The 60,948-nt window shown below is 39.3% G+C and overlaps 1 protein-coding gene across 3 annotated transcripts; it reads right to left on the bottom strand.

Annotated features, from left to right (window-relative positions):
• Window positions 1–244: 244 nt before the first annotated feature.
• On the bottom strand, window positions 245–46,798 carry CLINT1 (clathrin interactor 1; the record flags this gene model as incomplete). 3 transcript variants are annotated; one of them, XM_079542211.1, is made up of 12 exons in its annotated part: window positions 245–606; window positions 1,111–1,259; window positions 2,014–2,323; window positions 6,000–6,077; window positions 9,908–9,989; window positions 10,818–11,061; window positions 15,923–16,097; window positions 19,258–19,422; window positions 20,314–20,422; window positions 21,903–21,999; window positions 22,647–22,751; window positions 46,758–46,798. In XM_079542211.1, 12 exons carry the CDS (start codon window positions 46,796–46,798, stop codon window positions 245–247), a joined length of 1,917 nt encoding a protein of 638 aa, XP_079398337.1. The 3 variants fall into 3 exon arrangements, with proteins under 3 accessions (XP_079398337.1, XP_079398336.1, XP_079398335.1); XM_079542210.1 differs by having other exon boundaries at window positions 1,111–1,315; window positions 2,028–2,323; XM_079542209.1 differs by lacking the exon at window positions 46,758–46,798 and adding an exon at window positions 46,261–46,468 and having other exon boundaries at window positions 1,111–1,315; window positions 2,028–2,323.
• Between the last annotated feature and the right edge of the window lie 14,150 nt (window positions 46,799–60,948).

Below are 60,948 nucleotides of genomic sequence, written 5' to 3'. Positions count from 1 at the left end.
TATTTTGCAAAATCATTTAATACATTCCTTAGAAGAACTTTTCATCTCTCCAGAATTTGAATACTAGTTATTTCAACATTTAGAAAATAGCTTTTGGTTCTTTATGTAGATACTTGAACTGATAAAGAAAAAAAAAAAAAAAGATGTATTGATCAGTGTTTTCCATCCCTTCCCAGCTATATTTGTACAGCTAAAAATCCTTCATTCAGACTGCTCATTTATTTTTGTTTTATTTTTACAATCTTTATTTGCTAAAATTGGCAAAATTTGCAAAGGCATCTTGCTTGGGTTGTACAGTCCCAGGAGTCATAGAGGTCATAGAGATATTGGTTATTCCCATTCCTATTGTGCCCATCAAACCCATTCCTGTAGCTGGCACTCCCATGTTCATGTTCATTCCCATCGTTCCCTGGTTCAACATAGGCATGGGTCCCATGGAAGTCATCCCCATCGTACCTGGCATCACACTGGACATTCCCATGCCCACAGGAATGGAGCCTCCCATCACTGGGCTTGTCTGGGGTCGAACAGGCATCATGTTAGGTTGAGGATTGAGGTTCACAGCTGCAAAGTTTTGAGTCATGACATTCATAGGCTGTTGCATATCTGCAAAAAGAGGAAAGGATGCAAAAATAATCAGAGTCCGTTTGAAAGTGTTTGTTTATTTTAAGTAACTTGTGTGAGAATAAAGATGTGATGCACTGTGAACAAAGAAAGATACGATAGCCAAAATGTAGCTAATGCACTCATTTCCACATTCTCTATGTGATGACTCAGAAAACATTTACAAATAACTTTTAAATAGCATGCATTGCTATAAAACACTACTATGTGAATTTTAGAGAAGTTCTATCAGTTCAGGAAGCCTGAAATGAAGATTTGGCAACAGTGCAAAATTTACTGTAAAGATATGCAGTTACCAGTCTTGTCAATCTTGTCAACCTCTGTTCAGATAATATCACTCGTGTCAGCAGCATTACAATAGTTTAAGAAAACAATTGTGGCTGAACACATGAAAACAGTAATTAGCAAAATACTTCATCTCAAGGACAGTTTACTAAACACCCAGAGAAAGCATGAAAGCAAGACAGAGCATCAACAAAAACTCACTTTGTTGCTGCATCATGGTATTAAGTGATGGCTGCTGGGGTTTGGAAGGCTGCATTCCAGGTACTAAATTGTCCAAACTGATATTTACACTGGGATCTGACCAAGTTGAAGGTAGAGTTTTGCTTGCACTCTTCGGTACCACCTCTGTGCTTGCATTATAAAGAGAATTAGGCTTCGGCATCATAGTGTTCACACTCTGCAGGGGCTATGAAAAAAAAAGTTTGTTGGCATACACTGGAAACAACACTACTAATAGGCTTCAGAACTAAACAGCAAGTATTTACATTTCCACAGAACACAACAAAAAGCCAATGAGATTATTCCATGAACTTCAGCTCTTCCAAAGCATCACTGCCGTTTGCTGTTACATCATTAGAATAGGTTAAAATAGTATCAAGATCACATAACTATGCAGTATTGAACATCTATAGTCAAGTTTTGAACTCAGACGTACTGATTTTTAATTCCCAATATCAAGTTGACCTGTTACGGTTTCCAAAAAAAATCAGTGACTTCCACGTAAGCAGGCAGCTCTGGGTTTTGAGAAAACAGACTAGTCGTCACCTCCACATACCTGAGGCTGGAAACCTGTAACATCCAGTGGATGACGGCTTTAAGGTTTAAAATGTCATCAACCTCTTCTTCCCCAACAAAGCAGCAACACTTCATAGAACAATGGAGATCATCTAAGGGAAGACCAGCTTATAAAAAGAGGCCTTTCAAGAACTTCCAGCACCTTTTCTTTACAGGACATTTTGTCATTTTCAGACAAAATATTCTGATGTAATGCTGGTCACCACATCTGAGCGACTAGGTATGGACTTCAAGAGTGGAACGGATCCAGTTTCAACGTTGTGATTAAGGAGAGGCAAAAGACTGAGAAACCTCATTTAGCAACTGTACAAAAGGCAGCATACCTGTGACCTCGACATGGGTAAACCGACGCCCACAGCATTGGAGCTCATCATAGAGAAATTCATACTTTGTGAAGAGGTCATGGTTGTCTGAGAGGGTCCCATCAAATCAAAAAGATCTGTAGAATTTGAAGCAGCTGGAGGCTGGCCAGAAGCTGGCTGTGAGACACTGAAGAGCTCCATAGCTGGCTGCTGTGCTGCACTGCTGAAGAGCTCACCAGATGAAGCACTGGGACAAGGAGAAGCTTGGTTGAAGGCACTCCAGTCACCAAAGTCTCCATTTCCACTTGTTGTTGTACCTGAGGGGAAGGGAAAAGTGCAAGTGAAAGATGGAAAGAAGAAAGGTAGAAGACTTAAAAGATGGCACTAAACAAATGCCATACTCCATGAACTGAAACAAATAAGAGCTGATCTGTGTCCGTCCAGATTAACATCTGCAGGTAGAACCTCCATCTGGACATCATTCTCTCTCATGAATATTCCAACAATTTTAACAAGGTAGCAAAGGAAATATGAAACATCCATACACAGAAAGAAGGATGTTTGATAACATGTCACCTGTGGATACAAGACAAACAGGGACAGATTATCCTTAGCTGAAATACAAAGATAATTTAAGGGTAGATTGGAGTCTCTAGTAAAAACAACACCTAAAACTTGATTTTTTAGCTCAGAGTTGTATTATTTGGTGAGAGAACCATTACCAGAAGTCAGCCACTTGAAAGAAATTCTGTCATGATAGAATGCAAAACCAGCTACTTCAAGATCTGTATATATACAATCAGTAACCCTTTGCATAAAAAAATGCTGAGAGAAATAAATAAAAAACCCTTTGTAAACAGGTTATTAGAGACTTATTTGAGGTGATCAGGAATTATTTCTTTCCATCCTATGAGGTGCTCATGTAAAACATATCAAGTTTTTCATATTTTCCTTGGCATGAAGCAGAAATTCAACCTTGGATCTAATATACCCTTCAGAAGAAGTTTTGCTGAACTCACAGGTCATCACTGAAGTTTGCTTCATTTCAATATAAGAGGGTTTTTGCAGACAAGTGTTTAAAACAAAACACAGCAATTAGCAGTGAGACAAAGAGAGCTGTAAAATGCCTTACAAGCTGTTTATACACAACTGCAAGGGTACCTATTTCAGAATCACAGAGGTCCACAGGCAGAAACCTGCGATCTGAGAGCATATAACCCTTCAGTCAAATAAAGTAGATGTTCTCTTCCTTAAAAACATGTTTTTCTATTCACCAGAAAAGGGTTACTTCACAACAGTAATAGCAAAAGAAGAGATTAAAATACATACAGGAGATGCTAAAAACACAATGTCATTTAAGCTGCTTTCATTACTACATCGTGAATCTTGTTCCATGTTTGGGCCATTGTACAGGTCAGCTTTTTGATTATATCACTGGTACACTTGTGGTACTTGAGCTAAGAGACACACAATGTCATTGCCATGTGAAGTGAACCAAGTTCTAATGAACAGTTAAATCATCCTTTGAATTTCTTTAGACGAGCTAATAAAGATTCAGACACATAAAAGCTGGGGTTGATGAATCTAGCGACAGCTTCTGCTTCCAAACTACATGATGTCCAGTTCAGTAACAGACACCCACAGCAATTTTAACTGCATTCTATTACTAAAAATCTAACAGCATGAACATTTACATACAATATAAAAGATTATCAGCATGCATGCACGTTCAGCCTTCAATTATTTTTATATTTACCAGCAAATAAAGAATGGTAGGAGTCTAAATCTGTTCACAAAATCTAAGTACTGCCAACAATATTAGTGCATTTAATGCACTGATGTTCATTAGCTTAGGGCCTTCTTAGAACATTTGCTTTGATCTCCCTCACAAACAGGGACTATATTAGAATATTTCAATTAGTATTACATATTAAAAATTAAAACCTACTTTAAATATTCCTGATAGAAGAAGCACACTCAGCATTTACTTATCTATGTTCAGATCTGTGCACTGAGCACCAATAATGGAAACGGGGGTAAAACGTATGAGGGTTTGCCCCTTCAGTAGGGCTTCAAAGATGATTAATCAAGAAGGAAAGGATTTCTAGAGGGGCTTACGCTGTTCAGGAATGATTAATCATTTTACAGGCCTCCTTGTCCCTTGCATAATGGTGATTGGAATAGATTAATCACATTAATGCAGATAAAGGATTGTATCAATTTAGGTTGTATTAACACACAGATTATTTGCATAGTAGGCGGCTTTGTGTTTGCCAAACAACTTGGTTTTGACTGAGAAAGCTTGTTAAAATTTACAGCAGTTCTTTCCTACTAAGTAAACTAAAGGTGTACCAACTAATGCACGTCCAATACAGTCTTCCTGACACAGCAACAGAAAAAAAAAAAAAAAAGACAATCACAGTGCCAAAAAGTGTGTCACAGGTAGCTCTGCTGATCTCTCCACATTCTGGACTAACTGTTACATCCTCACTGAGAACACCCAGGTACAAGCACCACTGCTGCCCAAGTTAAATTCACAAACAGCAGCAAGTCCTTTCCCTCTGTATTCACGTGCATCATTGTTCTGTCTGGATAATACTGTAGGTTGCCAAAACAAAGTTGATTCTTTGAGGTGGCTTCTTAGCATTATTTTTCCAGTCCAAATTTTAAGTGAAATTCTGTCCATGTTGTTTTTCAGACAGTGGCTGTGTGTACATAGTAACCTGTACGCTTGCATGCAAAACACACATGCACTGAGCCAACTGCCTGGGCATATGAAAGCTCTAAACTGTGACCCATGCTGCCAGACAAGGGCAAATCTGAGTGGTGTGCTAATGAGCATTATTAACATGTTGTTCTCCTGATTGGCAAGGACTTGTTTATGTCTGACTTCAAATCTAGATTTTTTTAAGTAGATTTTTCTTAAAAGGGAAGTGAAATTACAATATTATTTAGTCAAGCTAGAAGAAAAGTGCCAGTCAGCTTCATCCCTGAAATGCATATAGGCAACAGTCAGTGACATACTGTATATGAGGGACATACCTTGACTGAATTCTCCTTCAAGGTGCTAATCTTTCCACTAGCAACCCATAATGCTCTGCAGATTGTAAACAGCTCGTGCCTTAGAATTCCTACATTATGCCATCCAACGATGTCAGCATGATTCTTTCTCTTTAAACAACTACAATTTTTATTTTTAATCACAGAAGATAAGTGGGGGCTGAGGCTGTCATTTTCTAGCACAGGTGGGTTCCTATTTTCCAATTAACACAATTTTATCTTTTTTTTTTTCCAACTTACCCATTTAATTTAGTGCCCTGCCCCCAACTTTAAAGTTCTGAGAACCAATCTAAACATATGAGAACCACTGTGTACCTATTGCTTGCAAACTGTTAGTCAAAGTATTAAAAAAAAACAACTTAATGCAAATAGTTGAGTAACCTTACACAAGGCACTGGGAAGATCCCAGTGATTAATAATCTGAATAGTCTTATCACTACAGCCTATTTCCCAACCATTTTGGAAACACAGATGCTGTCATACCAAAGCATTCATCATTGTAGAATACCAGTTAAAACAGCTTTTTGCCCACTATTAAACCCACTTCTAAGTTGCTTAATGAATGCTCTTCAGCCAGCATTTAGACCCACACTTGTTTGTTTCAGGTTTTACTAAATCACTTTCAGTTTCAGTCAATTTCAAAATTAGATTTGGAGTTAGAATCTAAGTTTTAAGCATTTGTTTTAAAATAAAAAGTGATATATTTGGAACCAACATTTTCCTGAAATAAAGTCTATTAAAGTTTCAGGCCCACGAGACAAAAACTGTGCTAGACAATGAATCTCTTCCTTACACAATACCAACACTTGTGGTCCAGCTCAATAAACAAACTTTGCCTTGAAAAAGAAATGACTTTCAATGAGAGATGCCACGTGGCACCTCTTCCACCCTTTCTCCACTTTAACAGCATTTCAATCTGTAAATTAATCCTACCTTGCGATGATGGGAAACTTGCTGAAGCAGCAGCTGAACTAAAATCAGCAAATCCTCCAAATGGGTCAGTTGATGCATCTAGAAACAGAAGGGAGACAAGTGCTGTTACAGGATTGTGCAAAGATCCATTGCAATAATTGCATGCAGAATTTATGAAAAGCCATTCTGCATTTGGCAAGATGAATTTATTGATTGTGCTAAGTAAGTCCACAGCGTTTTTCTTTTTCATCACCATACCATATTTACACAAGCCTGAGCAACAGCAAACTGGATTATTTCTAACTGCACAGATTTTGCAGTTCTGTTTTCTTAGGATCCAAGTTTTTACTACCACTAAAAACAAATTGAGAGAGAATAAAAATGTTAGAAAGTATTCAGATAGTGAGGGATATTGCCAGCTTGCAGTTTATGAAATTAAAACTTTAGATTTTTTTTTTTTATATAGAAGCCAGATATTCTCACTGTAAAGAATTTATTATGCCTACTATGAAAAATTAAATAACTTGTGCTTAGTTTTTGTGTTACTTAAAGCATGAATGATTTTGCAGTGAACTTGAATTGAAATTTCAAGGACATGGCTTGCATTTATGTTTTTTCTTGCTTTTTTTTGTTTGCTTTCCTTCTGCAGCATGAACATTAAGATTTCCAAGTAGACATCTAAATTATTAACTTCTGAATGTACTACAGTAACATTTCGTCACTAAAAAAAATATACAGGCAAGGTATAGAAAATATATTATTCTTATTCTTAAATCTTCCATTTTTTATATAAGAGAAAGTTTTGTTTTTTTTTTTTTAAATAAACCAGAAATAGTTTTAAATGAATCTGTCACTTATCCTTGCTATTACTTTTAGCTAGCTATTCCACTGACCTGAGAAAGCTGAGAGACTGACCTTTTTTGTTTGTCCTCAAAGATTTCACCTCTAAACAGACCTGCCCTTAGAAGGAGCTGCAGCAGTTCCATTATTTTGCTTTTAGTGTTATGCGTACATTATATAGGTTACATCACAGCTGCTTAGCCTGCAGTGCTTAGAAACTAGCCAGGTGGGACTGGAACATCTGTGCTGCACTCTAACACCACCAGGGACAGCTTCCAACATCTGGTGCCATTTCTGAATTGTCTTATCGCTGCAAGACATTCTGCCCCATCTGCTACTCTCAACTGGGTTAATTAAACTAGAACCATCTCCTTTTTAATAAATGGCTAGCAGTAATAAAAGGAACCATTCACTTTCTAATACATGCACACTTGTATTTCTTTTTAATGTTATTTTATTGTAGACATTGCTAAGAAGGCAACTGTTCTTCCAGGGGGAAATATCTTTTCTTGCAGGGTGTGTAACATATGGTATAAAACATGAGAACCACAGAAGGTATTGCAAGGATGGTCTTTCTGAATTTTCAGAAATATAGACTACTAAAATCGTTTTACTGCCGCTTCAAAAGGGAAAAGATTCCACTAAGCTAAAAAAAATTCTTCACCACAAACCCTGAAGTGATGCAATAAGCATTTTATACACAGAAATGTTTTGATGTTTACTCTGTCTACTGCAATGTACATCCTCAATTCTTTCTTCCCCACCACATTCTGAACTCTGTAAGACAGACACAGGGAATGGTTGGAAGGCTTATAAGCAGAATGAGTAGCAATACCATACTCCCGAATTCTTCCAGATTGCATCCTAAAACAGAAAAACAAGCTCACATGCTATGCCTATTATCCTTGGGTTGTCTGTCAAAAATGCAGTTATTTGATTTAAAAAATATATATTCTAACCCCAAATAACTCGATAACGTTCTCAGTCAGCTTTTTTTCCACCTCTGTTGCCTATTTGAAAATGAAAGAGTTCTGGAGAAAGGTTGAAAAGCTTAAGCTGAACGCATTAGCTCTCTAAAGATAACACTGGCTAAGATTAAAGAACCTAGTCTCCAGTAACACCTGAAGAATTACTTCCAGCAAGTTTGTGTATTCTATATCCCAAACAGCCTACTCCTTTACAGCAACTTATGTACAAGTTGTGCTGCTTTAGTAATGTGTAAGACCTTAAGCCTCACCAACTTTCTTCCACATCTCCACACACAGATAAACAAATTCTGAGTTCACTGAATTCATACAACTTTCCTGCCAACTTCTTCACAGGACAGATCAAAGGCTACATATGGTCCTTTCTCTGTCTCTTGCTCAACACTGGGAATGTTCCCTGTGCTGCAAGGAGCAGTGGTCATAACAAGTGACCTGCACGTGAAGAACAGTGCTAATCTTCCCAATGTGAGCTTAAAGATTCCCATGTGAGATCTGTCACTACAAATGAACCCTTTCCAGGTCAGGAAAGAGGTTGTTTAGCAGAACCAACTGCAATACGCCTCTTCTCAATACTATTTCTAAATGCTGCTGTGGAGAAAAGGAAAAAATAGAGGAGAGGGGAGGGCTGGAAAAAAAAAAAAAAAAAAGGGTTTGCTACAGTGAAGAGCCAAACTGATGAAGGATTCGAATATTCTGTAAAACAGAAGCACTTTATGTCTATTTGAAATATGGGAAAGCTCAAATTGAACTGCGTATTTTTGTTCTTAACACAAATATATATATATATATATATATCAGCCACAATATATATATATATAAAAACAAAAAGTAAAACCAAAAATGCATCAGCCTTTTTCCAGTCAAGAGGACACAGGCCATAATAGCCAAGTATTGAAGCTTCTCAAGTACTGATTAGGGGTAGTGGTTGGAGTCCAGGATATTAAAATTCCAGAGCTGTGCTATATCCTACATACATGAACACCTCTGCATATGAAGTTAACTAAATAAAGAGAATAATGCAAAATAAATCATTCCCGATGCTGAGATGTAGATTACTGTGACAGTTTACCTCCTCTCCTATAGAATTTTGAAAGATATTCTATTAAATTCCTACAGAGGTATCATTTTGGTATCCTAGTGATGAAAGGAATTCTGTTGCATAGGGTGCTCATAACACAGCCTTTTCTCAGACATTATAATACCTAGTGTGATGTATCACATGGGTTCCCACTACAGTGTACCCAGAAGTGACATAATTCAAGACAGAACTGAATAGAAGTAGTCTTTATGTGTGTGTGAATGCAGTCAAATTGCCACATATGGGACTCCAGCCACTGGACTGCCATGTTTGGAATGAAGACTCTTGTCTGAAAGAGGTGCTGGAAGCGGCTGCCCGGGGAAGTGTTTGAGTCACCATCCCCAGAGGCGTTCAAGAAACATTTAGAAGTGGCACTAAGGGACATGGTGAGGAAATATTGGTGGCTACTTAAGTAGACAGTTGGACTCTATGATCTTGAAGGTCTTTTTCAACTTTAGCAATTCTATGATTTTTAGGTTTTCTTTAAAGTGAAGGCAGGAGCTGAGTATCTATGGTGCCAATACACATACTCTTCTACAAATAATATGACTGATCTCATATCTAATAATACTAGTTCCTTATTTGTGATGGAAGAAAGTTGCAAAAAACATTTTTATCTGTGAAAAAGTACACACTCGCACTTAATTCTCTATTCAAATTGATCTTTGAACATGAAATTTGCACACAGTTAACACAGCTGTGCTGTGAGACTACAAATGCATGAAATTCCCTTCTCTATTCTAAGCTAGCTATAATCAAAATAGTTAATGTTTAAAAAAAAACAACAACAACCACCCTCTAAATCAAAGGTTGACTGATGTGGTGATTAATCTTTGTGCTTCTTTTATTAACCCCATACAATAACACACACAATACCCTTCTGCAAAAGATTCTAAGCAGCTCAAAGTTTTCCGAGTTTTAGTTTATCTACTCTTCTCTATCTTTGGAACATCAAACAAATTTATCCTCAGAATTGGTTCATCAGAATATGCATTAAGATGATTAAACCATAAAAGCACACTAACCTGTTGCGACAGGCTGGCTCGCTCCATCAAACAACAGATCAACCAGGTCATTTGATGATTTGCTGCCAGAGGATACAAAAGCCTGAAAAAGAAATGCAATTAATCTTTTGTGTCACTACCACTTTTAAAACAGAACTGGACAGATGCAACATTTGTTCAAGGAAAAGATGTCTTCCTTTATGAAAACAGAAAGAGTGAAATTTGCAGAACTCCTTCCACACTGACCTGCATTAAGAGAGAAAGTTACATTTTAACAGTTCCATAATAATTAAAAGTCTTCATAAAGAAGGAAATTTAAGTAGGACAAAAAATTACACCTCATCACAAGTCCCTTTAAAAATTCCTACAGTTATCTTTATATATACATATGGAAAACTAAGGTCTGCCTGATGAACGTAAGGAGAACTTCTGTGGAAGTTACTGCAATGGATCTGAAATTAAGACAAGCTTAAGATCAGGCCAGTTTAGAAAAGACAACAACTGTGCTTACACAAGCAATTCAAAATGACCTTGTTTAAAGTGTTATATTGCCTACAGTAACTTACAGAAAAGCCTAAAAGCTGCGTAGTTATAAGTTGTTGTGTGTGAAATACAGTTTGAAGTGCAGCTGTTTGTCTATTCCAAAACCAACCAACATCACAAAAAAGAAAACTACTTGAAGTCATTTAGGATGAGTGCTTTCTAGAGATAGCAGGTTTGTCTTTAAATTCAATTGCTAAAATTTAGCTAAATTTCAGACCAATACTGAACAGCTAGCTTCATTGCCTTTCAAAATCACTCATTCTCACTTTTAATAGAACAGTTCCCCTGAATACTATAATATAAACTCTATTCTTAAAGTAGAAATTGCCCCAGAGTTTAGAGAAAGTTTTCTAAATTGATATTCTACTGCGCTCTTTCCTTGTCTCACCTTTGCTGTAGGTTGCCCAGCATGAGATGCAGCATTCTGTTCTGGGCTTGCTTTATCGCCCGTATAATGCGCTGCTGCTCCTAAGTCAATGGTTTTTGAAGGATTTGCTGAACGTTTGTGTCTGCTGGTGATAATTTCTGTCGCCTGTGTAATATGAATATGTTTGGTTGTCACAGTCTCCTCTTCATTCTTAAATTCAGCTTTGGGAGATTTACTTCTTCTTGATTTTTCCTCATCGCTGTCACTGGAAGAATGAAATTGGTAAATATCATCATGATGGACTACCAAGTTAGTTAAGCAGACAATTTGGCGTAGGTCACAACAGTTTTGATTACTGCAGATCCTTGTAGTGATGGTTCATAATGAAATACTGCTACTTCCTACATTTGAGAAAGCTAGTTTCAGCCTTAAATAACACATCATAAGTATAGCACCACACCTATAGCACACAAAAGATGAAGAGAAGCAAGTTATCTTGTTCAATGCTGCAAGTCCAACGCAGAGGTTAACAGGAAATCAGTGTTTAAATCCAGTGTGCTTAATCACCTTCTGATGGGAACTCCTCCACACACTGTATAACAAGTCAGCAACAAGAAGTTCAGCTGGCAAATCTGCTCTTCACTTAGACCAAGAGCCAGCAAGCAGTGAACAAGATACAGGTACTAACTTTCAGATTTGAAGAGCACCATTCCTATTTCAACCCAGTTCCCTTCCTAGATAAATGGGCTTTTATTTTCTTCAGGATGTTTGTGGAAAAACTTTTTACATAAGTATGCAATGCAGTGATGCTATTCATTTTCCACAGGAAAACACATTTATTCTCAGAATGTAAAAGAATAAAAACATCAGCATTTTAAGTGAACACTTTTTAGATGTCACTGTGCAATATTTTTTATTCTTAAATTTTCTACTTACACTTTAAGCATTTCACAAGCAACCTAATTTCACCTCCGCTAATAGTCATGTTGCCTGTTATCATCAAAGCAAGATTTGTACATAACACTGAAAATTACTGTAGAAAAAGCTTAAATATATTGAAGAGTATTTTGAAATAGTAATTCCCTTAGCAAGGTATTTGAAAGTGGAAAGGTTTTATATTTTAATAATGCATTAGAATATTAGAACTAAAATTTAAGAAATGATGTCCCTTTGTCAGTACGAATATGACAGTAACTGAAATATACTCTGGAGGGTAGCCTTTGTTCTCTGTTAACAATAGCAGGCTCTTTGGAACACACTGCATGTGTTTCATTTCTTCTACACAAACTACCTACACACCACTAGGGATGATGGCTCAATCCATTACCGTTAGTGAGTGCAAATGCTCAGTGTACTATTTTTTTTTTTTTAAAGAAAAGTTCTTGAACTCACAGCTCCAGGCCCAGAGACTGCTGACATTTGCTTGAGCCAACCTTAACAAACAACTGAGCTCTAATGTTGTCACCTAAACTTATACTTCCAACTTTAACACTGACTTGAAACAACAGACTACTGTTCCAGTTTGGGATTCCTGCACGTACATTAACTATGTACAAAATGAATACAACGGGACTCCTAGCCACACTCTTATTTATGGCATCAGGATTTAATACAAGCACACAGAAGACTGATGCTCATGTTAGCACCCTACATCATACACACTCCTCTGAGGCCTTTAAGACAAAAGTTCTTTTTAAACGTGTTGAAATACTAAGGTCAGGACAATCGCAATTAAGTCTCTTAAAGCCTGCTGCAATGCAATTCTTGTCTTCACTATAGAGCTTGCCTAGTCTATGCATACACTGTGGGTTGAGGAAGTAACTGATAATCAAAGTCCAATCGAGATAAGAACGAGAAGAGTGAGTCTTAACGATCTACAGCAAAATAAATGCCTAAAAGCTTTTGAAAAAAGAAATTAAACATGCATGCCAGAATGCAGGACAAACATTACAATACCCAATTTTCTATGACAACCTGTACCTTTTCAGAACTGTCTCAGGAGATCTGGTTTAAGTTTTTCCTTAACCATCACATTAACAGCAATCAGACATTACAGATTAACGTTCCCTTAAAGTGTATTTACCGTGCTCAGAATAGTAAAATAACAGTGCTTCAACTGAGAACTGCAGAATTAACTTAAAAAAAAGAAAAAAAAATAGAAGTTACAGCTTGCGCTGTACTAAATAATTAAGAGATCTAGAAAGGAAATATGTGGCTGTAACTTCCAGAAACTAAACTATGGATATGTGCTCTCTTTGCCTTGAGATTAGTATACGTTTTTGCTTTCTTTGAACAACAGTCCTTAAGGCAATAGAAATAGTTACCAACTGCCCAAGACCATGTGAATAGAACCTACTACAAACGGTAACAAAAGTCGCCTTTAAACATCGCTGCTGCCTCCTGTCAAAGCAGCACTGAAGTTTCCCTTCCTTCCCGTCCTGCTGCCTGCAGCAACCTTTCTGAACACCGGAGAAACAAGGACTGATAAAGCACAAGAATTCCTACAAAAAAACCTAATGGATCTTCGGAAACAATGCCTACCTGCAGGTAATTTAGAAAAACAAAACGCATACAAGGCTAGAATCAGGGCAGCAATTTATTAGTTCTTTGGTCTTTAGTGAATAAATCAAAACTAAGAGAGAAGTGGAGTTTTTCCTACTCCTGTGGGATATTGTTTATGGTCTTCTCTAATTCCAAAGGGATATACTTCTGGAGAAAAAAGATTCTTCCATAGCAATACATAAATATGCAGAGTAGGTTTCTCTCTACTTAGTTGTGTGAACTGCTATTTCACTGTAAGCTGCTACAAAATCTAGGCAGATATATCACAAGTTAACTTCTTGGTTACTTTGAGCATTTTTTCTTTTTCTTCCCTGGAAAATACCAGCTTTGCTAGCAGTCAGAAATCCAGAAGTTAGGCCAAGTACTTCTGCTGTGCATACAGGAGGTAAAGATTGTATCATCTGGCTTCCATCAAACGTTCTGAAGATGCACAAGTCAGATTTATTTTCAGTGCTTCAAGACCTTTATTGGCTTTACAATGCTACAGAAAATGATTTATAAAGCTATTAAACTCGAAACAAGAGAACACATAACAGCAGATTTGCCAGATGAACAACTATCACCATTTAGCCACTCTTCCTAGTGAAATGGCACCTTAATGCCATGTTAGTAATTGTAGCCTGCTACTAAATCAACTAGGAAGTTTTTCTGGAAGCTTTTTGTTTTTAATAATTTGCTGAAAGGAGAGAAACAAGCATATGGATTTCATGAAGCCTTTACAGTACAATACTGCGTTGTTGAGAGTTAAGTCACATGATTATTAAAATTTCATGTTTTTATTAAGCTTAATTATTTAAATTCATACAAATACAGCATTCAGTTAGTATAAAAACGTATTCTGAAGTTTGTATTTATAATATCTCCAAGTACAGACAATTTATAACCTGTAAGTTCTATCTCCTTAGATCTTTTGATGCTTTCTGTAGGAAGAAATTTCTTCATTTTGGCACACTGATAAAATGTCACGATTTTCATATTGTCTAATCACTGTGTCAAGAGAAGATGAACATTTTAGGCATTGTTTCAGAAGCCATATTGCTGCAGCCTAACCTCCCATTTACGATAAGAAAAACTGTAACTACCTACCAAAATCTTTCTTGCTTGTTTAGGCCCCCCCAAATTCCCCTTTTATTTCAAATCTTGCATTTACTATTGCAGAAGAAAACAAATACTAACCTAACATTTATTACAAAATGGAAGAACAGCAAATAAGAAGGGACGAGGGCTACAAGATCAAAAGAGAAATGAAAAGAAACAATATTAACCAAAAGAAAAGATGACCATAATGTGTGATACAGATATATAATCAAGTATTACCAAAATAACTGCCTTTTTAGAAAGATCAGACTGTATGAAGGACTGTGAAATACTGGAAGGTGCAAGGCTTTATCTCAGCACAACTAAGAGTTCAGGAGCCATCAGAAATGAAGCAGAAGATAAAACTACTTATTGCACATTTTCTACATGAACTGTGGACAGTGAGCTGTACAGACATTTTGAAAATACAGAAAAGCACACAGCAATGTATCATTGTTAAGTTTGGAATTGTTTACTTTTCTTCTGATCCCGTCTTCTTTGTAGTCTTTCGACAGCAAGTTCTAAGAGAAAACTCAGATGTGTGCAACGAATACCAGTTCATGATTTATTCATGTCCTAGCAACAAGGCCACGCTGCCTTTTTCTTGGAAATGCTACCATTATTTTCGTTTTCCTATGGAACTGCTCCAGTATCGTGGATGTTGTAACATATACATGTCCATTCACAAACGTACATCTACAATCTCATATATAAACATACCAAATGCGTGGATGTTTTTGAACATATTCCTGTAAGAAATGCTCATCAGATCTCAGTGCAAATTTGAATTTTAAGCTGTTTCCCAAAAAGTACGATTTCAGTATACTTCAATACTTCCTCTTCAGCAATTTCAAACTCTTAAGTGTGAATGTGATCTCTGAATAATAAAAGTTGATGCACATGTTGAAAAGTGATGTTTTTAAAGTTCTAGGGGGCAAAGCAGAGTAGGATTTCTTCCTTACTTCAAAATAATTAATTGCCATACATAAAAAATACAAGTTTCTTGAGGAAGCTCAATTTTTTTTTTTAATGTGCAGAAGTCAGTCACCTGTACCACCTTCTTCCTCAGATGAGAAGTGAAGCAGCATGGTGTCAAGATAGACTAAAGCAATCTTGTATCTCCCTCTTCTTTAACACTTCAGCATTTGGCATAACTGTAGCATTAAACAGCAACTTCAGGTACACTCTCACAAGGAAGGCCACTGAAACGCTGAGACAAGCAAAAGCTTAGGAACTTCAGCCAAATTCCCTGCACTGCCAGCAGCCATCTAAGCTGGGGGCTATAGTGGAAGGCAGCCAAGAGCAGTTAACTATGAACAGAGCTACATTATTCCCTGAGGCTAAGCTGCGTAAGAGAGGCAGGTATTGACCCTAAACACATATCCACACAAAGAATGGCAGCAGATTGTAGCTAATAATCAGTAGTGTCAAAGAGCTTTGTAACAGCAATTTCACAGAATAAATTCATGTTAAAACAGCTCTAGTACCTGCATCTTTCTGGAGAGTCCTCTCTGTCTTTCCTTCGAAATTTGCTGATGGTGTCATCGATTGTGCTTCCGATTTTGTCACTTAGCTCACCCAACTTATCACTGAACGGAAAAGAAGATTTTTTATCCCAGTCTTCATCCCATTTTGACTTGGGCTCAGGATCATATCTTTCACCTGTGTAAGGCATTAAGACAAAAGCACTAAAGGTAACAGCAAATGAATGCCTGTGGTCTCTTTCAAATTGTTCTCAAGTTTCTCCCCTCTACAGACATAAAGCTTACACAATTTCAAAGCAAACTGAAAGCTCCTGTAATGCCGAATTAACGCTTCTACAGCAGTGCACAGTATGTAATACACATCATTAAGTGGCAGAAATGCAGAATCAAAGACTTTTGTTTATGACAACCACACAATCTTAACATACTACGCAGCACATCAGGATACTATTAGATTCTGCTGGAGAACCCCAAGTGGTACAACCAACCCTGGCTGGATAAGCAGCTTATCAGAAATGGGACATGCTAGTTCTATAACAGACACTTAATGCATGATATTTCATCCTGAGCCAAACTGTGTGTTCACAGAGGTAAATCAAAGGTTTTTATATGCTGAAATTCAAGAACAGATAAAAGCATTGTACCAAACTATTTAAAGACAAGTGAGAAATGCACAGTAACTTTGTTCTTTCCTTTCTATGCTCATCATTTAAATAAAACCTCCTTTCAGAAAGATGAAAAAGAGACTGTAAAGCAACTCGGTTTTTCCTCAGCCATGGAGTACCCTGGTCTTTACTGAACACTTAGAAAATTTGTCTCTTTCTATTCAAGTAATTGAGACCTCCATAGTGAGATCTTAAAGATAGCTGACAGTTTTTATTTGGAACCATCACACACAGAAAAGAGTTTTGTTTTTTTTTTTGTTTTTTTTTTTTTTTGTTTTTTTTTTTAATACTACTGAAAAATGTGAATTTGACTGCTAATGCTGAGTAAGACTGAAGAGAAGAAAGGAAGAACGGTGAAAAATTCATTACTTCAGGTTAACATACAAATTAAATTGTAGCTTGGGTCATGTTCAAGATGTATTCAATTAAGCCATTTTTAATAAAAAGAAAATGATGGATTTCAGCTCTACAAGGTGTAGAATTTGAGATCTATCTGTCCAATAACACGATACACCAGAGAATACATTTTTCTTATCAAGGAAATAAATGCACGTCTCCAATCATATTTTGTTTAGATCCATAAAGGACAGACAAATTTGTTCAAAGTTGAGTGCCTGACAGAAATCAGCCAGATACTCAGTGGGATCTCTATCACTGGAGAAGGAGAAATCGTAAGAAACAGCAGTACGACTTAAATTTTGCAGGAGAGTGAAATGGCCTTATTTCAGCTTGTGTCAGGCTCCCAAGCATTTTAAAGTGGGTTCCATTAAAAGACTTCCTTGTGAAATAAGAATTTTAAAATAAAGATAAAAGAACTTAGAACTGAGCATTTTCAGGACAAAAAGAACTAAGCAGAATTATGAAAATACAAGCATTTTCTATTTAAGTAACTAGATATTTTTTTTTTTTTAGGTTAAAGTCTGACCTGGGAAAGAAAACTTGTTTTGTGCAGCTAGGAAGATTAAGGACTTTACTCAACAGATGAGAGGAAAATTAAAAATCCTTTACCATAACAATGGAATACACAACAAAAGGAGACAGTCCTTTAAACTCAACAACTTGAATTAAATCTTCGGAATATATGGGGAAAAAAAGTCTTCTACCCAGCATACATAGACAGAATCACGACTCTGTTCAGAGCAAGTCAAAAGAAAAGCACAGAGAGAATAGATAGAGGAGCATGTACTTGAAGTACAGATGCAGTGACTCATAAGTATTTCTTAAAGAGAGAACCAGCAGAGTTCCAGGCTAGTAGCAACAGCCTGTAAGAATATAATAAAGACATCCTGCCACGGAGATAGAGATTTCCATCTGCTCTGCATACGAGGAAAAGGAAGAACAGAGCAACACAGGGAAGTAATCTGTCAAAAATAGTAGAGAAATGCAGAGCATTAAAGAGTAGCAGTTGAAGTATAGGTCATGTACAGTTTCTACTCATACATATCATATACCTAACACTTCTCTCAAAAAGTCACTGATTTTAATAGACCAAAAGCTTGTATCGTTGTGACATGGGGACTCATCCCTTAATAAAAGAACCCAAGAATCTACCCATGCCAAAGAAAATACGATAAACATTTTAAGACTGACAGCTAAATAATGGATGACATGCTGGGACACGTCATACATAAAAAGCAGGTTCAAGCTCAGATCCCTGCTATGCTTTATGGCAGGGACTGCGGAGTAAGAAGGAAGCTGCACACTTGGACTAGGTACAAAAAACAGTGTGCCAGTTGTGTGCCTTTATCTGATCAAGCTTGTCAGAAAGAAGAGTGTACTCTCTTAAAAAAAAAAAAAAAAAAAAAAACCCAAACAAGTTGATGGTATTTCATCTTCTACAGCCAAAATCTTATATAAGCTTAATAGGTCTGCATAAAGCAAATTGTGCCTTACCTCTGGGAGTCTTCCCCTGAAAAGCACGTGGGCCCAACACTACTAATCAAGCAAGGTTTTATAAACACTGAGACAGTGACTTGATAAACTCCTGATATATAAGCTCTACAATATACGTGGTGCACATATGTGAAGTCAGATCTGACAGACATCAGAATCCACATAGATAACCCAGATAGCTCTCAAATGTCTAAACAGAATTACTTGGGGAATTAACAAGTCTAATGGTACGTAGTACCTCCATTGTTTCACCAAAACAGTGGTACTGTCCTGAAAGCCCTAATTCCAGTTAAACAATGGTTCTAAAGTAGGTTGGCAGAAAGTAGGTAAAACAGTATTCTTGTCCTATGAGAGACAGAAAGTATCACTTTTTTTTTTATTACAGTAAGAAATTCTTACTTCCCTATTGCTACAGCAGCATTCATTTCTCAGTGAGACTCCATCTAAAGGTGAAAAGAAAATAGCTAAGTTTTGGCTAAGCCAGTACATCAATGCTGCTTGTAGGTTTTTAGTTAACTTATTTACATGAAAACTCACTAAAAAAACTGAAGAATCTGCCAAAGGAAAATAGGTTTTGAAGAAATTAAATGTGGGGGAAAGAAGTGCAAGATTTATTTAATTATAGTAAAAACACTAACAGTTAAATGTTTTTTCTTTGTCATCTAAAAGAGCATCTTAGAAATTCCTCAGTAATTATCTGGGCTTTTTCCCTGCTTATCTTAGGCAAGTTAAAAGTCTAGATTGTCAACTCTTGACCAGCAAAAACTGGTTAATACTTACTATATCGAAACCCTCCTACACTGTCCGAAGAAACACCAATGTATTTGTCTTTGTTCTTCTTTGCTTTCTTCCTTTCTTCCCGAAGTCGATCATCATCTTGTGCAAATTCAACCATTTCTTTCACCTTCTGGCGTATATTTATACCCTGGTCCTTGCCATTTTCATCTATGTAGGTAATGCAGGAAAGGGAGTGTGAAAGAGAGGGGGAAGAAATGAGAAAATAATCCAGAGGCAGTAATAGTGAACTTCACAAACTATCAAGAAAATTTAAGTTACAATTAAAGTAACTGAAGTGAAAGATCTTAAGGATACCAAGGTCTGCTGCTTCTGCTTTAAGGGGACCAAATATTGCTTCAACACAAATGCTCAGCCTTACATAACTGACAGTTCACTGAATGGTGTGTTTAGAAAATGTTTAACTGCTGCCAAAACATTGAAAAGACCAGTGTTATAAATAGAAATTGTATTTTCCACGAAATATTTTAACCCTCCAGAACATAAGCCTTTTTGCTCGGTCTTTTTGATCCAGTTTTTGCAACTTTAATTGCAGAAACTCACTCTTATTGCAAAACTCAATTTTTGAAGAAGTGCTTTCAGTTAGGATGTACTACAAGCTAAACATGCTCCTTTCCCAGCCTTTTTCACATTCAAAACACACACTGGCCTTGCTGCCTTTGCACTGTAAATATTATTTGGTGGGAGGAAAAAGCCCTAGCTTCAAACAGATGTGTGTGTTTTGGAGCTCTAACCTTTTCTTCCCATATGATGAAAGCTATTCCTTTACGGACACCACAGGGGACCAGTCTCTAGCGCATATTTTAATAAAAACCCGAACACTCATGTTGTGTTGGTTCTGTTGTTATTAGCCAGTCTTTTCTGCAAGTTCTTGTCTTCACTAATTAATACTCTAGGGTCCCACGTCTTGGATTCTGCACTCTTCACACAACTGGCAACAGTCACATTCTAATTAGACTGGGGAAGCTTCTAAGCTGGTTCAGGTGACTGACAACTCCAACTACTGTTTTAATTTGCTTATAAGATTTTTCTATTGCTCACCTACAAAGTGGTAATTTTCCAGGGATCGCAAATCATAAATGTGTTCTCTGGCACTTGTAACAACACGCTCTGATCCGTTCCTTATGAGGTAAGCTAGGAGCAGCAAAGACTATAAAAATACAAAGCACCTTATGATTGCATGAACAAAAGCTCAATTAAAAAAAACCCCCAAAACAAAAAAATTGAAATCCAAAACTGCCCCCATCAAAACTATTTAATAATAAGATCTTCCCCTTCTATATAACTGCTTAACATATGGGTTCACCTACAGAGAAAAAACAAAAGCAAAAAGCCAACATCCATCTCCTCCCTCTTCTCCCTCTCCCTCCCCCAAACACACACTTTTTGCTCTTCAAGATATCAAAACTGCATTTGTTAAACTATAATTTAATGTTACCAAATCACAAGTAATTGCCTTCATCAGCGACTGCTTGTTTTAAAATACACAAAGAAATTTAAAAGAAAAAAGTAACTCCGCAAAATGAAACATTTTCTTCTGCTTCTCAGTCACAGCTTCCAAAAGTAACTCCTACAGAAATGTAAGAAGCCTTACACTGGATGCAATGGATATTCAAAACTGCATTTCAGGACAAACTTGAGCAAGTCATGAAATGAATGAAGAATTACTTTAATTGCAGGTTTTTTTAAGTTTAGGATTTCTATCTGGGGAAAAAAAAACCACTCTAAAGTAGTACCTTTAACAGCTAAAAACTATCATTATATTTCAACTTATCCAAACCTGATAAGCAATTCCAAGCAGCCTTTATAACATTAAGTAGTTATGTGTGATAGCATTAAATATTAATTTATATTGTACTTCAGGGAAAACAATTACTATGAATACAAAACATCAAGCACCTGTGAAAAGCACAAACTATGCCTTAGAATTAATTGTCTTGTTCCAACCAGGCATCAACAAAATATAAGCTAGTTTAATACATCAGTTCTATAAAAATGAGGTTATATTTGCATAATTCAGTGAACACTGAACACCACTTTAAGTGCAGCATGATATTCTTAAGCAAAAAGTTTCCGTACCACGCTAATTAGCCAAAGACAAGAAAAATGCAAATGATTTTCAGTTCTGTTTCCAAAATGCAAGTAGGGCATACCCTCATACAACAAGATCTGTAACAAAACTGCCTCCACTCAAAGCAAAACCACAATTTACAGAATTGTGAACTGTCATAAAATTAAATTGCAATTTAATCTTATTTCAGATATTTTTGAATTCCTTTAAGAACATTGTCTTGATAGCATAATAATTTACCATCTGCTTCTCTTGTACCATAGTAACAATTCCATTGGTTAGATTAAAATGCAAATATTACTCCAATGCTTGAACATCAGCAAAATGCAATTACAGTATTACACTCATGAAGTAGCTTTTCTAAAAGCAGATATTTACTTTTCCTTTGAAAGACATCTTTGACTGCAATAATAGATTTATTAAGCAGAGAGTTAGTAAAGAAATTACAGGTTTCTAGCAGAGTGATATCTGCTTAATCACACTAAATCACAATGTTACACTTACATCCTTTGTAAGCCAAACAAAATCCTGAATAATTCTAGTTCATGTTAATACACACCTTATAAACTCTCCTCCAGTTCTTTTTATTGTCTTTCAGCATGCGAGTCCAAAGCATGTTCATAAGTTCTGGAAACTGTTCATACATAAATGTTGCCCTAAAAAATTAAACAAAAGGAGTAAAGAAATGCAATTCTCAGTGGCTTGCAGTAATAGCTTGTTAAGTCTCAGCACTGACAGTAGATGGCAGGCTTGATCTAAAGCCATCCGAGTTTGACAGCGTTACAAGGGAAAAAGCTATCATTGCTTCTTAGTCATACAGAAGTAATTTACATTGTAGGACTACAAAAGAAAGAAATTAATCTACAAATCTAAGGCAGTAGAATAATGCTTTTCATAAAGGAAAATACCCTGATAACTACAGCAACTAGTCAAACATGTAACTTCCAAACTAAATTTGGCAGAAAACAGTTCATAAAGAATTTGACCAGTTCCGTTCTATTTCAAAAGTCACAGAAAATCAGTTTGAAAATAAACACTCCAAAGTCAGACCCACTGAACAAACTGAGGTTCCGTCCGTAAAATCAAGTGTTTCAAAAATAATTTGACTACGTTTTCTGCTTGACAGTTTCCAGTACATTGTAAGATTACACATTTTAAAAAATGATTGTGTTTAAAAGAGGAATTTATTTACAGCATCCCTTCAGTATTATCAGTCAGCATTACCAGAGTTGATTTAACAGCAAATTTCACATTCCGCTATAAAATGCGCCTTTCTTCATCACTGCCTCAAATTATCACTTACTTGGCAATCTCTCCCATGAGTTGCCCTGAAGGTCCCCATGGATCATCATTGGTTGCTTCTCGAACCTTAGACTCTATTTCTGAATAATTCATAACCACATTGGTGCTGCAAAGGAAAAAAAATTAACACACACAAAGATTACCATCGAAACTGAGAAACACATGAAAACTTAATAATGACACTAGTGGGTACCTTAATGAGATACCTCTACAGGGTGGGGAAAAGCATCTTCAGTGCAGAAGTTATCCTGAGGACACTATACAACACATTTATGTTACCTTTAAGATTTTACTATTCCATTAATCTTCAAGAATATAGATGAGAAACTATGGATTGCGTTAGAGCTGGATTCAGTCCAATAAAAATGGCTTTTGGTCAAATTAAAATGCAAACTGAACCACTGCAGTCAAAGGTGATAACTTCCCTGACTAGATATGGTTTGCTTAGAGCTCTGTACCATGCGTTTATACACAAGAAGCTTTACAACTCAATCAGCAGCAGGTTTTACGAATGATGAGTGCTACGAGAAACTCCAAGTATCAACACCAAACAGGTGTTGGCAAACAAAAAGCCAGGAACCAAGCCCCAAAACAACACTCCAATGGAAGACCACAATAGAGATGAGAGTCACTAGAGGGTCTGTTTTCCATCTAAAATTTATTCAAGAGAAAACAAGAAGAAGAAAAGCTGTTTTACAATTACAGCAATGCAAAGATTACAAGGAATTCAAGCAACATCTATGAGAGTTCACAGAAAAACGTAACTTGTAAAAAAGTATTTTTCCCATAAAAGCTGTACTACAATTGTTGATAGGTGGTTTCCAAAAGGAAACCTAGCACCGTGTTGTCCTTGCATTCTTTGCAGCATATCCAAAATAACTTACAAGTTACATATGCACACAAATTGAAGACAAGTTGGAAAATTTAGTTAAAGCTCATTGCACAGTTGGTGTCAGAAGCCAATCCTGCAAGATGACTTCAATATACACATCGTCCAACCAAGTCAAATTAGCTGAACTGTAAAAAGGACAAATTGATACTGTCATACAATGTAATACAATAGAATGAGGTGGTGATCATTACTTAACACCTCCCTCCCAGCCCTCCCACCCCAAGCTTGAAAGGACCAGGAAAAAAAATAAATCAAGATGCTCAGTAGTTATTCCTCCGTCCATGTAGGAGTTAGCACGTTGAGTTTTACTTGGCATAAAGATAGCAAAAATCTTGGGACAGGGAGTAGAAACAAGAATGAGATCCCCTTAAGTCCCAAAGGGCACACAGAAGGTAATTGTTAAAACAGAATAAGATTCCTGGACTTAAGCTTGGATTCTCAGCATGAGAATTCCTGCTGTCAGATTCTGATGGATGATTTTATTCAACTTTGTGTCTAAAGAGAAATAAGTTACATGACTGAATAAATAATCAGCAAGCTCACAAAACCCATCTATATTAAAAAAAAAAGCCTACAGGAACACAGCAGTAGGTATGAACAACAGCAATTAAGGTTTTACAAATTCATTTACACTAAATGCATCTCAAGCTCCTTTTTTGACATTTTTCTTTGCCATATATACAAATGCAAACTAATACAACTTTTATTTCCCAGATGCATGGAACTTAAAAAAACAACAACCCAAAACAAACAAGAAAGCCACAAGGCAAAGCTAGAGGCTCCAGAGCTGTGCTGCTTTCAGCACACTGGCTCCCTTGTCCTGAGCAAGGCAAGCCAGGCAGTTGAATGGAAAGGTTGTGTTTGTTTTTATAACCCTCCTTAAGCACTTGTTTGAGATGTGATGAGGAGCTGGGGGTGGGTGGGAGAGCATAAAGTTAAGCATTTCCTTCATTTGTTAGAGTACAACATTTAAGATTGGAAAATGCATGAAGAGATGCAAACTGTAAAGGAACGGCAGCATAAGGTATGGAAGAGCATGGGGGGGGTGGAGGGGAGGGGGAAGGGAACCAGGGGAAACTTAGGTAACAATTAAAAAAGTGCACTTAAAGCTGACTAAACTGGGAAAAAAAAACATTTCTAAATCAATCCTGCAGTGAAGTTATTGTTCAGAGCAACTAGGAGAAATCTCTTTGATAAATGTCAGGATGAGATGTAATGGCACAAAGCGTTCCAAAACAAAGCATCGTTAAGCCACACTTAATTCAGCAACAAATGTAAACTTCAAAAATAAAAAAAGTTGTGTAGTTTGGCATCGTTCCAGGTCACTTAAAAATAACCACTTCTAAAAAGGTGGAAATACAGTTTTATTCTTCCTTTCCCATGTTTTCTATGGCCCTCGTTCCATGCCCTACCCATGATTCCTGCGACCTCTGCAACAACAACAACAAAAAATTTACATCCAGATGTGAAGGGAAAAAGTGACTAGCTTGATTGCCAAGACTTCCTGCGATTGATATAAATTTAATATCCGAGGACACTCTACGACACCAGGGGGGGCTCTCTGATTAGTTTATACTGGGTGGCTTCCAGGGAGTCGAGCCGGATCCCATGGACACAGCCTGCCCTGCAAACAAACGGAGGTCCATGGGTCGGGACTGACAGCATCCGAGAGGCGGTGTTCAACACACCCTACAGGAGTACAGCCCGATTTACACACAACTGTTCATTGAAGCCCTGCACAATTGGAACCCTGCAACAAGCACCTTTACAGGAACTTTTAAGGCACACACACTGTGAACACATGAAGTGTATTTTGAAAGTTACCCTAAAAATGTATAGATATAAAATAAATAGATGGGTTGACATCAACTCCACAAGCTGTTGCATTCCTTTCTGCTTGCATGCTACAATTTTAAGTCTATTAAAATCACAGACTGATGTCAGATTATTATTTTCTTTCCTGTACCCATTACAAATTATTTCACCACTGCCTCTTTTTTAAAAAGCAGCTCAGTAAAGCCAGAAGAGCACCATCACACCTCTGTGACACAATGAGCACAGGAATGGCAAGCCAGATTCGCTCCTACATTTCTCACGTGAGAACACTCAACTTGAAGTGCTTACAGCTACCAGTTACAGCAACACTGAGTAGGTACCCATATCTGAGAGTCAGGTTCTCCACATGAATAAATGCACATCGCCAGTGAAAAGCAAGTGGGTAATAGCTATAAATTTTTTATTATCTCTGACTGCAGACAGTGAGACATCACTTGTTTTAAAAAAAAAAAAAAGGCAAATACAGTTAGAAGTTTTCCATGCATTTTATAGGCTGTATGTTAACACACTCTGAGACTGAACAGATGTACCATTGATAAAACATCCCAAAAATACTTTGCCCAAGTTTTTGCCTGCGCTTTCCGAAGAAAAATCTCTCAAAGGATCCAGGAGCTTATTAAATAACTCCAAGTTCTTTTCTAAGCTATGTAGTGAGATTTGTAAATTAAGATAAGGATGTCATCTGGATGCTGCAGTGGTCTAAAAAACAAAGAAAAAAAAAATAAAAAAAGGAGAGAGTAGAGGGACGTGAGCAGTGAGCCATTTTTCAGCTTTAAATGCACAATTTGAGGCAGGATAATATCTAGTTGATGTTCTTCTCATTTGCCTGTTTATCCTCCCTACCAAGAAGTTCCATTAAAAAATAAAGTAAAATCAAAGAAAAAAGAAAAATGAATAAGGTCCATTACAAAAAAAAAAAAAAAAAAAAAGGACGTATTAACTATCTGTCACTTCAGCCCTGCCACTTTCAAGGATCTGAAAAGCACTTCAGATTTCTGGCCTAAGGAAAGAAAAATCCTACAGGTCTGAGATTTCCCTCTGAGCAATACTCTGTAAAGGAAATACAGCTTGTGGATGGCCTACTTGTACATACAGCCTTACAGACTGCAGGAGCATCCCACAGGATGACATACAAAAGGCAATCTGTAAAGAAGGCTGTCTTCCCATATCAGTGACAGGAAAAGTAACCCACGATGAGGCCTGGCAACTCTGCTGGGTCCACACCTTACATAGGAATGCAAGAACCAAAGTACAAATGCTCAGTAAGACAATATTAGTGAGCAAGAGGTGTATTCTGCTCTCAGTAACACAACAGCACTATGGTACGAATTCAAGGTTTGCTCCAGGAAGGTTTTGGACCACGTGGCGTTCTCTGCAGATTCATCTGCTGCAACTGCTCAGCTCCGCTATCTTATCTGATAGATAACCATTGCTTATGAAGTACCATACAGATGTGGCATTCCTAGTCACAGCTTACAACTGGAAACATCACATACAGTTTTGTTGTGCCTGAAACAGCTAGCCCACAGCCATTGCTGTTTCTGTACTGGAAAAAACAAAACCTTTCTATATCATACCCCTTGAACAAGGAACACTCTGGAAACACTGCTGGGGAAATATGAGGCTCTGAACCAAAGAAGTGGAAGAAGTTCCAGGAGTGGGGAAGAGTTCAATCATGAAAGGTTATGCACAGAGAAACAAATTTATTTCCTCAGTTAACCTCCATTCTAAAATGAGCCACCAAGCCCTAATGTTAATCCTTGAACTAACAATAAAGACTTTAACAGTGATTTATACACACTTCCAGCAAACCTGCTAAAGAAAGGTGCAACCATTTTTGTCTTTGCTCACTCCATTCAATTTGGTTGGGAGATGTAGCAGATGTTAGTGAGGGTACCAAGTTCAGTGCCCACAACCTTCCCTAAAGAACTCCATACAGCATTGCCCATACCTTCTGGATTTTTTCCATGGTCAGTGGCATTGATCCCTCATTGCCCTGCATGAAATGACAGCTCATTAAGACAGCTTACTGTTAGATTTTGGGAGCAATGTTCTTCTGGAGAAAACACATTTCTAAGACAAGCACGTTCATCAGGATAGGAGCAGATAGCTGCATCTCTCAGCATTTCAGAGCTCCAAGTGCCACGTGAACCTTATCCATTATATTCAATGTTCAGGTAGAATTAGTCGTTAATACACTGCAACCTTTAAACAGCATTTGCACAGGAAACTTGCAATAGAGAAAACAACAAGTGCTATGAGAAAAGAAGGTACTCACATATTAAGTGTAGCAAGGAATTATATACCACCGTTTAGAATGAAACTTGCTTTAGCACATATTAAGGAATCACAAAGACTAACAGATCTTAGGCAGTGTTTCTGCCTCAAACTTAAAAGCTCTGACTGTGCCCTGGGGCACGACTCAGACCGCTCCATTAAAGCGCCGTTAGGATTAGAGCTGCTATTGATGTGGGTGGTGTCACTGAGGACACAAGCACCATTCTGGACATAGGATTCACAGAAGATTTGTGAAATGCCATGTCTAATTTAGCGAAAACTAAAATAAACAGAAGTCACAGAGAGGATATATTACAACAGTTTCTTTATAGTGATGATAAAGGTATTGCATTGGACAGGGTAAGCCTAATTAGAAACACTTCTCAAACCTCTGGGAAGCTGCCCACTGTGCTGAGTGAGCCAGCAGAAGGAATGAAAAACCTGGTTACATAGTTAAATTTTTTTTCCAATGTATATTTCAAACCAATTACAATATCACGTATACATGGAACTCCTATGTGCATAATATTATGCCTTTAACTATTACTCCAAGGACATCACTGGATTATGCACCTTCTGTTTTCCTTTTTTTAATTTTGCAGCTGGGAACACTAAAATACTAAAAGCTGAGATGAGAAACTTTCTACATTTTACCACCATTAACAGTTTCCAATGAGACTATTCTGAAAATATCTGTTTAAAGACAAGATGCGGGGGGGGGAGGGGGGAGGGAGGGGAATAATGTATTGCACACATGACTATCATACATACAGTTGAAACTGTATTTTACTGCCGTTCAAACAAATAGCAATACCAAAGGAAGTGTATCTTCTAAAGAAAATGTCTCTTATAGGCAAGGATCTGCATGAATGCAGGGCAGCAGAAGCCGTGCAGTACTGTAATACCTCGTACAGTAAATAAATCCTGCAAGAAAGAATGCTTTAACCTTGTGTTATTCCAGTAGCAAAATAAACATCACAATTTTATCTTCTAGGTAACTAGGTGTTTAGCAGCATTATCCTTATAATAGGCAGCCTTGTACAATAACACTTTAATCTCATTATTTCTGTAATTTTGTTAGCAGCTTCTTTATTTTTAGGAAGCCTTCTGCATATCTCCAGTAACTTCTACAGTAAGTACAAGCACAGCACACTTCACATTGCTCCATGACAGCACAGCTGTCACTGACTCAAAAAAATCTCACCACCTCACTTGGTGACATAGAAAAGGAAGAATTTTTACAGTAACCATTTTGGAAGTCTACATCCCAAAATTCAGTACCATCATGTTTTATCAGCTCTATTGATTTTAAAAATAACTAGACTGCATGGTCCAACCAAAAAAGGATGGCATCTGAAAAATAACTAGTTGAGAAATCCTTGAATTACAATATGGAAAGTTTGCTTTGAATGCGATTCCGAAAGAACATACACAGCTGGCCATGTAGTCATTGTGCTTCTCTGTCTCAGCACTGCAATGGATTTTCTGGTGAAATACACAAAAACAAGTGCTTTCTCACATGGATAGCTTGCTACCAGCACAGTGGCAATCTCAACAGGAAAACCTCTGGACAAAGGCAGCAGCAAGTTAGATCTGAGGATGAGCTGAAACACTGCTCCTACAGCTCAAGTGCCAGTTTTGCGTTCTGCAACACCTATCCTGCCAGCTTGTCTGTTCCATTTGCAGCTGCAAAACTAGCAGTCTTCCAGAAGACTAGAAAAGGGCCCTTGAGCTATTCATCTAACCTACGGTGCTTGTTTTGGGGATACTATCCAAAGAGATTTTCAAATGTTTTCAGAAAAGAGCAATACAGAGGCTGAAAACACGTTTGGGATGGTAGCATACACTTTTTTTTTTTATAATAAAAGAATGAATGGATGCACTATAAAATACATGAATGAACACTGAACATTTGGTGAAGTGGTAAGGCAGATACCAGTGATGTTTCCCAATACTTTGTTATCAAGAAGACCCCCATCCACAGAGGCAAGGCATTATGAGGCAGCCTCAGGAGCCAAGGGAACTTTCTTATTCCCACCACTCATCCTCTGAGTCATCCATCTGACCTATTTTTAGTATCTACATTAAAAGGTTCCAATGCAGCAGGAGTAGAAAGAGATGAAAAGCCTTGAGAACATTGACATGTTACCTTCCTATTCAATGCTCCTGTCTTAACGTATGTCAGGAAGTTAATCTCAGCTACCGAGAGCTCACAGTAACATGAATAGCTATGCAGCTCCTCAGAGGAAGGTTGCCATCCCCATGCCCAGATACTAGAATCTTGCTATTAAAATGTTCACTGGTTTCCAGAAGCATTTTTATTTATTAGTTAAAAAAAAAATCATTGAACATTTATCCATCTGAGCATGAAATACTTTCAGAGGGATATGTGAATTGATAATATTAAAGAAAGGATTGTGATCCTCACAGTAATGCCTCCCAACCTGCTCAGGGCCCCAGCAGGGAACAGCCCAGGAAAGGGCAGCTCTGCTCATGCAGTTCTGCTGGCACCTCTTCCTTCAGTCTCTGAGGGATTACATCGGACTGCTGATCCAAACACAACTTTCTAGTTTCTTTTCCCAAATATAACAGTCATTCAGGGATTCATGCACCTAGTGTTAGTAATAGGTTATTCAGGAAAAAGACACTATCACAGAATCACAGAATTGTAGGGGTTGGAAGGGACCTCCTGAGATCATCGAGTCCAACCCCCCTGCCAAAGCAGGTTCCCTACAGCAGGTCGCACAGGTCGGCATCCAGGCAGGTCTTGAACATCTCCAGAGAAGGAGACTCCACCACCTCCCTGGGCAGCCTGTTCCAGTGCTCCGTCACCTCACTGTAAAGAAGTTCTTGCACACATTGGTGCAGAACTTCCTATGCTGCAGTTTCCAACCGTTTCCCCTTGTCCTGTCTCCACTCACCACTGAAAAGAGTCCGGCCTCGCCATTCTGCCCCCCACACCTTAGATATTTATAGACCTGGATCAGGTCCCCTCTCAGTCTTCTTTTCTCAAGGCTGAACAGACCCAGTTCACTCGGCCTTTTCTCATAGGAGAGATGCTCCAGGCCCTTCACCATCTTCGTGGCCCTCTGCTGGACTCTTTCCAAGAGATCCCTGTCCTTTTTGTACTGGGGAGCCCAGAACTGGACGCAGTGCTCCAGATGAGGCCTCACCAGGGCAGAGTAGAGGGGGAGGATCACCTCCCTCGACCTGCTGGACACGCTCTTTTTAATGCACCCCAGGATGCCATTGGCCCTCTTGGCCACCAGGGCACACTGCTGGCTCATGGCCAACCTGTTGTCCACCAGGACACCCAGGTCCCTCTCCGCAGAGCTCCCCTCCAGCAGCTCATCCCCCAGCCCGTACTGGTGCATGGAATTACTCCTCTCCAGATGAGGAGGGGAGATGAGAGATGTGCCCTCTGAATAAAAATGGTGTGAACTTGGATATTCAATCTGAGCCAGCACCTCTGTCTTTGCTTGGCTAAGACAAACAAAAAAACATGCAATGAACTTAACGCATTTTCGTTTTGCTCCTGTCAGTAATGTCACTTTTGTTATAAAACATGCAGCTTAGATTTAGACCCTTACAGATGAAACATATGGATCTCAAAGACGAAGCCAGAAGTCCACATTCAATGCAGAAACAGATGGGTACCCATCTGCTGAAATGCCTGCTGAAATGCCTCAGGTTGCACAAAGGTAACAGCTCAACACAAGATGATACTTGACCATTTAAGTTTCTTAATTTTAAACCACTCCTTAGAAGCGTTACAAATACGACACCAGACAATTTGTTACATGAATACTGGATATTATTACAGACCTTCCATGCAAGCAGCAATTATGCTCTTTTTGACCAACACCACCATCTTCATTACAGTAGGATCTGAAATACATTTCCAGCTTTTCAAGTTGAGTTTCATAATTTATGTGGCAGATGTGCAAGGCAAACTGCACAGAAAGAGATAAGCCAAGAAAAACATCCTGATGGCCACAAATGAATAACGACTTGCGGGAGGAAGGAACTATAAAGCTATTTCCTGTGCCTTACAACTGCTAATCACAAAAGACTACCAAGTAAACAAGATACCCAAATCCACCTCACAAATACCCTTTCAAAAAAGACAGTGACATAAGAATCAAACTGAATCCTGCTAGAGCACTTAGAAGCTTTATCATTTACAGAAACCACCACAACATAGCTGAAGCCTTCTGTAGAAGTTACCAATTGCAGCTTGCTATATTCTTCATGTTTTCTGTAATTGCTATGCTATTGCTGGAGTAGCTTTTACAGATGTTAGGAAAGAAGAAGCAACCAATTACATGGTAGTCTTCAAGCATACTTGTGCAAGGAATGAACACTACCACCCCTTAATTTAAGGCTGACTTCATCTCTCCAGTACAGATTCCCTGCAGTGGTGTGTTAATACTTCTGCATTTTTCTCTGAAATCACCCCTTTGTGGTTTACACCATCAGATACACAGCTGTTTTAGATACTGTAATTTGTCAACAACTACAGAGCAGCAGTGCGTGTTACTCCTCCAATTGGTGAGGATTCTGACATGACAATACCACCAACCTTGGTCTTGTACCACCTCTACATACAGTATTTTTCCATCTACAGACCAGCTCTATTCCTGCATTTCTCCATTCTTCACAGAATTTTAGTTCCAAACACCCAATCCATCACATTCTCCATTCTCTAGTCTTCATCAATGACACATCTTCACTTCAAGTGCACATTTCTGCAGTTACACTTTAAAACTCTCAGTGCTTTCATTTTATGTACTACTCCATTCAAACACCTTTATTAAAAAGTTAAAATTAATCAAAACACTTCCTTTAACCTTACAGTGGAAATAATACCACGGTGTTTCAGTATTAGTATTCAGTTTAAATCTTCATTGATATTAGAGTAAAATTACATCTACATCATTCTTATGACAAATGAGATTCATCTTCAGCATGAAAACCAATTCCACAAACAAGTGAAAAGAGCTGCCTCTGAGGCAACATTTGACACTTTGGTAGGAGAGTTACTTGCTAACACAAACATTTTTTCATTGACAGGCAACACATCCTTTGCAAGGATTACAAGTTCCTGTGTCCTTGCACTCCTCTGAGCACACACCTGGCGTATCAGATTTAAGCCTGCTTCATAGGCTCTATTACCATGGATTTCCAAAGTTCAGTATACTATACTTAAAAAATAGCAGCCACAGAGTAAAAAAAAAAAAAAGTGGAATGACAGAACTTGGATAACTTTGTGTAACTGCAGAACTAAACATATTTCCATATGCAATTCATTACTGCACAGCTACAGTTATTTTTGCTCACTTACACATCCAGTCTTCTTCCTACACTTCAGATTTTTCCTCTGCAACAAGCAATCTGCAACAGTTATAAAAATATTTTAAAGTCAACTGCATTGCTTTACAGAATCCAGTCAGATCAGCCTTCCTCCTTCAAGACACAGCAGAAATCACAACTCATTTTCAGTCAGGTGCTGCATCTTTAATGTTTTCATAGAGGTGATCCAACCAGCTAACAGGAGTTGTGAAAAAACGTTTCACTGAGTAGCACAAAGAGCAAGAGAAGTGTTTATGATTGATTTTCTGTAGAGTCAGTGCTTCTTACATGCGGAAAAGAGCAGTACAAAAAGTAAACCCCAGTGAACATGGCTAGATTCAATTACAACACAAAACTAAAAAGCTGTTTTTCTCTGAGAAAGAATAAAACAATCAGACTTCAACCTGATTTACACCTTCCAATCCATGGCATTTTCTTGTATTTACATTCATATAACTTCAAGAGAAACTTTCCCTGAAAATTAAGAGTTCCTTTCAGGTGTCTCCAACACAATGCATAAGACTCCTGAGCACAATATCTAATTCTACTGCCCTCCATGTAAGCACAAAGCATTAAGATAACATTTCCAAGCTCACAGCTCAACTGTTTTAGTGTGCACAGAAATCCTTGGCAGACACAGAGCCTCCAAATTACTGCAGCCTGTGAGCTTTAATGATTGTTGCATAAAATGTTACTGTTGTGAGAGCAGCATCTACAAGAGCAGCCAGGTCTTAACCTTACTCACAAATAAAAGGTGGCAGAAGTTCTCCGACAATAAGCCAGTTGTAGTTGCACTCAAGAGGAGACAGTCAACTCAGAAACTGTGCAACCTTGACTTCTTTGTATCTCAGACTTCCTGGCACCAGCAAAATTCAGTGGTCTTTGGATGGAAGAGGAAGATGGGGAATAAAATAAGTAAAAACTTTATCAGTAACTTCTTAAGACATTTTGCCAGTGGAATGTCATAAGTAGAGGTCATTGCACAACAAGTTTGTCTCCTACTTCCAAAAAACTTCTAACTTTCAGTGTATCCAGAGAGTTGTGCCAGTACTGCTTTAACACAATCCCCCAAAGTTACATCTTCTTTGATAAGCCCTCCTTAACACTACAGCTTGTGCAACCCTGAGGTCTCTGTAACTGCTGATTCACTACTTGCACAGGTGTTGCCCCAGGAAAGATTCACAGCAGGGTTTTCTGACACCATAAGGAGCACACAACAGTTGTTAGCTTACAGTTACCAAACTGGCCAAGGAAAACTTGCAGCCATGCACGCGAAGTACAATAGCTGAATCGTTACAATTAAAACCATTTTTACTCTGAAAAGTAGTGAATAGTGCCTGAAGTTATGCACCTACGAATGGTGCACAACTATTTGCTATTGCCATTCACACCAACTTACAAACAATGCAAGATTTCTTAGTTCAAAGAATTAATTATGATTTGAATATGTCAGTTGGCAGAATACTTGGTGTGGACAGAACAATACATACACAATAATACATGTTTCAGTAGTGTCAAAACCAACTCTCCTCAACCGGACCATGCTTAATGATCCTTGCAGTTTCAGCTATCCCCTTCATTGCAGGCTATGCACCATCAAAACCTTGCTCTAATTCCAAGCATTACTCTAAACACAAGCTAGCTGTTCCACTAGGAGAGGGATGATTAAATTTTAAACAATGACATTGAAGCTTTTATCACAAACGGATCGTTTGCTGCTACTATATAATCACTTTGGAAATGCAGCAACACGCGTACTCCTGGACGTCACAACACGAACCTTCATCTGCAAGCATTCTGAGTGGGATAAAGGTGACCCCCAATAACTCCTCCAAACCAACAGTGAGCACCTGTTAAAAGCTTTTCTCAAAGCAGGCCAGATTAAGTTTGCAGCTCCCACTGCCTTCAGCTACAAAGCTGATTGAGTACAGCTTTGCACTTCATCCACAACGTAGTCAGCTATCAATCATATTACCTATGAAAGCCTGAGAAATGCATCTCAGAATCTGTATGTATCTAGATGATACATCTAAGCAGCAGGTGAAGCAACTAAACAAAACACCTGCAACTGCTGCTTTAGTACAGCCTCATGTCCTAGAAAATGTCTTAAGACAGAGATAGAAGCTGCACTGCACTTTTTGGAGTGGGAGAAGAGAAGGAGGTGGCAACAGTTTACGCAAAGTTATCCAACTACAGGCTCATTGCTCACATGTCTTTCAGAGGAACTTGCTATGCAGGAGATATTCAGTAACAGTTTCAGAGACAAATGAAACCAACATCTTTGTTTTTCTAAGATGAATCACGTTACAATTTACTCATCTTATTTCTAAACAGTCCAGAATTAATTTCACAGTTGGTGATGTTCATAAAAAAAGCCTCTCAATATCTTTTTTTTTTTAAATGAAAATGAAATAAAAGCAGAAACCGAATGTAGATGTCACTATAGGAAAGTTGATCAGCTTCTCTTCTCAAAATTGGGTCCTTACAGCCTACTGCTTATTCACTGCTTCATGCTGAAAGCAAGAATTTTTCCATGGAGCCCTGCAGTAACTGCTATACTCAACAGCTCTAAGGCATTTGCAGCGTTTCCTTTCCTATTCGATACTGAAATCCAGTCCACAACAAACCATTACATTTATCAGACTATTTAAGAATGATGTCATCCTTAAGTACAATCCAGACATATTCCATTCAGTCTCAGAACTCTTTTCTGCACTGCATTACACAGAACCATAAACAGGAATGTAATCAAAGCCACTAAAACTTGTGTTTCGGCCTCTCCATCACTATCTCCCTTTGGCTAGGAAAGAGAGTTACAAACCAAAGCCTTTCCCTCCAGGTCACCTTGCTAACACTTAAAAATAAGAAATTCAACATCTTAAAAATTAAAGTGGAAATAAAGCCTTCAGTCTCCCAGAGAGTACTTCCTACTTTAACAGAGCCATACAAGGACAGGCCTGTCCAGCATTCTAATTCCTGAGAGTGTAAAACAGTAGAGCAAACATGCAGTGATAACTCCACAGAATACACTGTTGTGCTCCAACAGTTTAAAGCTAGAGGCACAAAAATCATGGAGCTCTCCTGCTATGCTTTCACCTTCCTCCAGTCCTCTTTCAGCATCCAATAGTCCTAAAGACTTCTTGCTTCCTCTGACGCAGGATATACACCTTCTGCAAACGGTTATTCACTCTTGTTCACACTCCTCCACTATGTTTTATGTGGTAATGATCAGCAGCTCTGCACTTTGCTTCTCCCCTTGAGCAGACAACACTTCAGCTTCCTGAAACATTTCTGATTTTCTTTATTTCCTTAATCCTTCCCTTTAACAATGTTGTTTCTTTTTCAGTGTTTCTGAGAAGCAATAATCTTTTTGCTTTGAACCCCAATAAACTATTTTATCATCTCTCTATCACCTGCAAGGATTTCATTTTGAAAAAAGTTTCTTATGCTTCTGTTGCTCACAAAGACTTTTAGCTTTAAATTATTTTTATTATTACAAAGCAGTTCTCAAAGGAATATCTTGAGCCACAACCAATGCACACCTCAGGATCAAGTCACATTTCACTACTTTTGTCTTCCTGGTTAGTTGGTTGATAAAACTAAATCACCAATCATCTAAATAAGCATCGTTCTCAGTGTAACACAGGCTGTAACACGTATCCAACCCACACATCACTCACTGTTATCACTTTTCCTGTCCACGTTGCCTCTCCAACACCCACATTTGGTGGGAGAACATAAAGCAATACAGCCCTCTTACCCCTCCTACTCTTGCTCTGACCTCAATCCTTCAGCCCCGAGTTTCAATTTCACAGGTATTTGGACTAGCTGACACAGTTTGTTAATATGGTCTGAAAAAGTTTCCCTCAGCACAGTGCTCATTCATTCAGCCCTTCGTGTGTTATTTGGTGCTCAGCCTACAGCACAGCCTTGTTACCCACACAGATTTAAAAGGGGACACTGGCAAAGAGACTTACCCAAAAATTTCCGGAAGCAAAAGAGTCAAGGTTCACCACCATATGCATCCGTCTTGTAATGAGTTCAGAAGACTGAAACCATTCATATCACACGCACACCTCTTACCACAGACCCATAAAGAAATATTTTTCTCTTCATCAGCTTGAGGTTCTCTTAAGTCTGTTGGCATCTCCTGTTGTTTTTTAGTGTAATCATAAGAAAGTTTTGCTGACATCTGGTTCAGGCAATCAGCAGCCACCCCAGTATTTCTGCTCCATCCAGTATTCAGCCACCCTCAAGCTAAAAAAGTGTTTTCTCTGTATAGGAATTGAATACGTGTGTTAGTCTGTGCACATTATCTCTTATTCTGTCAGGTTTTACTCTCAACTGCACCAGAATTATTATTGCAAGGGAAAAAAAAAATGCACCAGGAAAGCAAGCATTAATGTTTCAAACACACACTGGTAAAAAATAAATACATTTGCAAAAAGCTTACATTTAAATGATGTCCCTACAAATGGCAGAACAACTTAGCTTTGTTTACTGTACAGCAGCCACTTGTTAAAAATCTCATCTTTTCCTGCTTCAGATTGTCCCTCCTTTAATGCATTTGAATGACCATATTCCTTTCCTGTAGTAAATCTATCAAGAATAAGAAAAGTCAAACACAATCCTAAATAGATTAAATTAGCTTAGCACCTATTTTCTTTTGTCAGTTTCCCATGAAGGCAGGTAACAACCCAGAAATCTTTATGCTTTAAGCATCTGGACAAAGTAACTTAACCTATAAGGAATCAGTGGTTAATAATTAACAGCTGAGTGCCTTTCTACAGCTATTCACAGCAGAATACCCAAAATGAAATGGCACAAGCAACAAGAATGCACCATTCAGAGTAAGTGAAGTACTAAGGTATCAGAATTACAGCATTAACATCCATTGTATTTTTCAAACTGCTATCTCCCATTACATAAAAAGGGTATCTTGGCAAACTGAGATCCCACAAGTTCACCAGCAGGCATTTTTAGACAAACCAAGTGTTCTTTTTCTGGAATGAGTCTGGCAGATTGCATACAAATTAACTTTCAAAATGCCAAGCCACGTTTATTTGGGAGGATAACGATGCTTCCTCTCCTTTCATAGGTATCATTTATTAAACTGGTTCCTCCAGGAGATCAAGTAACTCTTACGTCCTAAAAAGGTAAGAAGAGCTGTTTCACTTGCCTTGGAGCCCCAGTTTTTACTTCCTGTCCACATGTAAGTGATAATTTCAAATAAAACAAAATACTTAGAACAAACCAATTTCACTGTAGTTCAATTGAGGAGCAATTCATTCAACTCACTAACAGTAAGATTACCAGAATTTTATGATCTTGTGTAGGCAGTTAGAAAAGTAGATTACAGTTTGTAATTAACAAAAAACCTGACACTGGCAGTTTAAAGGCTAAGAGAATCTACTTTCTAATTAGCAGTCTATTAGCACTAAGTTTCCAAGCTGTCCCAAGGAACACAAACATCTATTTGGCAAAAAGAGACTGCTGTGATAATTCACTTTTACAGTAAACACCTCCGAAGAGAGGGCTTCTCCCCACCTCTCTTTAAGTGAAGGAACAGCTAAAATAACTCACTAATCACCAAATGAGGAATAATTAAAAGAGACAGCAATCACCAAGGTACCACCTCTATTCACAGATAGGTGTGTCAACAAGAATTTATTTTTCAGAAGCAAGCATCTATCTAGAGCAACTCCAATGAAATGTTATCAGAAGTCTGTTCTCTTTACATTCAAAATGGATCTACAGAAATCTTCAAGTGAATATGTCACTGAGCCCAAAATCCATCCCAAGAATTACAAAGGGATGCAGTTCTACACTACAAGTGTCATCTTGTGGGAACACCGAATAGGTTGTATGTATAGAGACTGCTTCTATATCACATGAGGGATTGGTGACCAACCAACAAGAAAAACAGTTATTGTTATGAGTCAGGATCAAGCAAACAAAAACCATGCTCCTTAACTCCCAATGGGTCTCATTACTATTACAAGAGATTCAGAAAATGCAGGTCCGTCTCATTACACAAGCTGAATACAACTAATATTTCTAATTGTATCCCAAACGACTCAGGTAATATCTATTAGGCGTGCAGTGTTTAAACATTTAGGATGGGACATTATCTGGAGGGAGGGAAGAGTATAAAACACAGTGTGGTAGTTATGTTAAAACACACAAATACACCCTAAAGATGCTTGTCTGATTTTAAATGGCAAATCAAGCACATCCAAAAGATGCAATTTATTTCAAATAACCGCTCTTACCACTCTGTAATAACTGAAATACATGCCACCAGTACTTCTCATATCATTAGCTACACTTTTAACTTGAAAAGGCAGCATCTTTCTCACATGAAGATCTGCATAGCTGTCACATCCCAAGAGCATTTCCAGCTGGAATCATTCAAAATTGGACCACACAAGACAGCTGTCTATTTCAATTTATATCCTCTCTTACTGATTTGGGACCTGAGAGCAAAACCCTGCCTGGTAATTCACATCCCCTTGCATAACAGTGATACGAACATGGGAATGTTAGGTCAGGAGCCTGATATCCAAAAAAGAGGAGCAACCTTTACAAATCTCAACTGAGAACTTAAATTTGTCATCTTTCACAGAAGCTTTGCAAGCAACAAACCACTAACAGTGCACTTTCCAAGCTGAGTTAAGTGCATTATCAGAAAAAAAGTCCCACCCTATCTTCCTGTCCTTTCCCCTATCAACACAAGGGCTTGCAGTGCCATAAGCAGCTGCTTATGCAGCACACTGCCAAACTGAATGTTAACCACAAAAGGCGGTGGCTGGTTTCTGTTTGTTTTTAAGCCATATCAGCAAGCTAGCACAAGCAAATACTGCACTAACAGAGGCAGCATTAAGGAATGCACAGACCACAAATGGCCAGGTATAAGAGCGGGGCGTTCTCCTTCAGTAGGAACTATCACCAAGAGCTCCTCAAACTGTCTGTGAAATTGCATCCTCTCAGTGCAGCTCAAGTACTTAAACTCATACTCTCCCCCCTCTCCCCTTTATCCCCAGCCATTCTTATCAAAATTCCTTCCTTTATGCCAGTATGAACATTTGTGCAACCACAGAATTAACTATACCAGGGAGCTGATCCAGTGGGGAATTAAATTGGCAGAAACAACTGGTTAGCCTGAGAGATACTCTCTGATCAAGCAGAAAGTATGCAAGTGCCAGCAGCCTGTGGCAGACAGAAGGCTGTGAAACCTCAGCCCACATTTACTCTGACTGTGAAACTACAACCTAAGATTTTGTGGCTTCAACTCTGTTTCCATAATTTGCTATAGCACTGATAGTGAGAGATTTCAGGGCAATGACAAGAGGAGACTCAGTCACATTTCCACATTTTTGTGTTCTGAACTGCCAACCTACAACGTGATGCCTCACTCATGCTTCAACAACTCATCCACATTTTCAATATGCCTTGAAAGTAATTATACCCTGATTAAGAAATATACAGATAATCAAAATATTAGCACAGAACTGAGCCGAGCACCTTGATCCATTTGACTCGTTGGCAGTGATGTAGGTCAGACTTGCTTTGACCAGTTTCATTTACTTACCAAGAAAGCAGAGACCTAGTTTTAGCTCTGGCAAGGCAATGCAAAACTATGTTTTAAAACTACTTCAAATAGATACAAGTTCTTGAACACACACCCCATTTAGATTCCCTGAAAATACAGAAGGCCATCACCTTTGCTAGTACAGAACACACTGCTGTTACCTTCCATGGGGCATAGAAGAGTAACAATACATTTGAATGAGCAGTAACAAAAGCATCACTTTAAGAAGTATGTTGATGAAATTGGTTGTAATTATTTTACACTGACTCTTAACATAAACTACAGCTTGTACTATTTGCTTACTTTTGATTATTCCACTAACTGAATATTCAAACAGGAGAATGATGTATCTATGCACATGAGATAACAGAGCATGATACTTTCAGAGATGCTTATCACCAATACTAAAGTACATGCCCCAAAGACTACAACTATTTTTATTGCTGAATTAAAAAGGAAAAGAAAAAAAAAAAATAAAAATCACTGTAATGCTTTTTCTAAGTTTTTGAAAGAAGGAGGAAAGCCCTAGGAACCAAGTGCTATGACAACAGGTTGACAGGCACAGCCACACTGCTGCAGAACCAGATAATGTGAAAATACAGCTTTGCTTTGTGTTCTTAAGACTATTCTCTCACACTCATCTTCTGCTAACTGGGCAGAGGACAAGTCCTTGTAGGACTGGAGATAATAATCACCTTCTTGTAATAATGACACGAAATGCTGTTCCTAAAGCAGTTACCAGCAGGAGATCTCTTAAGCAGCAATAGGAGGACAACTCATGCAGCGAGGGTTAACTGTCCCTTACATGAAACAATGAAAATGCTCATTGCTCTGAAGATCTTGCTTATGCAAACCAAAATAAATCTTAAATATAGAGAAAATTAAATGATCCTGGAACTAGAGCAAGGGAGTTTATGGGACGGTCAGATACCAATGGACTAGCATTAGACAGTTATTTACCCTTTCACTGGATATATCAGATGACAGATCATTTACCATCATACTGGCTACTACTAAACCAGCAAAGAACCACTTCATTACAGAAGAGCTCAATAGTCTAAAAGGATGAATCCATGTACCACAAGAAAATGACCAGTAAACAAGAACAATTACAGGCACATTGAAAAATAAAGTAGTTAGGTAAGAAGATTTAAACCCTCTCCAGCTTAGTAACAAGAAGGATCCTATAGCTCAGTCAAACGTGAGCACACTATAAGCAATAAGCAACTGACAGCTAACTGCAAGACTGTAATTGCAATGCAAGTTACTGGTATGTATTTACCATATTAGTAAGTATAATGCAGACATTACGTGAGCTAGCAGGAAACAATAAAAGACTGGGAGTCAGCAAATCTAGAGCTGTAACCACTATCAACCCATTGCAAGTTAGTCTGCCACAACTATCCTTGCAGTTTTCTTATTTGTGAAGCAGGATTAATCCAAAAACCTCTACTTCTCAGCTGAAGCACAATGTCTCATTTGCATGCACCGCTTTAGGCTACAAGAGCTAGAAACTGCAATGAATATCAAAGCAATCATTCACCCTATTTTACCAAGATTTTACCATTCTCTTTACAGCTTGTACAATTAGAAGCACTAAGGAAAACATGCTGTTCATTAACTAGAAGTTCTCTCCTAGACAGCTGTACTGGAGCTGATGACAGCAGCTCCTCCAGCTCTTCCCTTTCCACTTACACCCATTCAAGGAGGAAGGGTTTCTAATGTAAAATCAGAACAAATTATAGAGGACCTTAACGCCTAACTCCACAAATAAATTCTCATGGGTATAAATGCTTCAAGCACTCAGCATTTGTACAAGCACTATAATCAGTTCTAAAAGTTCTAAGCAAGACAGTTTGTTCTCCATTTAAAAATATTACTATACTTGGGCAATTTGTCAAGCTTGCAAAATGTATGAAAGCACAGCTTTGTAACACTTCACTCCACAAGGTGAGGGAGTGCCAGTACATTCCTGCTCAGTCATAACAAGGTGTGGCCAGAAGAAGTACCAGCAACGCAGTTTGGACTTGGCTATGGGGACAAACAACTAAACTAGAAGAGGGAGACAGAAAGAAAAAAAAAAAAAGTTAGGGGGATGGCAGCTGTCATGTTCCTAATGCTGACAAGAAATGCACAGGCTCTCATCTTCCATATGCATCCTAGGAGCTCAAAAACTCAGTTTCAACATTCTCACCCATCTTAAATTCAAGCGAGCATTTGGATTATGCAGACCTATCCTCTTAATCCTGTTACTATTTAGATGGTTTCTCACCTTTCCATGTGTGGTATGTGCTTAAAGTGAGCTCCCACATTCTAAGGTCAAGTGTTTAACAGATCACAAAAGCTAAGAAAGGTAATAGTTTCCAACAAAGTTGCTACAAAATCACCACATCTTAACACAAACAACAACCTAAACTCACTGTGACCTGCATGTTTGTGACAGAAACCAGCTGGCAAAAACACTAAGTTACAATCACACCTCATTGAGGAATTACTTTTATGAGAGGACCAACTATCTTAGCTAATTGTATATGCTTTAATGCTGTCCTATGCCTTAAGTAAAAGAATTTTGTGCTACTTTAGCAGTGTACAGTAGCCTTTCAGGAGAATAAGAATCAGAAGATCTTGCTTTAGGAAAAGGGAATTTAAAAAGCCAAAGAAATGATGGTCTATTTTTCACCTGGCTACAAAACCAAGCCAATGTTCCTGCTCCAGCCCACTTAAAAACCACTTTGAAAAAGTTTCTGAATATTCCTTGCTTTCTTTTGAAAACGCCATGGAGTTTTCTTTGTAAAATTCCCCCAGAAATTTTACAAGGAACACAAAGCACAAAACATACTTGTCTAACAAGATTAAAAAAGGAAGTTGCCAAGTTGCATAATACTCTAGATTTCAACAACCAGGACTCCAGAAGTAGAATTGCAACTCCTTTTGCCCGTGCAGCTGTTTACTGACAGTACGGAGACACCTGGTTGGGACTTTGCTGGTTGGATTTTCAAAACACTGATGCATTCATACCAGTAGAAATTGGCCGATTCAAGTGTAATCTGCTTCTACGCAGTACTGGTCAGCTTGCAGATCCTACGCTTCATGCAGCTCACACACAGTTTCTATGCAATGCTTACATCCAAGCTGCATCACAACCGCAGAGTTACTTCAGAGCAGGAATGGAGTAACGTGAACTCACTGCTATAAGAGCTGCAGAACATCCAGGACTGCTGTTATCAGCCATTCAAAGACAAAGCTGCAAAACCCATAATGCAACAGAGCAGGGGCACAGCAGATGACCAGCACACTTCTCAGCTGCAGAATGTTCTTAGAGCTCACACTCCTACCAGCTATGTGAAGTATGTGTGCTTCTGCACTCTGTCATATTAAGATGTCGGTATGCAGCTCTCCAGGTCAGAAGAACTGGCTGCCTCTTCGCACACAGTGCCTGGCCTGTGATGGCTGCATATTTCTTCCGCAAACATAACCTAAGTCTATGGCAACACAGAATTCAACAGAAAGCCTATCACATTACTTCGGCAGTGACTCAGAAATGCCAGCTCACTCACTAATTTTACTTCAAGCACCACCCTGGACTTTTACCGAGCCACCAGAAACGTGTCATTTGAACCAAGTTTACAGTTGCAGAAGGAACAAGCTGATCATGGAGGGCTGCATTTGTACAGATTACTTTCCAATTCAGCTTTGACCTACTCAGAGGAAAGAAACCATACAAGTGAACGTTTCAAAAAAGTGAAAAGCTGCCTTCTAGAGTTAAATTATTCACATAATAAATGTGAAACAGAACTTATTCCATCAGAAAAAAATAAAGTTTAGATCTACACCATCTAAACTGCAAGCTAACCAGTCAGAAACTCGGTCTTATTCCACACATCTGAAGAGTTCCTGCACTCACTGCTGCACGCAGTACCTGGCAAGAAACTGGAGAGCAGAAAGCATTTGGCATTAAATCAGAAACTGCAAAAATAAAACTTAGGACAAGAAAATTTTACTAGACACAGAGAAGCGTTATTAGTGATATGGTTTAAGACCCAAAGGTCTTCAAAAATCCCAAATAGAAATGAGTTACTACCATTTGATCACAACTGAATGAGGTACACAATACTGAAGGTGTAGAGTTAAATTAAAAACTAAGAACAGCAACGTTAGCAAATGGGAGCAAAACATAAAGCTCTTTGTCACATCATAGGCCATTTTAAATCAAATAGCTTATGTTCCATTTTAAACATTTTTGTTGAAGTAGGCTGACAAAATTAATAGCAGGTTAATTACTTATTGTGGCTTACTGAACTTTCAAACCCTGAAAAACATTTCATACAGGTCCTTCACCATGACATATCTGTGATCCAGGAGAGCCCTCAGCCACCTAAGGCCCAAATAAAGCTAAGAGACAGATAAGCAAATTGAAATACTAAGATGATAAGCATCAGCAGAATGTAGAACCAATATGTGAAGGTAACAGGAACCACAAAGAAGTTAAAGTTTGAAGTAGCAACATTTCAGTCTTCTTGCATGTTTACAAAAACCCAATAAATCATACTGTTTTTAAAGAAAGACATTCTAGTTCAAGTCCAGTACAATCCTGACTCAAAATCTGCAGTTACTGATGAGCTAACATCCCTTAGCCGCCTTTGTAGAGAAGTTTGTAAGTTCATGATTGTAATTTTGCCTTAAGACAGAAGACATTATGACAAATCCACCCCACACACAATGAGACTATTGATTTTGACATCTCTAAACACCATTCACTCTCCAGGCACCGCGCTTCACCCCCTCTCTTTCTAAACACACAATCTTCTTTATTTGGACCATGTTATTCCCTGAAATTGAGGTTTACTCAACAAACATTTTGATTATTTGAAATATTCATTTCTTACGCTTAGTTTAGAAATCCAGCGCGTTTTCCAGCAAAGATTGTGATGCACTGTTAGGCTCAATAACTTACAAAATACTCTTGAAAGTAAACAGTTTTAACACAGTGACAATGTCACAATGCCACTATTAGACAAACTGAGGTACATACGCAAATCTCAAAGTTCCCTGGAAGCATTATTTTCAGTCCTAGAACTCAAGATGAGCCTCTACGGGTTACCCCATATAACGCAAGACAGTTAAGAACTGTTTAGATGTTTTTTGAAGTTAGAAAGAATTGATTTTGAAAGATTTGCTGTTAGACCTGTAGGCCCAGACACAATTAAAACACACAGACTTATCCAGTACGTAATCATCTACAGAACTTCAGCAAATAACTCCTACAAGAAGTTAACAATTGGATGGACATAGAAGGGAAAAGCACTCCTAGTCTCCCCCTAAAGAAATATTATTTCAGGAGGCAAAATGTGATCTTCATTATGTTCTCCCCACTACAGCAATTTTTTCTCCCACATGGAAGAATTTGAAGAGTGACAGCAAAACACAGCAATAACCCCACAGCAACACCGTGAGCACAGTAACCTCCAGGGAGTAAACATTGCAAATATCTGAATTACTAAAAAACGCAATGTCTGGGATGGTGCATTTTGCTCCTCTATCACACTTCACCTCCTAAGAGACCCAGGGGTGCTCGTGAATCAGTGGCAACTGCAGCAGGGCCCAGGCATCAGGAAGGAGGAAAAGGATTTGTGAACGTGGCAGCTTTGGAAGCACTCCGTGCCATACAGGTGGTTCCTCACACACCTCCCTCGTCCTGTCCCATCCTTCCCCGTGCCCAAAGCAGCACACGCTGACACTGAGGGCTCACAGCTCAAAGAGGCACGCAGCCCACAGACCTCGACAGATAAAGGGGAGCACCTAAAGGGGAAACGCAGCTCGCCGGGAGCGCAAAGGCCCCGAGGAGCCCGGCAGGGCCGGGAAGGCAGCCTGCCATAACGGGAAGGCCAGAGGCTGGCTGGAAGCCGCCTCTGCCCAGCAGAGCAGCCAGGCCTCGCCAGGAGGCGGGCAGACGGCACCGGGCCCGCACTGGGAGCCCGGAGGGAGGGCGGCGAGGGCAGGAGTCGGCCGGGCACGGAACGGGTGCGAGGCGGCCGCCTCAGCAGGGGGAGGGGCAGCGGCCATGTTGCGAGGGGAAGCAGGGGGGGAGAGCGGGGCCAGCTGAGGGGATGAGACCGAGCCGCCCCGGCCCCCCGCCCAGCACGCCCGGCCCCCGCCGTACTCACGCCTTGTCCACCAGCTCCCGCACTTTCCACATGTTAAGCATGGTGCCGATCGTCCGGAGACCTCCGCGGTCTCGCCGCCCTCTGCCGCCGACCCCAGGAGGCTCCGCACGCCGCGCTCCGGGCAGCCGCCGCGCCGCCGAGCCGGGCCCGCTCCGGGCAGCCGCCGCCTCTGCCAACCGAGGGACGCGGCGCCGCTCCCGGAAATGGAGGGTCCTGCACCGCCTGCTGGGAAATGTAGTCTGTCGGTCGGCGGGGAGGGTTGGGGAAGCCGAGCCGCCCCGCAAAGCCTGCCGGGAGCCGCGCGCCGTCTGGGCGCGGAGCGGCGCCTGTGCGCGCGAGGGCTGCCGGGAGTCGTAGTGCGCGGCTCTTCCCACAGGAGCGTGGCGCTGTCCCTTCACCTCGCGTCACCTCCCTTCGCCTTGCCGGTCCCCGAGACCCCAGGAAACACTTCATACAGCGCGGTGGAACCGAGCTTTTGTGCCCTGTTTGGCTGGCGGAGCAGCCGCAGCGCAGCCCCGCCCCGCCCTCACACCGCCGCAGCACCGAAGCTGTGGGCAGCGGTCGCCTCGCTGCCACGTGGGGCCCGAGGGTGGGAAGGGTCTGTACGAAGTACTGTTAAACCGCAATACACAGGCGTAAAACTCACGCCTGATGGACGTAAGGAGCTCATTACTAAGTAGCATTCTGTCCTCACAACTGTTTCTTTACTGGTCTCCGCCTTTCCTGAGTTTGAGGTGAACTTGCCAGGTTCACCTGAAGGCCTGCGAGAGGATTTCTAGAAGAGGAACAAGACGGGAAAGCAGACAGGAGGGTGAGGCATGTGCACTGGCTGAAGCAGCACAGCCCATCTGAGCACAGCATGCACAGGAACCTGGGATGCTCTGATCCAGAAAGACCAGGAGCTGACAGAAACCCAAGGGAGAATCATGTACATTAAAGCTTCCTCAGGAATATTTGTTGATTTAACATAGCGCCCTGGTTTCACCTGGTAGAGAGTTTTCACCAAGCATTGAAGACCATCTTTAAATACTGCCTATGTGGGGCAGTGAACAGGCATTGCAGCTCCTTGCATGGAAATAAAGGAGTGAAGTCAGATAAGTGACATTATGATGAGGATTCCGAAATGATTTCTTTTCATACATTCACTTTCTTTCTCCGTCAACTTGTTTTCAATGTGAATTTTGAATGAACACACATGAGGGAGGATTTTCTTCTCAAGAGAAGTGGAAATTTGTTGGCTACATCTGTTGGCAAGTCATGGGACAAAGCAGAGTGCCTTGGTATCATGGTTAGTCCATAATTTATTTTTTATATTCTTGATATCTATTTCTTCCTTTTGTGTGTTTTTTTCCTAACTACAATATTTATATGTAAACTTTATCTAAGCAACCTTATAAGCATTTGCCTTTTAGTTTAACTGGTTAAGGTGACCGCATGAAAAAGATGGATTGCAGCTTACAGGTCAAGTAACAGTCACCTCTTTAGATAGTTGGTAGCTCTTTGAACTGATCAGGAAAGCTAAGCAGCTGATCACCTGCCTGTTTTCTGACATCCCTCTATCTCTTTTTACATAGGTGCTTTCACACCTTCTGTCTTCTGAACATCTCAGTGAAAGCTCTGGGAAATCTAATTGAATATAAGAACATCTTGGATTATCAAGTCACTAACAGTAAGTACTATATGTTTATATGAATAATGCAGGAACTGGTGAATGTGGATGGATTACTCCCAAGATATATCTTTCTCACTTTCAGTTTTCTGTGGTTTGGTGTCTTGGTTCTGGAGTACTGATCTTACAGCTTTTGTTTAGGACTTGCTTTTATAAATTTACCTGGTTGCTTTTGGAATCCTTTTAGATTGGCTTACACAACATGCCTTGTGGTGATGTATTCTACACTGAACTATTGTGTGTAGTGCTGGAAAACACTTCTTTTTGGGTGTTTTAAATTGTCTGCTTTAAAGTATTGCTAGTACAAATGTCGTGGGAAATAGTGTATAATAATTTCCTGCTACTCCTGTCCTTGTCAGCTCTGAATTTTGAGATCTTTGGATTTCTTACCACACAGTTTCTTTCACTGCGCCAAAGACTTTGCTGTATACATATTTTCTCCTTGTTCAGGAATTGTGCCATAGCTTCATGATTCTGCTTAATCTTTTCTGAAATGGAAGAAGAGGAATCAGCACTGTATATAGTATTGTAGATGCAAACAGCCAAGTTTTGTTTTATGTCTTTTTTTCTTGGTTCACTTCATAACAGTTCTAAACACAGTCTGCTTTTTTGAGCACTGCTGAACACTGAGCTGGTACTGTAATCTGCAGCACACCCATCATTTGTCTGTGGTTGTCGTCTCTCTGAACACAGCATCAGTTTTGCTGTCCCCACTGCTGTGCTCTCTTCCATCATTGAGTGGGAGGACACATATCCTTGATTTCATATTGTAACACCAGGAAAAGCAAGCTGGATGAGGACTTGTCTGCCCTTCATTGTTTCTATAAATAAAGGAAGGATGTCGATCTCCAGGATTATGAAAATACATTTATAATCTCAGCTTAAAGAAGAAATAAAGTGTTACAACTGGAGCTTTCAAAAGCACGATGTTTCTGATTTTCTAGAAATTTTGTTATTTTTAAATTTGGCTTCATTCCATGTTGGATCAAAAGCAAATTTCTAAATCTATTTCTGGTAAACTGCAAGTTCTCAGGTTCTGCAGTGGTGCAATGAAATTGATGTTATTTTCAGTGCAGTGTTTTACTTGAGCAGACATAAGGAGTTCACAGAGTTCTAAGTGAACAGACCTGCTGACTTATTATGGGCTGCAGGAGGCAGCCGTCAGGTCCAGACTCCAGCCATGCCTGAAGGCGCACGTGTCCCCAAATCATACTGCCCCTTCTTCCCTTCCCATCAGAACTGACAATTGGACTGAAACAGTTATGAGTCAGTAAACCATCAGGATATGGTACATTTGTGTGTTTGTGTTTTACAAATCTTTGTTTCTATGAGAAAAATTACAACCTGCTCTAATCATACACTTCAGGGAAAAGGGGAAAAAAGGTATTTTAGTTGCAGATAGGAGAATAACAGTACATGCGGAAGAAAGAGAGAATGAAGCTAGAATTTAAAAGCAGTTAAGATGAAGGTGCAGATCTTTTAAGCATTACAAGCTATGTCTGGATGCAGTAATGGGGCAAGGAGAGAAGACTGGCATTTATTGTCAATTTTAGGGTATAGTAAAAAGCAGGTCTTTATGTAAGATTGAATGCAACATGACTGACAGTAATTCTGCCATCCCCATTCTGTCAGCTACTGACAAAGTGCATGAGCATATGTATAATTTCTGAATGATGTGAAGACACTTTCTGGTGCATAAGTAGTTCCTTTAAAAGAAAGATCTGATCGGTATACATAGAGGGTAATGCAGTTTCAAATCAATGCAATATTCAGTATAGCAGGTAGTACTTGTAACATATATCATGTGGAGGAAATGTACTTTATTATAATTTGAGCCATCAATTACAGGAGAAGCAGTTAGAGAAATTGAAATAATTTGAACACTGCAGTAGAGGTTTGCACCTGGCTATTCCAAAAGTTAATATGGGCCATTTGGTGCACAAGAAGTCTCGCATGTTCCAAATGCCTGGAGAGCAATACTGCTGTTAATTTCAACCGTATTAATGCTTTGCAGAGAAATGCCCAAGTCAGTGATTAATTTACTATTAAAGTGAGGGAAAAAAAGGAATGTAAAAAAAAAATAAAATGTTGGGGTAAGGGAGGCAGTGGCAGAGACAAACTTGTCGTGTAAAGCAGTATTTATTTTCACGATTTCATAAAGATCCACTTTTTGCCCACTTACACATCTGAATTCTGAATTCCGTGAAGTATGTTTGTTTTAAGAATTAGTCAGTAGGGCAGAAGGAATGTTGAAATAACATTCTGTGTTTGTAGGCTGGTTTGTGCACCATGCTTCTCTGAACAACTGCAGCTTCTCCGAATCCAGTTTTGCCTTTGTGTAACACATCCCATATGCACAAATGCACGGTGTTACAAACAGAAGGTCACTAGGTAAGCTGTTACAGTGTTTCTGCCTCTGGTAAAAAATGGCAAAATCCTCCAGTCACTTTCATGCCTGTGAAGCTTCTCCCACTCAGTGCCTGAGCGTTTATCACATTCAATTGAAATGAAGAATCTCACTGTGCAGTTGGAAATGGGATTTTGGCAGTAATTTCCCCCTGTGAAAAGTGTGGCAAGAGTAAAAAGGAGAATATGGTACTTATATATGCTATTCCAACTGCATTCCTTCTAAAATTGTCCTTCTGCTTATTCTGATGTGGTACACACATTTACTAACAGCACTTCCATGTCCAGGACCTGATTCACTATAATGGAATATAGCATGGTAGGTAGCAAACTTCTTCAGAGTTTTCTGAGAAGTGAAAATGATCCTGTTTTAAGCTTTGAAAACCATGAGTACAACTGCTCTTTTTGTGCTTGTGGACGTGGGAGCGCAAGGTGAATGTAGGACTTGTCTCAGAAGAAAGGAAGGAAAACTGCCACGCTGGCAACTTCTTCTGCCAGGATAACACTGGCATTTCTCTGCAGAAAGTCCCTGCAGGAGGCTGTATGGAATGTTAGTGTCAGTCTGAGTTCAGCCCTAGAATTGCCTTATTTTCTAGCCTGAAGAAAAAAAAATAATGTTGATTTCATGCCATGGGTACATGGATTTCACTCTGTTTCCTCATAGTCTTTTGAAACAGTTGAGCCTTTCACTTGGATGAGGCAGAGATGGTTAGTTCTCAAGGAGAATTACATTTTTATGCAAAATTCTTACAAGTTTCTTGAAAACAGATGACAGAGTAGGGAAGGCCTTATCACTGCTGCTCCTGAGGAAGGAATGCAAGCTGAGCTAACCCTTAATAGCAAGCATTTAAGGTCAAGGTTCTCTTCTCCGTGTTCCCCTTTGTCTGATAAGCAGTAAATTCTTCTGACTCTTTCTTGTGGATTCTGTGATGTCCAGAAAGAGGTGAATTCCTGATGCCAAAATACTACAGTTTAATTATTAAACCAAGAAATTGAGATACAAATGTCCCCGAGGAAGCAGCCTTTTCTTGTTCTGCTTCTGAATGGAGTGACTTGGGGTTTTTTGGTTTCTCATTTTCTCTCAGATTAGCAATTGGTGTGGTTCCAAATTAGGAAGAAAATGTGGGGTTTAGGGATTGAGAACTTATGGCTGATATTGGATGTTCTGAGCTCTCCTTCCTGATGATGATGTGCCATTTATCTGTTATTTTTCTTGGAGCCATATTTTTGAAAATATGTTCTCCCTGTTGGAAGTATGAATTGTGGGGAAATAATGCTCTGACCGATGTCCTGATGTTACAGATATTTCTGTCGTGCCCCTAAAAACCTCCTTTAATTGGCCATGGTACTTTGCAATGACAATTTAGGAGTTTGTTTTTGAGAACTGGTCCTATGATGGTTCTCTTCCATCATGGGAGTCATTTTTATTTTCTTACAGAAACTTTTCACCAGATTCCTCAGTCTATGGTTTTAGCTCCAGTACACACTACGAATCTTACCCTGGATTGCTGCTGGTGTTTGCTGTTATACAGCTGTTCCAGCAAGTTCTTTTTGTCTACTGACAAAAATCCAGCTCACTCTAGCATTTAAACTGTACAGACGGAGGAGAAAAGGACAGGCTGTCTGCTTTTTGTAACAGTCAGCCCTTGACAGGTTTGTCTTGGTTAGCAGCATTCTGCATTTCAAGTTCCAAAATTCCTGTGACAGTGGCCAGAGTTAGAAAACTGGTAGCAGAACAGGGCTGAACCAGAAGCACATGCCAGACTAGTGAGGTCAGAATTCTTGGTATCCTGCAACCAGTAAATGTTCCCATTTGTTATGCTGTCAGTTTGACCATAGTCCAAGGCACACAGCTTTATGCCAGATCCCAAGCAGGAGAAGTCTTGTTTGCCTGATTTCCTAAGAATACAAAGTTTATGAGATCTTGCTGTCTGTATTTGTATCCCTCAGTCTCTCTGTGGTACTGTGGGGCTCAACAGCCAATCTCAAAGGAATTAGATAGAGGGATGGCAGACTTAAGGATATGAAATTATATGTTTTGTAAAAATGCACAGCTTTGTAGAGATATACCATATTAATGCTCCTGTTTTGGGTAAGGCTGCAGCAGGAATTCAATTAGATATCTAGGAATCCCCTTGGAAAGCACTGTGACTGATTTTCCTGCTTCTGAGTGAATTCATTCATTCTTAAACTCACAGAAATCCAACAAAAGGCACAAAACAAACTTCCTTCATTGCTCACCAAAAGCCTTATTTCTTTCTGGTCTGTCTACTCACGTGTAGTCACAATATCATAAAAGTCTTACGTGTCTTTTCAAAGCCCTACTATAGTTTTCCATCAGATATGAAACATCAGGGGGCAGAGCTGTCATTTTTCCCCCTTGACACTGCCAAATAGCCCTGAACAAGTAAAGGAAATGGCAAATCAAAATGGCCTCCAAGCCATGGTCCAGGGCAGCTGGCGTTTGATAGGCCAGTAGAAGATGGCCGATTGCAGCCTGTTGTCTCAGAGGTCATGCATACACATTGTACACGCTGTCATGGATGCAAACTACCAAAAAAAAAAAAAAGAAAGAAAGAAAAAAAAAAGAAAAAAGAAAAAAAGAAAGATGTGAAAATAAAATAATGTTCTAAGAGCCAAAAATTAATCAAATTTTTATTTTGCTGGAAATTAAAAGTGCCGTGGCAATGCTTCATGAGTTTGTCTTCAAATGAGAGAATGAAACAAAGAGCTGCTGATTTTTCTATACTAAAAAAAATGTTTTCTATGTAAAAAAATATTTTAAAAAAAAAGCAGTTTAATGAGCTTCTTTCATTTGTATACATCATTTATATTTCATGCTTTTACATATATCACAGGAAAATAAGCCCTGTAATGAAGGGTTCCTAACTGAGTAACTTCTCTCAGAGGAAGAAAATGGTGTATTTGCAACTTTTTCTCCGAGGCTTCCTTCATCTTTCATCTTTTCTATTTCAGTTTGCTGCTTGAAATGTGGTTGTTTTGTTTCATGTTGTTTTACAGAAATAAGGCTTTAAAAGCTGCTGTTGACTATTAGCATTTTTTAAAAGCAAACCACAAGCACAATCAGCAGCAAAAAAATCTACAGAGATTTTAATGAATTAAAAGGTAAGTTGAAAGAACAAAATCAGTTTAAAATGTGGAACTGATGAGTTTTGTTGTCTAGGTTGAGGGGGTTGTCAGATGGAAAAAATTGCTGTAAATTAACAGCAAATTTTTCAAGCAATGTTTACAAGAACCAGACTTGATCCACCAGGATTGGAGTGGATGTTCTCTTGCAACTTTGGGTAACCTTATCCCACAGACATTTACTACAGCTTCTTCTTTCTCATGACTGTTTGGTCCTGGCTGCCATCAGGTAAGATACCGTGAATTAAATGCATCAATCATTTCCAGTTCCAAAGTTCTTTAGTGAGATTCTTGACAGTTCATTCAATATTGATTTTACTGTGACTGGGTCCTTCAGTTCTTAGATCCTGAAAAAGAAAATGAGCTATCATCTACTTATTCTCTAATCTTGAAGATAGCTCTGGGAATGAAGGGAGACTCATTTCCAACTGCCTGTGTCCTCTTGGAATCACTGCCAGATGGATCTAAAATCTTGCCTTGCATGCTGTACCACCCAGTAAAAAAAGTGTGTTGCACAAGACCATAGTGCAATGTCCTGGCTAACTCTGCACCGTTCTACTGCTTTCTTCATTTGCAACAGTTTCAATTCCCTTCTTGTTCCCATTGGTGTGGCTTTATTTATGGGCTCCCCCTGTGTTATGAACTTAATTCCTTTTTTTGGATGAGGGCTGAAAGCTGAGTTCAGAGAGAAAATATTAGAAGCCCTTCAGCTCTGAGATTCTTGTTCGCTAGGTTTCATCAGTTTGGGAACTGTTTGCCAGTTTGGAAGACAGAAACAGCGAAAAAGAGTATGAATGCTGCTAGCTTGAGTAAAAGAGACTCAGCTATTGGGAAGAGGGGAAAAAAAACACCAAAAAAACCCACAAAACAAAAACAGAGGTAAGAGCTCCAGTGAGGCAGGGTTGTCAAAAAGCCTTCCCCATCAAACGGACTTCAGAGAACCATAGCAGACGGATTTTCAGTACCAGTCAAATGTAGGAGTGCAGAAAGTTGACATGCTGTCCCTTGGAGAGCTGAGGTATTGACAAAAGACATGCAAACTTGAAAAATGTACATTTGTGGAAAAATCCATCCTGACAAGTGACTGCACTTAAGCCACCAAATGGACTTCACCCATGGGATGGAACTCAATTATTGTTGCACATCCAATGAATCCAACCATGGAGAAAGCACACGGCCAATAAAAGGGAAGCGTTCAGTAATCAGATCTTTCAAAAACTGTTTAGCTTTTTGCCATTGAGTACCTTCTATAAGTGACGTGTACTTCCCTGCAAACCTGCTTGGCTCCTCAACTGGATGGTTAGAAATGCTGAGCCATTCAGCTGTTCTGGAGCACAGGCAAATGCCATTCAAGAGAATTTCTCAAACCCTTCTGAGGAAAATCTGACCTGACTTTTTCAATGGCAGCTTGTATTTGGTAAAAATGAAGAATGTTGTTGTATTTGGTGATATTTTTATGATACTTGCAATAGGAGCTATTTAATGCTAAAAAGGTTGTGTAAAATGGTACAGTTCTCGGAGTCCCAGTCAAAACTCCATTAAGTAAGAAGCAGAAGCTTGCGAACTCTAAGGCAGTCTTCCATTTTGAGAGAGGAGGTGTCTGGAGCACAGCTGCTGCTCAGGAAGTATCCTTCCTTGCCAGTATTTTCTAGGTGCCTTCTCTCTCCTTTTGAGACTATATTATCCTTTGCACAATCTGTGTACTTTTTGGTTTCCATCCTTTTGAGTTCAACACTGCCACAGTTATGACAATAAGTAAAGCCTTCTTGGAGAAAGATCCATTTGGGGTCATTTTTATTTTTCTGTTTAAAAAATGAAGGTCAGCTTCACTAATGGCATTTAAGCAGTTGGTTTTAGAATGTACCTGCACGCATACTTGTTATTGCAACAAAAAGCATCTTTCTGAAACTGTAACACTGCAACTGTTGTTTGCTTAACATGGGCAACAGTAACTGGTGGATGTTTTTAAGAACAGGGATATTATGTGTTAGTGTTTCATAAATCCATTTTGTTTCTATGGACAAATTTGAAACCTTTGTTGCTTTTACCAGCCAGCAAGTTCTCTATTGTGTCTGTCTGTTTTCATAGATCTGCCGAGGTGTCTTTTACATAGCTTTTATAGAATAAATTGAATATCTAAATATCTACTTTTCCTGAAAATTCAGAATGCATTTTCCCTCAGGTACATGGAAATCCAGTTCCACCACTGTGTACTCACTGCACACGCACTAGGTGGAATTGTACACGCAGACATCTGCTCTTCCACATCACTGAAAGGAAAAATATCACGGGGACTAAGCTGCTCCTTTTTTTTTTTCCTTTCCTTTTCACTTCCATTGTTTCAACCAAGGTTTTTTCATAATCTGTCTGTCTTTCACTTTGCAAGCTGGTGATTTGGGCTTGGAGGATTCTCTGGGCTGCCAAGCAACCAACTTCTTATTCAAATGTTCAGGGGGAAATGTAGCGCAGCCATTTATACTGTCACTCTGACGAGTCTGAGCCTAATCTCAAGGTGAGAGTTATCAGGAAGTATCAGTCAAGCAACAGCCATCAAGGATCAGGCATCAACAACCAAGTCTGTACCATCCCCTCAGAACAGGGAGCTGGAGAGAAGTGCTTTCAGCACCGTTTTGTTTATATTTTGTGAGTGGATATGAGCAGGGTGCTGGATTTAACTCCTGTGTCCAAAACGTGACTGTTCGGAAACATCACATGTGTGCTTTGATCTCAGTCTACAGCTGGGAGTGCAAATGGAAAATGTGGTGATCCACAGGGCCTGGCAAGATGAAGTCCATTCTCAAGACTGTTCTTCACTTCTTGATGTAATTAGAGCCAAAGAACATTAGCATTTACAGCAATTGTATCAGCAATACTATCTCAACAAAATAAAAAGTCCACATTCTTTGAAGAATCCCTCTGGGGAGTTGAAAATCCCATCTTTGAACTGTAAAACTTATTCATAAGAGCCCTCAATATTTGCTTTGTACTGATGGTGAATCTTCAGCACTCTTAAATCTGTCTAGCAACATTGTTTCTCTAACACTTTGGAGCATTTGTCTTCATGGGTAGAATGATTCAGCATGGCAAGAGCACAGTGTGCAAGGCTGCCATGAAGCAAATGTTTTTCATTGTTTGCAAAATCCCTAGAATTCAACAGGAGAACAGACTGCTATTTGAGCCAAGAAACATCTGAATGTCATGTAAAGTTTAGTTAATTATGTTCTAAATAGTCAGCACCACTGCTCTAGCTTTTTTTTTTTTTTTAGGTTCAACTGGTGCCGTTATTACACTGCTGTCTTCCAGTGAAGGTGGAGGTTTGTTTCACTTTGGTCTGCTTACTTGCACATTGCAATGAAGCCATTTCAGTACAGGATGCATTCTCAGAGACTTAGAATAGCCATGGCTGTGGTCTTTAAAAACTGCAGCAAGGTTATTCTAGGGAATCAGCTTAGTCTGATTAGAACTCTGCACAGATTCCATGTACACCTCACCCAGAAGCACACATGGCCACAGCAAAACTCACATCAGCTGCGGCTTCGTTATAATCCCATCTGTCTATGTTTATGGCAGCATAAAATAAAGAGGAAGAACTTTTGAGTGTTTTGGTTCAGTGCCACAAGAGTTGAGCTTTCTGGCTCTCTGATGTGCTCCTGCAGCACTGAGGGGGTGGGCAGCTGAATCTAAGAGTTGCTCCAGCAGGAACGAGTCAGCACTACTGAGCAACCTCTGAAGGCACCTCCACATACCTACTGTTCTAACTTCAGAATGTCCACAGGTAGCTAAGAATCTCTGAATTAGTAGTTTCCTACCTCAAGTCTTGAGATCCACAAAACAAGAGAGAATAACTGACTTCATTCTGTTACCTGAGCTGCCATATCAGAACCCTGAAACATGGCCTAAGGAGCACAGGAGCACATTATTGCTTTGGTTTACAAAGGTATTTAAGCATACAAGGATGCAGACAGACACCTAATAGGATTTATAAAAGTACCTAAGGGAGTTTGGGACCTAATTCCCATTGGCTGTCAATGGGAATTAGATGTGTAATCTACTTAGGCAATTTGAAAATCCCACTGGCTGCATCTTTTCATGGCTAAGTACCATTACAAGCCTTAGCTCTAATGAATAGAATTATTATTATACTTGGTTTCATTTCCTAAAATTCTGATCTTGGTGTGAAGACTTGGAGGCAATTTCAGTGGGAAAAACTGCTTGACTCCAAGCCCAGATGGGTGCTGTGGATATGAAGTGTCAGGAAGGAGTAACGGAGCTGCTGCGATGGTCATCATCACTGCTGCTGTACCTGCAGTTAGGCTGGAGAGCTGCCAGGGGGGTTGTGAATGGGTCAGTTTGGCTTCACTGTGTGTTATGTAGAGAACACAAGTGACTTGACGAAGAACAATTTGGCTCACTCACAGCAAAGTAATAAAGAAAACAAAATCATAAGAGCCCGGAGGCTGTGACTAGCCAGTTGAAAGGGCTGCAGTTGTGTTGCAAAGAACAGTGTTGGAATCTTTTCAGCGCTCCATGAACTGAATTAAGCCATATGGTGCTGGAGAGAATCCACAGCTTGGGGCAGTACAGGGACTCTTTGGTTCCCCTCTTTAGCTGAAGCAGCTGAGGCATGGGCTACAGTGCAGAGTTTACTTAACTCTGTCTGTCTATTCCTTTCTCTTTTTCTTGTTGGGAATAGGCTCAAACAATAACCAAAATTCATCTGTGCATACAACTGTTCAGAAGCTATGAAAAGGCTTTCCCCCCTAGAAGTAGTTTTCATTAAATCAAACTTGAACCCCTGCTAATTGTTTGTCCACTTAGCTTTAACATGCGTAGAGTTGTATGGCGAAAGTCTTGTCAGCATACAAAAGGGTCTGAATGAATGATTCGGGCAGGAGGTAGCTGGGGAAGATTGCTACATTGTCTGAAGCTGCAAGATATTGATTATTTGTAGGGTTTCCATAGCTGCGTATGAACATAAGAAGGCAGTTACAGTCCTTTTTGATCTTAGCAGAGTTTAAAGGTAGTTTGCTGATATAAACATTATGTTTATTTTTAAAAATGTGGACAATAATTTAAAAAAAATTAAAATGCTGTGTGTATTTCCAGGTGAGAATCTTGGTCTGAGTCAGCAAAGTCCTTAATCAGAGGGATAACATCCCACATACACACACAGAAAGGACCAAAAATCTGGCCCAAGTCTTTAAGCATGTGATGAAGAACTTTTTGTTATGTCTCACCGAGTGTGTGGAGTGCATAGAGAAGAAATCCCCGGGCTGTGAGGAGAAATGGTGTGTTCTTGTGTGGGAACGTGAGCTGGAGCTTCAGGGTAGCGTTAACTTTGCAAATGCTGCTTTTTACTATGTCATTGTTTATATTCCTTACAACAAAGTATATGACTGTATGCCAGCCTGGTAACTAGAAAGTATGAGTTTTTCTGTTTCTAAGCCAGAGAATGTGTCCCACTGCAGGATTTCAGCACCTCCTGATCAGAACCCTTATTTATCATTTCAGTATCTACATATACTCAGAGCCAGACTACTGTACAGGCTGGTTTTACTTGAAGTTCAGTACAGCTGTTTTTTGGAATCAGAAAGAAAAGGTACACGCTGAACATGACTGCAGTGCCCACTTACACTCCTCGAAGCAAAGGAGGTGAATGTGCCATGACAGCAGGCAAGTGCCCAGTGCAGCCAGCACTGTGGATTGTCTCCTGTCACTAGGAGCCCACAGAGGGCTTGGCTGTAGCCAACTGAATTCAATTTTACTGCAGAGTAAAACATGCCTGCTGAAATCATGGCATAGCTGGAATTTCTTACCAGCACACCCATTGCTGAGCAACAATGCTTGTGCGTCTTTTCCAGAGAATGGGATCAACTCAGTCTGGCTCTTGAGAAACACACCAGCTGCACTTGAGAGGGTGATGGGATGAATTTCAGTTACAGGGGCTTTGCAGACCCAGCTGAGTGCTGGGTTTTCATAGCTAAAGGCAATCCAGCAATATTGTCCCTTGTGTGGAAGAAACACCCTTGCTGGAGGCAATGGCGTTTAGGTGCAAGTGAGATGGGGGATCCACCATTACAAGGACAAGAGGGGATATGGACATACAGAAGCCAATTGTTGTGTAGGAATGACAGCAAGCTGCTGCTTTTTTTTTTTTTTTTTTTTTTTTTTTTTTTTTTTGTATTTCTAAATCAATTTGATGCTAATAAACTGGATGAGTATTAAGACTAAGACTAGCTGCTTCCTGGCATGGAGCTCACAGACATTGTGCAAGATTTCTTTCAGCTCAGCTTTGCTGACATGCTTGCTTCTGACCTCAACCATCTCAAGTTTTTCCAGTTGAGTTCCTCTACCAGTGAGGCCTGTGTCAGTGAAATTGTGCCAAGATATCTGGGGAGCTGGGCAAACTGGAAAGACCAGGTTGTTCATCCTATGCTCCCAGGCAGGGGGTCGAGTTGCAGTGTTCTGGGAGCTCAGGCTGCAGCAGGGAGGAAGAGGCATCAGGTGAGATATCAAGGGTTAGTCAGGGTGGGCTGGGTGAGCAGCCTGACTGCTAGCAGGCAAATGGCACAGTTCCTTTTTCTTTTTTTTCCCAGTGGAAAATATTTCAATAACATTTTTTTTTCTTTTCAACAACATTTTTCTTAGATCTCTTCTCATTTTCTGAATAAAAGGAAATAATCCTTGACAAAATAATGAGTGAATACTGCCGTGAAAAAGCCAGTTCCCACTAAATGTCTCCTGCTCTTTTAGTAGGCACTTTCAAACAAACTCTAACAAAGGCTCTGGAATTTCAGTTGCCCTTGAGTCCTTGAGTGTGCTCCAGATGTGTTTTTCTTGGGGTGGTTGATATTCCTTCCAGTCTCTGTTCTTTTCTACTGTTGGTATGATTGAGCATCCCTTGGAAACAAGGCACGTCTTTCTGGTCTGGTCTTTTCTGGTCTCCATCAAGAGGGCTTGAACAATACC

This window comes from Tetrao urogallus (genome assembly GCF_951394365.1).
Source record: "Tetrao urogallus genome assembly, chromosome: 14".
Classification (NCBI taxonomy): Eukaryota; Metazoa; Chordata; class Aves; order Galliformes; family Phasianidae; genus Tetrao; species Tetrao urogallus.
The sequence above is the reverse complement of the archived record's forward strand: the minus strand, read 5'-3'. Positions and strand labels throughout refer to the sequence as shown.